Raw genomic sequence first — 72,089 nt, 5'->3', positions numbered from 1 at the left:
TGGTCAATCCTCAAGAGGCGGGTGGACAAACAAAACCCCACAAATTCTGAAAAACTCCAAGCATTGCTTATGCAAGAATGGGCTGCCATTTAGTCCGGATGTGGGAAAGAAGTTAATTGACAGCATGCCAGTGCGGATTGCAGAGGTCTTGAAAAGGAAGGGTCAACACTGCAAATATTGACTCTTAGCATCAACTTCATGTAATTGTCAATAAAAGCCTTTGACACTTATGAAATGCTTGTAATTATACTTCAGTATTCCATAGTAACATCTGACAAAAATATCTAAAGACACTGAGGCAGCAGACTTTGAAAATTAATATTTGTATCATTCTCAAAACTTTTGGCCACGACTGTAGTCCATGAGGAGGAGATGCACTGCAGTACTTAATGCAGCTGGGGGCCACACCAGATACTGACTGTTACCATTTCTGTTAGTCACATGTCTGTGGAACTTGTTCAGTTTATGTCTCAGTTGTTGAATCTTATGTTCATACAAATATTTACACATGTTAAGTTTGCCGAAAATAAACACAGTTGACAGTGAGAGGACATTTATTTTTTGATGAGTTCATAATTATTAACAAATCACACTCCAACAAGAAACCGATGACCATTTGCAACTTTAGCTCTTTTTGCTCTATATTCATTGCCACAGTCTTCCACTTACTCTCGCAGAGCTTGCTCAGAATCAACCAGCACTTCTGCTTCCACGATGATTCCGTCCAGCTGTTGCTTTTCTCCATCGCCGCATCCTCACTACTCACCACTATTCCGCTCTACCGACCTCGCAGTGACTCATTCCTCTGGGGTATCACTCACAAGTTATGTAGCAAGCTAAAGTGACAATAATGCCTACCATGGATGTTTCCCAGTTGCTTTGAATGTTCAAAATCATAGTGTAAGAACAGTTTTAAAGCCTCAAAGGATAAAAGGATCCAACTTTCAAAACAAGTCCTTTTTTTGCTAGCCACAGCAACGAACTAGCTAGGTAGCTGTTTGGTAACTGGAGTTGGGAAACTGCTCAAATGCACTGGCAACCTTGTGAAGTGTGTCTGTCAATCTGTCAGTGCCAGCATCTCTCCCTGGGTTAGGCCACTACAGGGCTGCTTCCTGTCAGAAGAGATCGAGGTTCCCCGTCACCATGAATGTTACATACAGATATGATGGGGCAGTCTGGAACTGGATGTTATCTTATTAACATTCATTGCACAGGAGGCTGCTGAGGGCAGAAGCAATAATGACCGTTTCGACGCAAATGGAATGGCATCAAACACTTGGAAACCATGTTTTTGATACCATTCCACTCATTCTGCTCCAGCCAGTACCTCAATCCCTTCTCCCCAATTTAAGGTGCCACGAACCTCCTGTGATTCCCTGTTCTCTTTTTTTCATGAGGTGGGTTGTGTGTGTCTGTCTACCACAGTCATTCATCCATCTTTTGAAAGCCGCTGGTAAAACATGTGGCAAGACAGCATTTGCCCTCACAGAACTTTTTAGTGGTTAGAGCGTTGGGCCAGTAACCAAAAGGTAAAAATCTGTCGTTCTACCCCTGAGCAATGCAGTTAACCCACTGTTCCCCGGGCGGGCTCTGAAGACGTGGATGTCGATTAAGGCAGCCCCCCGCAACTCTTGGCTTGAGGGGTTGGGTTAAATGCGGAAGACACATTTCAGTTGAAGGCATTCAGTTGTACAACTGACTAGGTAACCCCCTTTCCTTTCCCCTTTTCGATCTTGTGTGCGGCCGCCACACCACTTTCAAAGCAGTAGCACCGAATGTGATTAACAGACATATTCATTAGTTCACGTCATAGAAGATAAAGCAGGCACTTGTTATTGGACAAAATGATATAGTAACTCCCCCAATTTCAGCGCACTTGCCTCTATTTTGTCTAGTGAATACCACACTGTCACTGAGCTTTCACACGGTCCCCACAGTCAAAGTGGTCGAAAACCAGTCATTTGCTGTGGCAACTGTGGCATTGTGTTCTGTGACAAAACTGCACATTTAGAGTGGCCTTTTATTGTCCCCAGTACAAGGTGCACCTGTGTAATGATCATGCTGTTTAACCTGTCCAGGACTGGGGTTCCGCTAGCGGAACGATAACATTTTAACAATAAAATTCTCGTTAATCCAATCAGTGTCCGATTTCAAAAAAGCTTTTCTGCGAAAGCAGAACATAACATTATGTTAGGTCAGCAACTAGTCACAGAAAGCATACAGCGATTTTCCAACCAAAGAGAGGAATCACAAAAAGCTGAAATATTGATAAAATTAATCACCAACCTTTGATATTGGTGACATTCCTGGGACAACATGTTACACAATACATGTATGTTTTGTTCGATCAAGTTCATATTTATATCCAAAAACCTCAGTTTACATTTGGCTTTGCCTCCAAAACATCCTTTGAATTTGCACAGAGCCACATCAAATCACAGAAATACTCATAATAAACATTGATAAAAGATACAAGTGTTATTCACAGATTTAAAGATATGCTTTTCCTTAACCCTTTCACACGTACCATCACACGGGTGTGATCGTTCTACAGTGGTCCCTGAAGCGTACGATCACACCCGTGTGATTAGAACACTCATTTAGAACGCTCGTTTAGAACGGCCAGTTTCGAATGACGCAACAATCAGCGTTTGAGCTGGCCACACTTTTTTCAGAAACTATTTACACAAACACAGTCCTTACAAAGTTATGTCCAGAATGTGAGCAGTTTATTTTTGGATTCAATGTTCAGATATTCACAGAATAATATATAGCATAACACAATCATCCTAACCGGAAAAATGTAGGCTACATTTGTCCTAGCGCTGAGGAAAGATTGACCCAACACAAGCAGTCATATTTTCTAACTCTCGGCTGACATAAACTACAATATGAATTAGCTAATAGCAATTACTATGTATAATTAATCACATCACGGGTGAGCACACCATTGATCGAAATAATTAGGTAAAGCACTTTTTAGAAATCGAAAGTAATCCGACGATTAGTTTCAGCGAGCAGCCATGCATTTTTTTTCCTCACAGAAACCGAAGATAATAAGAGAAGACGAGATGAGTTTGGTCTGTTTATAGTATGCATGTTGAAGGGGTGTGTCGTCTACCGTCGTTCACATCCCACCATTCATTTCCGGAAGTCCTCAAAAAACGAGTGAACTCTTACTCACCTCATTTTGTTATAACATCTTTGGTCAAAGAGACGATTACGTGAACCCAGAATGCATTGAACGTCAACAAACATGACTACACAGCTGGAATTAGCTTAGCTCATCATAATCAGTACAACCTTCAAAAAAGTATTTTACACACATAATATGTGCCCATTACAATCTGTGCAAGAATCGGAATGCATGATTTGTCACCTAGATTTGAAAACATGTGAATAAAACCGTAAATACACAAATAATTGCCACACAAAACATTTTCTGATAATGATTTATTGATACAAGTGGCGCGTGCCGGCAGTCAACCACGTACCCTCTCACTCTAAACCATTCAGTGTTGTTGTTTATGTATGTAGCTAGTGAGATGAGCTGAAGCATTAGCAATGACTTTCAAAAGGAGACAACAAACAAATGTGGAAATTCTGGAGATTTTTTAAAATTCTGACAATGAGTCTGAAAGTCAGGAATCAGATTCTGACAGTGACAGTGAGGAGCTGCCCCCCAACCTTGTAGCCATTGAGAACCCTGAATCTGAATTTCCCTTGTCCACTGACAAAGTCCCAGTTCCCTTTTGAAGATGCTGGTGGTGATGGAGGCATACCAACAGTGGATGAAGTACAGGAGTTCTGTGGTAGCTGGAAGGCCACCAGTCATTTCACCCCTCCTGGCCTGCTGTTTCACCCCTCCTGGCCCTGGTGTTTGCTTTGATGAGTCCCAGTCTGGAGTGCAACGCCCCTTGCCATTTCAACTGAGGCAGAGTGCTTCAAGTTGTTTCTGACAGAGGAGCTGGTGGGAGACATAGTAGAGACCAATCGCTATGCCTTGGAGCTACAGGATAAGAGAGAGCCAGGAGTGGGGGACAACCACAATTAGTGAAATGTATACATTCCTGGTGACAGTAAAGACTGCTTTCTAGTTCTGCTGCTATGACTGCATTTCATCAACGCTACTACCATCCTAAATGACCCGTTATACAAAATAAGAAATGTTAACAGCTGGCAGTAAAGTGGCATGACAAACGAGACGTCCATGTCCTCTCCACTGTCCATACAGCAACCATGTCGGCCACAGGGAAGGTGGACACCTGACGGGAGAGAGAAACAAACCAGACAGAGAAACATGAAACCAGACTGCGTGCTTGACTATTACTTCAAAATTGGGCAGTGGATGATAAACAGCTTTGTGGAATGCACTCAGAAAACGACCAAGTGGTATAAGATATTTTCAATTTTTCCAGGGTAGCGTCAAAATACAACATGCAATACTTCTGACGCATTTAGCATTGTTTTACAGAACTAATAGAATAATGTAACTAGCTACATAAGCACGATTGAATATAACACCATAAAAGGTGAGTAACGTTACCTCGCGTGCCGCGGTTATAAGGAATATATACAAATATATTATGCTCCATTCACACAGTGAGCTATAGTAGAAACGGTATAACACGACACATAACGTAATTAGGCACTTACTTTGATAGAAACGCAGTCTTGATTTGAAGATGGGTTCTGGAGTGACGCCTCTAGCACTGAGACGCTGTGCCACTTGGGAGTCATAAGGCCAGGGTAGCTTCAAAATACAACACATGCTAATACTTCCCTGACGCAATTAGCATTGTTTTCCAGAGCTAATAGGAGAATGTAGCTAGCTACCTAAGCATTGAGTATAACACCATAAATGTTATGAAATGAGTAACGTTACATCGCGTGTCCGCGGTTATAAGGAATATACACAAAAACATGATGCTACAGTAGAAACGACATAACACGACATGCAGAAACTATATTATAACGTAATAAGGCACTTTGATAGAAACGCACACATTTCCAAAGGTATTATTGGTAACGAAAACAACTTTGATTTCGATGCAGGCGACAGGTGGAATAATATGAACACGTGTATGCAGGACGGCAGATGAGTAAATGTCCTGCACAAACAATTGAGAAGTGTTTGGGGAATTTTGGCCGGGCAGAAATGTCAAAAAAATTAATTGGTCCGCAAAAGTAAAAATGACTACTTTTATGTGAATGAATGAGGCGGAACACACCTCATTTCAAACTGTTATTAGAAAATAAAAAACTTGTTAGAAATAATTTAAAATTGACAAATAAAAACAGGCTGCGTGCTTTTGTTTGAGGGCAGCGCGGATGAAATGTACTGTTACATAACAAACACATTCTGGAATGGAGAGAACGTTCTAATATCACGTGCATAAAAAAACTCACGCTGGGGCGACCGTTAGAGATATTTGGAACTCACGCATGAAAGGGTTAATGCAACCGCTGTGTCAGATTTTTTTAAAAACTTTACGGAAAAAGCTAACCATGCAATAATCTGAGTACGGCGCTCAGAGACCAACACAACCCAAGAAGATATCCGCCATGTTGTGGAGTCAACATAAGTCAGAAATAGCATTATAAATATTCACTTACCTTTGATGATCTTTGTCAGAATGCACTCCCAGGAATCCCAGTTCGACAATAAATGTTTGATTTGTCCCATAAAGTTCATCATTTATGTCCAAATATTTCCTTTTTGTTAGCGCATTTGGTAAACAAATCCAAACTCACGACCCGCGTGCAAGTCCAGCGGAAAGTAAGGACGAAAAGTCCAAAAAGTTATATTACAGGTCGTAGAAACATGTCAAACTAAGTATAGAATCAATATTGTAGGATGTTTTTAACATAAATCTTCAATAATGTTCCAACCGGAGAATTCCTTTATCTTCAGAAAAGCAAATGGAACGGGAGCTACCTCTCATGTGAATGCGCATGACCAGCTAGTGGCTGCTGGCAGACCTCTGACTCATTCCCCTCTCATTCGGCCCCACTTCACAGTAGAAGCATCAGATAAGGTTCTAAAGACTGTTGACATCTAGTGGAAGCCTTAGGAAGTGCAACATGACCCATATCCAACTGTATATTCAATAGGGGCTGAGTTGAAAAACGACCAACCTCTGATTTCCCACTTCCTGGTTGGATTGTTTCTCAGGTTGTTGCCTGCCAAATGAGTTCTGTTATACTCAGACATCATTCAAACAGTTTTAGAAACTTCAGAGTGTTTTATATCCAAATCTACTAATAATATGCATATATTAGCAACTGGGACTGAGTAGCAGGCCGTTTACTCTGGGTACGCTTTTCATCCAAACGTGAAAATGCTGCCCCCTATCCATAAGAAGTTTTAATCATCTTCTTGATATCTTTTGCAAATGAGAAATGCTCACTAACAGGGATGTACACTAATTTGTGTACAGAATTTTTGAGAAATAAGCTTTTTGTGCACATGAAACATTTCTCTGATCTTTTATTTCAGCTCATGCAACATGGAACCAACACTTTGCATGTTGCGTTTATATTTTTGTTCCGTATATGTTTGGTTGTACCAGCACCTCGTTGTTTCTTTCTTCATGTTCCTCTATGGTCTGTAGAATCTGACTTTGCGGTTGTGTTATCTAGTGGAACTGCCTGGTTGCCTGCATCATGGGAGAGCAAACACAAATGTTCATTGAAAACAAGCTATGTGTTATTAAAATCGGTTAATAAAATCATTTCGAAAGCTAGTTAGAATGATCCAATATAAACAAAACTACTAACGTTAGCTTTAGAATAGCTAGGATAGTTATAGACAGCTAGGCTAGTTATCATTAGCTATCTAAGTTGATGCAATCATGCAGCCACCAGCTAACCTTAATAATTTACTCACTGAAGGAAAGTTTGTTTCATCTTCTTTATCCTGTGCCAATCTGCTGCTGCTACCCAAGGCCAAGGGACACTGAAGTTCCTGAATAAGTTAGTCAGCCAGTTTGTTATTCCAGTAATGTTCATTGGCATATTATTTTATTTTGACTGCTGGTGATTATTCACAAATGTTTGTGGTGCAAATCTCTGTCTTAAAAGTAAAAAACCTACAAGTTCCACCACAGGCTAGAATTTTTAGCACCACCATAACTTTCAAAAATACAGAGATTAGCTAGTGACACCTACTGATATGAACTGGTAATGCAGGTTTGGTTAGAATAGAGTGCAATAGAGTGCATGACATTCAATCAAATCTACTTTCATGAAAAGGGGGATATTATTTCCAATGAAAATGTTGAAAGTAGTTGATTGAATGATTGAATATATGGATTTTGCAGGAAATCAGTTCCTACAGTGAGCGCCAGCAAACCAACCTCTGGTGGGCAAGATGGAGACCCGGACAACAACACAATGTTAGTGGTTTAAAAAAAAAAAAAACGTTGATGCATAGTGTTAAATGTAACCCTGCCTTGTTACAAAGTCTACTGTGTACTGTATAGTGTTAAATGTAACCCTGCCTTACATAAAGCTTACAGAATGAACAATTGCAGAAGAGCACTAATCAGATTAACAGATAATGAGTTTTATGACATAACATTTAAATACTTTTCAACATTGAAACCTGTCTGCCTTTTTTATTTTTCAAGGTCCACTGCATAACATTGTGCGTGTGGGGAGTGAATTCAATATTTAAAGACATTGTAACAATCCTTTGCATAACGCTCAGCCCTGCTATAGTAGTTCACTAAACTATATAGTATGTTGTCCATTGAAGTTGTTGTCTCTGGCAGTTTTCATATCAGATTCAGAAAGAATAATAACAAGGTTTGTGTTAGTATGAAAGGGTTTGGTCCACCTTTAGGCCAGGAGTGTTTCCAATTTACATTACCCAACAATAAAAACCCCAACGCTATAGTGATAGCACAGATTAAGCTACCTATAATAGAGTTTTCCCGGTTTCCCAAAAGCATCTTAAGGCTAAATTCATTGTTAAAACCACTGAGCTCACGATGAACTTAGCCTTAACATGCTTTAGGGAAACCGAGCCCAGGTCACAAGATCAGGAAAAACTCTTGGCCCCAGAAAACTCTACTTTTGAACCTGTGGTGCCAACTCTGCTTCTTTTGTTAAACTTATCTCTCCTTCCCTCATTAAGCACACAGACCTCCACCCCTCACTATACTCATTCCTTCATCCCTTACTGAAAAAACAGGATTCTTGCAAACAGTTGTAGCAAACTCTTGGCCAATTTGCCACAAATTTGCGGCAAGCTCATATTTTCACATGCAAATTAGTTTTGTGACAAACTGTTGCGGTAAGTTTGTTACAACTTTTGAACTTCTGGCAAACAATTCTGGGAAACTTGTGGCCAACATTCTGTTTGCCGCAAACTCAGTATGAATATGCAAATTAGATCAGGTTTTTGGTCACTGTGTGTTAAACAACATTGCAATGTACATATTTTTTTCCCAGAAATAAATTGTTTATGTAATATTTCTTATGTAGATACAACATTTACATGAGAGAAATGTGAACACAGTGGGGATGTTTAAAGGGACAATTACATAATTATTTACATGAGCCAAGTGATAACTGAGCAATAGATTAATCAGTTTAAAAGATAATTAACACAATTGTAATAATTAAAACGAAATCAAACCCAGTTCAAAATTATTGCCTTTTTGAGTGACCTTTGGAGAAGTCCTTCGTCCAAAGCTTGTTGAATGCATGCACTGAAACGATCAGAAAATAAAACAAAATTAGGATGCTGAAAGCAATTACTGAAAACAATTTATAGTTTGGCTTCTTAAAAAGGTAGAAATTGAGTTATGCCTAATATGGCAATTGATATTGTTACTCCAAAAAATAACCAAATTTGGGTAATTTCGACAATCTAGCGCTGGGTTAATATTGGCCAAACATAGCATTGGGTTAATTCAACCCAGCGGGTTTGGGTTTTGCTTCTAACCCAGCGCCTTGTGTTGAGCGCTTGACCCAACTGCTGGGTAAATTAGACTATATTTCTGGGTTAAAATAACCCAGTGTGTTGGGTTGTGACATAAACACAGCCCATTGGGTTGGGCGATTGACCCTTGGGTTATTTTCAGTGTTATCCCTAATTTAAATTTTGCTTGCATATTTTTGCCTTCTCTACCACCCCAACCCCTCCCTTTACTACACACACACACAATCAAGATACAATGTTGAATTTCAAATTATTTTTATTTCCTGTATTTCAGAATGTACAAGAAAATATATACATTTTTTAAATAGCACATTTCAAGAAAGCCCTATTGTCTAAATATGCATTATTTCACAAGATAAGATTTCATAAAATAGGATTGATTATTAGAATTTATTTATATTATTTCATGAACCAAACAGTCCAAACATCAGATTTAAGCCTCAGTTGAACGTGATGTGCACACTCAGTGATGTGCACACTTCACTACATTTGTAAAGAAAATAATGTACTTTTTACTCAATACATTTTCCTTGACACCCAAAAGTATTTGTTACATTTTGACAGGAAAATTGTCCAATTCACACACTTATCAAGAGAACATCCCAGGTCAGCCCTACTGCCTCTGATCTGGCCGACTCACTGAACACAAATGCTTAGTTTGTAAATTATGTCTGATGTTGGAGTGTGCCTCTGGCTATCGTCAATTTAAAAAAAAAATGATGTGCCGTCTGGTTTAATATAAGGAATTTGAAATGATATAAACTTTTACTCTTTAGTACTTTTTCCAACCACTGGATGGGGCTGGGGTTTATAGCATTTATTTCACATGGCCCATCACTTTAAACAAGTGTGTCTGGGTGTATTTAATATTTATACAAAATTTTACCTGGACACTATGTTTACCTGCAATTGTTCCTTATTGTAGGCTACTACCACTTTTAGTCTTAATCTTTACTACACTACTCACTGTTTAGCACATGACCTCATATGTGAATCTTTAAAGAGATGGGTGGGGCTGTCTTAAGAGTGTGTGAACACTGCTGAATGGGTGTAGACAAAGGAGAGCACTCCAGTAGGTACCAAAACTTTCAAAGGCCCTTTTCTCAAAAGTGAGTTTACAAGTTGATCATATTTCAAAGCAGAATTACTTTCCCATTGTTCCTCAATTCCAGTGTATGGTATACCATTTTGTAGCTCTGAGTCTCTACTTTTATCCAATAAAAAAAAACTCAAATGTTGCTACATAAGACCGATTTGAGCTGGTCAGTCACAAATGGTTTAAAACATTGTTACACAGAATAAGTGTTAAATATTATATTTGAAGGTCACTACTAAGAACATGGACTAATGAGTTATTACTTAAAGTGCTTTTCCCAATAACCAAAATGTAACATTTGTATTTAACCTTTTCATGTGTGAGTTCCAAATATCTCTAATGATTACCCCAGTGTGAGTTTTTTTTTATCTGCGTGATGTCAGAATGCACTCACTCTTCCAAAATCTGATTGTTACACAACAGGAGAGTTAACCCATACTCCCCTCAAATCAAGGCAACAAGGGCAAGCCATCTAAGGATGACCAAGCTGTCAAATGCTACAGATGTGGTCAGGAGGAACATACTGGATGGGCATGTTCCATCACATGAAGTAAACAATGCAACAAATGTGGCAAAGATGGACATTTCTCAAAAATGTGTAGGACAAAGACAAAACTGAATGTAAATTAACACAAACACACCTGCTATACAAAATGATTAAACTGACAATGATGAACATGTTCACACTTATCAGCAGTACTGATGATGCTGAAATACAGTTATTAGTCAATGGCCAGCCAGTTAACATGTTCATTGCCTCTGGGGGCTAGCTGTAATATTGTGGGCACAGCAACATTCAGTCATTGCAGACCAAATGCAATGTGCAATTAAAACCAACATCCAAGAGACTTCACACAACCATTAGCAGTTGAGGGCCTGTTCACTGCCAACATTACAGCAGTTGTTGTGTCTGAGTCAGTCACTGCAGACATTTTAGTCTGAAAGATGCACAGACATCTGTACCGGGAAATAAATCAGCAGTTGCTCTTGGCATTTAACACACAGGGCCAAAGGCACACAAACTCAGTCCAAGATGATGACACAAAGACATTCCAAACTGAAAGACTTCCAGTTACGAATTCATGTAGATGAGACTGTCACACCTGCTGTACAGCCAGTACGCAAAATACCATTCAGTGTCAGGAAGCTAGTTGAAGAGAAGACAAAGAAAAAAAGTGTAATGGACCTACACCATGGGTCTCACAATTAGTTGTAGTACACAAGAAAAGCGGTGACATCAGAGTCACATCGGTTTGAGCGTATGCTGCAGGGACCAATGTAGAATGATCACACCCTTGTGTTCATACATGTCAAAGGGGTTAAAATAAATTGTTAAAATAAAGCGTACCAGAATGCGCTTCAGTAGTTGAATTAAAGGCAAACATGCCAAATACCGTACTGTAGGCTAAAAGCAGGCACAAATGCATTAAAAAACGAACTAAAAGTAAATTTAACAGAGCTATAAATAGTGCCGTAAGAGCATATTAGCATTTGAATGAGACACTCATTGCTCATCCATCCATTGATCTATTAATTCACAGGAACACATCAGCTGGAGGGCTGTGCTTCCCCCTCTCACTTCTCACACTACATACAAGAGCAGATACTTATCCACTATTGTTCAGTGGAAAAAAGACATTCTCCCTACAGTCTTACTGCAGGGGATTCTGTTCCTGGCAGCTGATACACCGTGGTCTGTAGGAATTCCTATGATGGGGCACAGTGGGAAAGTTGATCTCAAACACATAATAGGATGAAGCACACATCCAGTGCCCGAAGCAGTGTAAATTTCTTGTTAACAAATTATAGTTTTGCCAAGTCGGTTAGGACGACTACTTTGTGTATGACACAAGTCATTTTTCCAACAATTGTTTACAGACAGATTATTTCACTTATAATTCACTGTATCACAATTCCAGTGGGTCAGAAGTTTACATACATTAAGTTGACTGTGCCTTTTAAAAAACTTGGAAAATTCCAGAAAATGATGCTTCTGATAGGCTAATTGACATCATTTGAGTCAGGTGTACCTGTGGATGTATTTCAAGGCCTACCTTCAAACTCAGTGCCTCTTTGCTTGACATCATGGGACAATGAAAAGAAATCAGCCAAGACCTCAGAAAAAAACTGGAGACCTCCACAAGTCTGGTTCATCCTTGGGAGCAATTTCCAAACGCCTGAAGGTACCATATTCATCTGTACAAACAATAGTGCGCAAGTATAAACACCTTGGGACCACACAGTCGTCATACCGTTCAGGAAGGAGACGCGTTCTGTCTCCTAGACATGAACATACTTTGGTGGGAAAAGTGCAAATCAATCCCAGAACAACAGCAAAGGACCTTGTGAAGATGCTGGAGGAAACAGGTACAAAATGATCTCTATCCACAGTAAAACTAGTCATATATCGACATAACCTGAAAGGACGCTCAGCAAGGAAGAAGCCACTGCTCCAAAACCGCCATAAAAAAAGCCAGACTACGGTTTGCAACTGCACATGGGGACAAAGACTGTAGATTTTGGAGAAATGTCCTCTGGTCTGATGAAACAAAAATAGAACTGTTTCACATAATGACCATCGTTATGTTTGGAGGAAAAAGGGGGAGGCTTGCAAGCCGAAGAACACCATCCCAACCGTGAAGCACGGGGGTGGCAGCATCATGTTGTGGGGGTGCTTTGCTGCAGGAGTCTCATCTCTTCAGTAGGTCCTATGATTGAGTGTAGCCTGGCCCAGAGGTGCGAAGATGAATGGCAAGGCACTGGAGCGACGAACTGCCCTTGCTGTCTCTGCCTGGCCAGCTACCCTTTCTCCACTGTGATTTTCTGCCTCTGACCCTATTATGGGGGCTGAGTCACTGGCTTACTAGTGCTCTTCCATGCCGTCCCTAGGAGGGGTGCGTCACTTGCGTGGGTTGAGTCACAGACGTGATCTTCCTGTCTGGCTTGTACATTGGGGGAGATCTTCGTGGGCTATACTCAGCCTTGTCTCAGGATAGTAAGTTGGTGGTCTGTTGATATCCCTCTGATGGTGTGGAGGATGTGCTTTGGCAAAGTGGGTGGGGTTATATCCTCAAAGTTTACTTCGATATGATGGTTATTATATCAATATTTGCACATAAAGGAGATTCCACCGCCATTTCTCACATAATTAATGTTAATGACACAAAAGATCCCACCATGTAGAATGAACAAATTGTATGTTGGCATTTATAAAATTGTACCAGCATTTCATGATTCCATCAGCCCGCTCATGACTTTTTTCAGGCGTCAGGTAATTCACCTGCATGAAATGTGCTTAGTGTTGTGTAAATGAACCTATGAGCCCCAGCAATCAATCAATCATCAGCAGATGATATGTTGTGTGGTCCTCCCACTATATCTCGGAAGCATGCATTTTATTAGTCTACAGATTAAATAAATTATGAACTTCACAGGATGCTGAATGTGCAAGGTGATGAGCTTGGTGCTCCTTTCCAATAGGGTCTTATACTGGTGACATGATGACCGATGATTGGCTGCCATTTGACAAATACAAATAATATTGCTCTTATCCATAACAATCTCATAATGTAGATAGCCTACCCTCACTGTATGTGCGAGCTGTTGGCTAGAGCGCATGTGCCAAGACCAGAGGGGGAGAGTTTGTGACAAAACAACCAGTAGAGTTGAAAATGCAAATGTTTTTTTGGGGACTTGAGAATTTAACAGCAAAATACATTTTTATGTACACTACATCATTACGCAGTCTTTAATCCACAAAAAAAGTATGTTTGCTGGAAACATCTCTGGTGGGAAAATACGCATATTGTAGTATGCAGTTTTTAGAATATTCGCATGAATATCTGTCACAAATTTGATGGAAACCTACCTACAGTAATATCTTGGAGTGTGCAGTTATGCGTAAAAGATTTTGGAATGCTGTCCCTTTCATTCAAGGTTTACAAAATTACATCTAATTTCCCCATCAATCTCCCTATAAGCTATTTAAACTTACAGGCTGCAAGACAATTAAGGACTTTCTGGTCTCTTTGAAGCTGGGTCAGAATGTCTTCCTGCCTATCTTGTAGACTGGCGTTGAGAGGGTCACTGGCGGAAGTATTAAAGCGATGTCAACTTGTGTATTTGGAGAGAAGGATGTTTAGTGAATAACTTGATTGTTTCTGGCTGAAAATAGATGAGCAACTGAGGCACCACCAGCACGGTCATTTCAAACTATACCTGCACTTCAAAAAGAAGATCTGGGTCTGCTTCTTGTCACTGGGCTGGCCAGGTTCCATTTTTTCAGTGTATCTTTAGAAAGCTGTCCATTCATTGGCCTTGACCTCTGGATTTTAGTACAGAAGTAAATAAATGTGAGAAACCATAGCTAGCTAGCTACTTGACAATATCAAATGTAAGGTAAACTATAACATTAGCTAGCTAACAGAATTTGCATCCATCCTCCTCAACTTCACAAGTCTGACTAAAGCTGTCACTGTCAGAAATCATTGAAAACCATTAGAGCAATGTTAGCTAACTTAATCAATCACGGTGCAAATCATTACTTAGCTAGCTACCTGTCACATAAATTGTGAAAAAAATATGATAGCTAATGTAGCTAGCTAAGTGGCGCTGACAGAATGAAACTGGTATCAACAACATGTGTTTCACTCTATCGCATAAAACATGACATTGCTAACTAGGCATCATTTAGCTAATAAAATGTTAATTTTGGGGGGGAAGTTTAATTCATAAGTTAGACACTCACCGGACAACTTTAGTAGGTACTTGCAAGATGGCGTCGACAGAGATGGTCGCCTCGCTTCAGGTTCTTAGAAAACTATGCAGCTATTTGTTTTTTTTAGATATTATTTCTTGTTACTTTTCTTCTTATTTCTTAAAATTAATTTTATTGTTAGCCCAGAAAATCTCAAGTGTTATTAAATACAGCCGGGAAGAACTATTGTATATACAAGCGATGTCAACTTACCATCATTACGACCAGGAATACGTCTTTCCCGAAGCGGATCCTTTGTCGGACCTCCACCCTGGACATGCGATCTTATCCCAGAGGCCGACTCAAAACAACGCAGTCGCCGCAGACGGAGCGGCCTACTGGTCAGACTCAGAAGGTGAGCACACCATCCACCACTTCCGAGCATATTACTCACCAATGTCCAATCTCTAGATAACAAGGTGGATGAAATTAAGGCACGAATTGCCTTTCAGAGATTGTAACATTCACGGAAACATGACTCACTCGGGATATGTTGTCAAAGTCTGTACAGCCACCCGGTTTCTTCACGCATTGCGCCAACAGAAACAAACATCTCTCTGGTAAGAAGAAGTGCGGGGGTGTATGCCTTATGATAAACAACTCATGGTGTAATCACAACAACATACAGGAACTCAAGTCCTTTTGTTCACCTGACCTAGAATTCCTTACAATTATAATGCTACTCGAACTTCCGCGACGCATACAAAGCCCTCCCCCGCCCTGCCTTCAGCAAATCTGACCATGACTCCATTTTATTGTTCCCAGCCTATAGACAGAAACTAAAACAGGAAACGCCTGTTGATACAATGCTGGTCTGACCAATCGGATTTTCACGCTTCAAGATAGCTTCGATCATGTGGACTGGGATATGTTTCGGATAGCCTCGGACAATAGCATTGATGTATACGCTGACTCGGTGAGCGAGTTTATTAGCAAGTGCATCGGAGATGTCGTACCCTCTGTGACCATTAAAACATTCCCTATCCAGAAACCGTGGATTGATGGCAGCATTCGCGCAAAACTGAAAGGCGACCGGAAACACGACCAAATACAAACAGTGTAGCTATTCACTCCGCAAGGCAATCAAACAAACAAAGTGTCAGTATAGAGATGAAGTAGAGTCACAATTCAATGGCTCAATCACTAGATGTATGTGGCAGGGTCTACAGTCAATCACCGATTACAAAAAGAAAACCAGCCCGTCGCTCCCAGACAAATTAAAAAACTTCTTTGCTCGCTTTGAGGACAATACAGTGCCACGGACAACCCGCTCCTTCTCCGTGGCCAATGTGAGTAAAACTTTTAAACGTGTTAACCCTCGCAAGGCTGCCAGGCCAGACGGCATCCCTAGCCGTGTTTACGGACATATTCAACCACTCCCTATCCCAGTCTGTTGTCCCCACATGCTTCAAGATGCCCACCATTGTTCCTCTTCCCAAGAAAGCTAAGGTAACTGAACAAAATGACTATCACCCCATTGCACTCACTTCTGTTATCATGAAGTGCTTTGAGAGACTAGTCAAGGACCATATCACATCCACCCTACCTGATACCCTAGACCCACTCCAATTTGATTACCGCCCCAATAAGTTTACTGACGATGCAATCGCCATCACACTGTACACTGCCCTATCCCATCTGGACAAGAGGAATACCAATGTAAGAATGTTGTTCATTGACTACAGCTCAGCATTTAACACCACAGTACCCTCCAAACTCATTAAGCTCGAGACCCTGGGTCTCGACCCCGCCCTATGCAACTGGGTCCTCAACTTTCTGACAGGCCACCCCCAGGTGGTGAAGGTAGGAAACAATATCTCCACCCCGCTGATCCTCAACACTGGGGCCCCACAAGGGTGCGTTCTCAGCTCTCTCCTGTACTCCCTGTTCACCCATGACTGCGTGGCCATGCACGCTTCCAACTCAGCCATCAAGTTTGCAGACGACACTACAGTTGTAGGCCTGGTTACCAACAATGACGAGACAGCCTACAGGGAGGAGGTGAGGGCCCTCGGAGTGTGGTGTCAGGAAAAAAGCCTCTCACTCAACGTCAACAATGCAAAGGAGATGATCGTGGACTTCAGGAAACAGCAGAGGGAGCKCCCCCCCCCCCCCCCCKCCATCTACATCGACGGGACAGTAGTGGAGAAGGTGGAACGTTTTAAATTCCTTGGCATACACATCACGGACAAACTGAAATGGTCCACCCACAGACAGCGTGGTGAAGAAGGCGCAACAGCGCATCTTCAACCTCCGGAGGCTGAAGAAATTTGGCTTGTCATCTAAAACACTCACAAACTTTTTCAGATGCACAATCGAGAGCATCCTGTCGGGCTGAATCACCACCTGGTACGGCAATTGCACCACCCTCAACCGCAAGTCTCTCCAGAGGGTCGTGCGGTTTGCACAGAGGGTAGTGCGGTTTGCAAACTACGTGCCCTCCAAGACACCTACACCACCCGATGTCACAGGAAGGCCAACAAGATCATCAAGGACAACAAACAGCCGAGCCACTGCCTGTTCACCCTGTTATCATCCAGAAGGCGAGGTCAGTACAGGTGCATCAAAGCTGGGGCCAAGAGGCTGAAAAACAGCTTCTATCTCAAGGCCATCAGACTGTTAAACAGCCATCACTAACATAGAGAGGCTGCTGCCAACATACATACTCAAATCTCTGGTCACTTAAATAAATTGACTTAATAAAGGTATCACTAGTCACTTTAAATAATGCCACTTTATTCATGTTTACATATCCTACATTACTCATCTCATGTACAGTGGTGAGAACAAGTATTTGACCCACTGCCGATTTTGCAGGTTTTCCTACTTACAAAGCATGTAGAGGTCTGTAATTTTTATCATAGGTACACTTCAACTGTGAGAGACGGAATCTAAAACAAAAAATCACAAAATCACATCCCCACTGTATATACTGTATTCTACACCATCTACTGCATCTTGCCTATGCCGCACCTCATCCATGTATTTATATATACATATTCTTATTCATCCCTTTACATTTGTGTGTATTTGTGTGTATAAGGTAGTTGTTGTGAATTTGTTAGATTACTTGTTAAGTTTTAACTGTATAGTCGGAACTAGAAGCACAAGCATTTCGCTACACTCACATTAATATCTGCTAACCATGTATATGTGACCAATAAAATGTTATTTGATTTGAGGTACTGTTGCTAGCTAGATAGCTTTGTTTCCAATTTCCAAAAGATGTTTCTAATCTACTTGATTGATTGGTCATAAGCGGTTACTGGTCTTGGAATGTATGTGTTCATCAGAAACGGCCACTAGTGGCAATAGATATTTTTAAACTTCTGGCAACATTTTGTGGCACACTATTTAGTTTGCAGCAAATTTGCCACAAACTTGCGGGAAGTTTGCATCAACAAATCTGTTTTTGTTAAGGATGCCTCTATTCTTCAATAAACACATCCCTCCTTTCATTCATCCTTCTATCCATATTTTATACTCCCTGAAAGACTAATGGACACAGGTCGTTTTAGTGTCTAAACAGATGGCAGATGGACAAAGTAGGGCCTAAGGAAGTAGAGAGTCTGTCTACTACCCAACCGCCCCTGGTTTCATCCACTGTCCTCGTCATAGACCTCTGGTGGGGGCTGTTGTTGATGTGATGTCCTCAGATGACACTTTTAAGAGGGGGCAGGTTTTTAAGTGTCACAGCCATCCTTTCCCTCTCTCCCTCCTGCCTCCTCCTCCGCAGTCTTTGTGGGATACGCTGTATGCTAATTAACCCAAACTAAAATCCAATGGAGTAAATCATGCAGCTGTTTTTATCTCCCTGTCATTACATTGTGGCAGATGTACAATGATCCATTATAATGATAAGTCTGCAACAATATCTCAGAGCCATAACGGGGGGCATTATCTGCGTGAAGGCACCATACCGCGTTGCTCGAGACGCTTGTTAGAAACAACAATGACACAGGAAGGATTCAGAACAGCAATGATAAAGAAAGTGAGAGAGAGAGAGACAGAAAGAGAGAGAGACATAGAGAGATAAAGAGCATCAGCTGTACACAATGTACAACACTACTTCAGGTTGTAATGGGTTTGTTTTTCTCTAGCCATTCACTGTTGTCATTGTCTCATGACATCAATGACTACACAATGTGACCCTCTGAATTCCTGGCCTTATGCAAGGCTTGAGATGCTGTGTTGACAACCTTGCAGAGTTATGATCCAAAGCACTCCAAGTCTTACTAAATAACCAGAAATAGCTGTGACTACACCATGCAGCTGGCAGCACTATGTGAAATGATAAAAGAGGAAATTGATTATTTCATGCAGCCCCATACATACAGTTGAAGTCGGAAGTTTACATACACCTCAGCCAAATTCATTTAAACTCAGTTTTTCACAATTCCTGACATTTAATCCTAATAAACATTCCCTGTCTTAGGTTAGTTAGGATCACCACTTTATTTTAAGAATGTGAAATGTCAGAATAATAGGAGAGAATTATTTATTGAGCTTTTATTTATTTTATCACATTCCCAGTGGGTCAGATGTTTACATACACTCAATTAGTATTTGGTAGCATTGCCTTTAAATTGTTTAACTTGGGTCAAACGTTTCGGGTAGCCTTCCACAAGCTTCCCACAATAAGTTGGGTGAATTTTGGCCCATTCCTCCTGACAGAGCTGGTGTAACTGAGTCAGATTTGTAGGCCTCCTTGCTCGCACACACTTTTTCAGTTCTGCCCACACATTTTCTATGGGATTGAGGTCAGGGCTTTGTGATGGCCACTCCAATATCTTTGTTGTCCTTAAGCCATTTTGCCACAACTTTGTAAGTATGCTTGGCGTCATTGTCCATTTGAAAGACCCATTTGCGACCAGTTTTAACTTCCTGACTGATGTCTTGAGACATTGCTTCAATATACCCACCTAATTTTCCTTCCTCATGATGCCATCTATTTTGTGAAGTGCACCAGTCCCTCCTGCAGCAAAGCACCCCACAACATGATGCTTCCACCCCCGTGCTTGGGATGGTGTTCTTCGGCTTGCAAGCCTCCCCATTTTTCCTCCAAACATAACGATGGTCATTATGGCCAAACAGTTCTATTTTTGTTTCATCAGACCAGAGGACATTTTTCCAAAAAATACGATCTTTGTCCCCATGTGCAGTTGCAAACCGTTGTCTGGCTTTTTTTATGGAAGTCTTGGAGCAGTGGCTTCTTTCTTGCTGAGCGGCCTTTCAGGTTATGTCGATATAGGACTCATTTTACTGTGGATATAGATACTTTTGTACTTGTTTCCTCCAGCATTTTCATCTTCACAAGGTCCGTTGCTGTTGTTCTGGGATTGATTTGCACTTTTCGCACCAAAGTACGTTCATATCTAGGAGACAGAACCCGTCTCCTTCCTGAACGGTATGACGGCTGCGTGGTCCCATGGTGTTTATACTTGCGCACTATTGTTTGTACAGATGAACATGGTACCTTCAGGCATTTGGAAATTTCTCCCAAGGATGAACCAGACTTGTGGAGGTCTACACATTTTTTTCTGAGGTCTTGGCTGATTTCTTTTGCTTTTCCCATGATGTCAAGCAAAGAGGCACTGAGTTTGAAGGTAGGCCTTGAAATACATCCCCAGGTACACCTCCAATTGACTCAAATAATGTCAATTAGCCTATCAGAAGCTTCTAAAGCCATGACATAATTTTCTGGATTTACAGTCAGCTTAGTGTATGTAAACTTCTGACCCACTGGAATTGTGATACAGATAATTATAAGTGAAATAATCTGTCTGTAAACAATTGTTGGAAAAATGACTTGTGTCATGCACAAAGTAGATGTCCTAACCAACTTGCCAAAACTATAGTTTGTTAACAAGAAATTTGTGGAGTGGCTGAAAAACTAGTTTTAATGACTCCAACCTAAGTTTATGTAAACTTCCGACTTCAACTGTATGCATATAATGGTCCTATGTTGTCTAGATCAGAATGATAGGCTGTTTATATTACTTACTCCAGCACTGAAAGAAAGTGTTTTATTTAGATGTGTTTCACTGATCAATGTGTGCTTCTGATATGATAATGGTTTCTGATTCGCATGTAAATATATCAGCTCAATGGTACCCTGTTCAGGTTGTCAAAAGAATCGCCTTATCCTCCCAAGCCAACCCAAACATGCATAATCCATAAAATGTTCCAAAAGCAAATTAAGGACATTAATGAGGACGAGAAGAGGACGAAGTGACAGACTAGGAGGCAGCACTTTAGGGGTTGTTGCAGTGAGGCCAAACCCAGTCAACAAAACGGTTCTTATTTTACGGTACTGTTACTACTAAGAAGTGACAGGTGGGATGTTCATGATGAGTGTTTGTATGTCTCCTGCATCCTTAATTGTTCACCTCTCGACCAAGCAAGTTTTTATTTTAAAGGGCGATTCCACACGAGCGTGAGCGCAAAATATTTTTGGTATCTCAGATTGTTTTGGCAAGTCTCACATAGAAACTTAATTGGGAGGAAGGATGTTTGACATGGTTTTTAAATTTGTATCACAAACCAGTTTTGAGGAAATCATGACGAAAGTGGCCAATTTAGGCCCTTTTTAAACCTATACATACCTGCTCGACGACCCTATGATCTGTGAACCGTACATGATACAGACAACATATTGGTGTCATTCTACTCCAAATACTGTTCTCTCAAATGGAGTATGTCTAGATTCTGAAATGCAATTTTTCACATTCATATATTCAACATTTAAAATCTGAATGTCTCAAAACTACCCTTTTCGATTTTGCTTATTTTAAGAATTGTTTTTGGGAACAATATACTCTTCAAACACGTTACATTTCCAGAGCTGGCTCCTTGCTACTTTTAATTATATGACCCAATTTATAAATAGAAATTAACATTATAGGTCATCAACCAATCACAGCAATCCTTTTGGATTAGACATTCAGCAAATCACCAGCAGAGGGAGTTCCCTTTGAATCCATTTACCATTCACTGTTTTGGTGATGCTCATAAAATGTATCATAACTTCAGAGCCCACTCTGAAATTGTGATGTACTTGTAGAGTATATTGTTCCAAACAATATGTCTTCAAATGAACATAATGTAAAAGGATAGTTTTGTGATATTCATATTCATATTGTTTATGTTGAATAAATGAATGTGAAAATGTGTATTTCAGAATCTAGGCATACTCCATATGTTAATGTATACTAAAATGACTATAATGACAGCAACATGTCTGTATCATGTATGGTTCACGGATCATAAGGTCCCACAGGAGGCATGTATGGGTCTGAAAAGGGCTTAAGATGGCAGATTTCCTCATGATTTTCTCAAAAATGGTTTGTGATACCAATGTAAAAAGCATGTTAAACATCTTATGTGAAAATTGCCTGTACAATCCGCTTCCACTAGAGTGGAATCACCCGAAAATCTAATTTGTCTGCAATTATTTACCGGTTCAAATGAACAAACCATACTTGAACTTGGTGATGCCACTCATATATAATCTAGCTCATTCCATTTCTATTAATCTATGTTTTTGGGAGAAGAGCCTCTTGTTGTTCAGAGTGTCTTGATTAAATCTGAGTGCTGTTGCTCTGGCTCATTTTAAAAGGTTCACCTCCATCAATTTATGAGACATTCATCAAATTACTTTATTTTTTTTTATTTATTTAAGAAGTGCTGCCTGGTATATGACATCCATTATCAAAGCTAATCCAATCCTGTTATTAATGCCGGAAACATCTAAAATCGTAACAGCTAACCTGCAGATTTTTTTTCTTCACATCAACAGCTAGGATATTGGGGCCAAGCTTCCTGACATTCAGGACCTATATACTAGGCGGTGTCAGAGGAAGGCCCAAAAAATTGTCAGACATGACATGCAGACTGTGTGTATGTGATTCAGTCTGGTACATACATTCTGAATGACATGATCTCAGTATCTCAGCTATGAACACAATGGATGTGCAGTAGATGTAGTAGAATATTCAAGGGCATCTGTTTGTCATTACGACAACATACAATACAAAGCACAGCAGCTAATGGCTTATCACGAGAGTGTATACTAATTTAAACATAACTGCATCAATAAATGTTGCATAGCATTAACCTGCCAGTGCATCATAAATACTCCACAACACACAAACGCACACATGTACACGCACAGGCACACACACACTATTTGATAATACACATTAAGAAAAGAGGATTCCTCAAGGGTTCTTAGGTAAGGGTGATGGTTCTATGTGGAACCATAATAACTGAAATAACCGTTTGAGCCCTTCAATAGTTTGCATTTCAGAAAAGGGTAATTTTTTCCCCGTTAGAACATTTTGGGGCGTGGTTTGCCCAGCGCTTTCTGTGCAACCGTGAGTGAGTGTCATTACATTTGATCTAATCTGTTGTGTGTTATGCTATTACATGTCATGTACTGTGAGGGGGAAAAGTATTTGATTCCCTGCTGATTTTGTACGTTTGCCCACTGACAAAGAAATGATCAGTCTATAATTTTAATGGTAGTTTTATTTGAACAGTGAGAGACAGAATAACAACAAAAAAATCCAGAAAAACGCATGTCAAAAATGTTATAAATTGATTCGCATTTTAATGAGGGAAATAAGTATTTGACCCCTCTGCAAAACATGACTTAGTACTTGGTGGCAAAACCCTTGTTGGCAATCACAGAGGTCAGATGTTTCTTGTAGTTGGCCACCAGGTTTGCACACATCTCAGGAGGGATTTTGCCCCACTCCTCTTTGCAGATCTTCTCCAAGTCATTAAGGGTTCGAGGCTGACGTTTGGCAACTTGAACCTCCAGCTCCCTCCACAGATTTTCTATGGGATTAAGGTCTGGAGACTGGCTAGGCCACTCCAGGACCTTAATGTGCTTCTTCTTGAGCCCCTCCTTTGTTGCCTTGGCCGTGTGTTTTGGGTCATTGACATGCTGGAATACCCATCCACAACCCATTTTCAATGCCCTGGCTGAGGGAAGGAGGTTCTCACCCAAGATTTGACGGTATATGGCCCCGTCCATGGTCTCTTTGATGCGGTGAAGTTGTCCTGTCCCCTTAGCAGAAAAACACCCCAAAGCATAATGTTTCCACCTCCATGTTTGACGGTGGGGATGMTGTTCTTGGGGTCATAGGCAGCATTCCTCCTCCTCCAAACACGGCGAGTTGAGTTGATGCCAAAGAGCTCCATTTTGGTCTCATCTGACCACAACACTTTCACCCASTTGTCCTCTGAATCATTCAGATGTTCATTGGCAAACTTCAGARGGGCATGTATATGTGCTTTCTTGAGCAGGGGGACCTTGCGGGCGCTGCAGGATTTCAGTCCTTCACGGCGTAGTGTGTTACCAATTGTTTTCTTGGTGACTATGGTCCCAGCTGCCTTGAGATCATTGACAAGATCCTCCCGTGTAGTTCTGGGCTGATTCCTCACCGTTCTCATGATCATTGCAACTCCACGAGGTGAGATCTTGCATGGAGCCCCATGCAGAGAGAGATTGACAGTTATTTTGTGTTTCTTCCATTTGCGAATAATCGCACCAACTGTTGTCACCTTCTCACCAAGCTGCTTGGCGATGGTCTTGTAGCCCATTCCAGCCTTGTGTAGGTCTACAATCTTGTCCCTGACATCCTTGGAGCGCTCTTTGGTCTTGGCCATGGTGGAGAGTTTGGAATCTGATTGATTGATTGCTTCTGTGGACAGGTGTCTCTTATACAGGTAACAAACTGAGATTAGGAGCACTCCAATTAAGAGTGTGCTCCTAATCTCAGCTCGTTACCTGTATGAAAGACACCTGGGAGCCAGAAATCTTTCTGATTTGAGATGGGGTCAAATACTTATTTCCCTCATTAAAATGCAAATCAATTTATAAAATGTTTGACATGCGTTTTTCTGGATTTTTTTGTTATTATTCTGTCTCTCACTGTTCAAATAAACCGACCATTAAAATTATAGACTGATCATTTCTTTGTCAGTGGGCAAACGTACAACATCAGCAGGGGGTCAAATACTTTTTTCCTTCACTGTATTAGGCTACTGACCAATCCTCAAAAAAGGCTTTAGTTCTTGAAATACCCCTACCTGACTTATAACAAAGCACAACCATGTTTTTCCATACGGTATCTCTAAGGTATCTCTGGTTGTATAAAACTATTTTACTGCAAAAAGTGGTCACATTGACAGATAGTGACTAATCCCCTTAACTCAAACAGTTCAGAATAATGCATGGCATTAGGGGGGAGGGGGGGCTGGGCCATAAGTTAATGTAACCAAATATTGCAATCTCTGCTATTGCTACAATTTAGAATACAAGTAGTCAATTGTCTGCCCTACATATACTAACAAACAGCATTAGGATTTCTCAAAGCATTTTGTAAATATAGACCTGTAAACACACAGATAAAATAGGCGTAAATATCAACTATGAATTTTTATGATGAATATATACTTCACTTATTGGTAGCTGTTCAATAGACAACTTTCCACATAAAATTTGCAAGCTCTTTGCACACTACACTCTTACAGCAGATGGGTGCTCGCGTCAGCCAATTTCAAGAACCAGCAATTACCAACGCATTTGCATTCATATTCCGTACACCTCTCCATTCCCCTCTGTCCTTCCCCTCCTCTCAAACCATCTCCCTTACTGGGTGTTTTACATTTATCCCACTGCGGTTCTGACTTTGCAGGTGGTCAAGTGCTTATTGAGGATGTCGAGTGGACTCCAGAGTGAAAAATAAAACTCTCCTTCCAAAGGTTAAATGTCAAATGGAAATCCCCCAAATAGTTGTAATGCACTTCAGACAGGAACCTGGAATGACACCATTTACATTATTAAAAAGTGATGTTATTAGAGCTCTGCTCTGAATATGAGACAAGGGGTTTAATTCAAACAATCTGGTCTGCAGGATTCTCACAGTAGTTGTATAATGAGGAAGCACAAGTTTTAATGGCACTGTAAAAACAGACAACGTGAGACTTACAGTTTTCAGTGTGTGGATGCTAGGCAGGCACTCCAAGAAAAGCTTAATTGAATCCGTCTCAAAATGTTGGTGTTGCTACCATTGATGTCACCATGACATCACTCCAGTTCCAATTTCTTCTCCCCCCAGATCTTTATTTTACATTTATTTAACCTTTATTTAACTAGACAAGTCAGTTAAGAACAAATTCTTATTTACAATGACAGCCTACACCAGCCAAACCCAGACGACGCTGGGCCAATTGTGCGCCGCCCTATGGGACTCCCAATCACAGCCGGTTGTGATACAGCCTGGATTCAAACCAGCGTGTCTGTAGTGATGCTTCAAGCACTGGGATGCAGTGCCTTAGACCGCTGCGCCACTCGGGGGCACTAAGTGACACCACTACGTAAACCCATCTTTCAAACGCCAGAAAGCAATCACAGTAGCATGTAACCCAAACCCCTGCGGTTTGTTGGTGCTTGGGAAAAGTATGAGAGGCTGGCCAAAGTAAAAAAAAGGATGGAATAATCATCCATTGCCTTGGGAGACTCCTTCATTGTCTTGAATTCTGCTGTTCATTGTTTAGTACATATACCTACTTTTTTGAAAGTATACATTATAAGCTTCCATTCATCATTCTAACTGTTTAGGTCATTTACTGCTGTCGTTTATTGGGCAGTCCTGAGACCTTTTAACTACTCCACCATGATGGATCCATGTTCAGATCACAATGGAGAGGGTCACCTCAAATGTAAGCTAACCTTGATATAGCTACATGTAAAACATTTAAGTAAGTTTATTTCAAAATAACAACCTTGATGTACTATAATATCCAATTCCTTGTCACATTCCAAATGATGGAGTTGCCTGTAGACCACTACAGAAAATATTTATCCTAATGACAAAAATATATTGTTTTGTTAGAATTCTCATTTAACATTGAATTATTCATCCAGGTTAGGCTTGCTGAGAGAAAAACATGTTTTAAAAGAGAGACCAATTTTTTTTCACTGTCCATATACATTAAGTTGTCATTGGAGCCACATCAAGGAAAATATAAAGAAAGGAACTGCCTTTCCTGGTGACAACAACTCAGCTTTATTGAAGCAAATGGTGGTCACACCAGACTGGTTTTCTGATCCACGCCTACTTTCTTTAAGGTATCTGTGACCAGCAGATGCATATCTGTATTCCCAGTCGTGAAATCAATAGATTAGGGCCTAATTAATTTCATTAAATTGACTGATTTCCTTATATGAACTGTAACTCAGTAAAATCTTTGAAATTGTTGCATGTTGCATTTATATTTGTGTATCACCCTTGCTTGTATGAAAGGATTTCAACTCCCTGGCCTCAACATTATGTCCATTCAATACTCTCTCCTTCAAATGACAAAAGTATTTTATGAAATAGCACCCAGATGGTATTGATCTCTAGATATTTACCATGTCGTTTTGCACCTGTGGCCAATACTCTCCGCTCCACGCCTGATCCATGTATTGTGCTGTCACAGACTTCACTGACTCCTACCTGTAAAGGAAAAGCAATTACCTATTTTGACCACGCTTTCCTTTCTCATTCCCGGGTAATATTTTCTCACGCATTTTCAAAGGAATCCCACACAACCATGATTTTTTTCTCTCCCTGTGTTGACTCTGTGGTTGCATCTTAATAGTGAACAGTGGCTTCCACGCTTCATCTCTTTTCCATAATTTACACTGCTGACAAAGAACAAGAATTCTGAAACTATTAGGCATCGACCATTCATGCATTCACCTGTTGTATGTTTTCAGGTCAGTACAGATGAAAAGGAGTAGGTGAGCCAGTATTGAGATGCACCCCATGGATACCCCCGTGTAGAGCAAAGCAGCAAAGGCACCTGGGTGATTGGCATGGTTTCCATGGTTTCCAGGGGCTGGCTTTGATTAAGTACGCGGTGTGGCGTGCCTGCCAGCCGTGCTGCCCGACTGTGGCCTCGCTAAAATAAGCAATCAACAGCAATTGCTGTGGCTCCCCCAGAGCTTTCACTGTGTGTGTGTGTGTGTGTGTGTGTGTGTGTGTGTGTGTGTGTGTGTGTGTGTGTGTGTGTGTGTGTTGGGGGGGATTGATTTGGTGGTTGGCCTTATAATAAGGAACTAGTTGCATCTGACGCGTCCTTGCTCTTAACCTTTTTGCAGAATAGATTATCTGCTGAAGTAAAGTAGAGGGCGCTGGACACACACTGAAACACACACACACACACAGACCTGAGTGGTGTCGAACGCTGGAGGGGCTGAGTCCCGCTCGGACAGCAGGTACAGCAGGTGCTCACTGTAGCCTTCCTGACCGGAACCCCCTCTTTCACACACACACAGTCATCCTGACACCCCATGAACCAAAAGAGACTTTCACAAATGGCAAGATAATGTTTGGGACTCATCAACTGGTAGTCATTAGTCAGGCATACTGTCCAATAAGGGTACAGTGCCCCCTATTGGTAATGCCCTGTAATAAAGCAGGGGAGGTACAGGCCAAATTATATCCATCTCTGTTCTGTTTCTGTTACTGTTAGGCTACGGACACACTCAGAAGACGCATGAACACGGAGGTAATTGAGTTTCATTCCAAAATGCTTTATATCTGCCTCACTCTCAGAGAAATAAGTAGTACTGCTAGATTTCACACAGTCATGTAAAAAATTATAAAATGTTTAATGATACATGTGACATCAATATATATATATATTTTAAATAACACTGACCCCACACACACTCACTAGACTATATATACACACTCACTCACATACACACTACATTGACACTCCCACATAAAACCCACATTCACACACACTACATTTGCATACACACATACACACATACCGACACAACACAAACACACATATATACACATCAGTGGAGGCTGGTGAGATGAGGACGACTCATAATAATGTCAGGAACGGAATAAATGGAATGGGATCAAACACATGGAAACGATATGGCCACCTATTGAGTTGGATCATGAGTTCTGAGCATTACAATGGACCAGACAATACTTAATTGAAAATATACAATTTTATAACTATATCGTTTCTCTTTAAGTTACAAAATTAAAACCACTGGCACTTTCTGTTTGTTAGCTTCGTACCATCAGTAATCAATCAATAATTATTACCCAAATAGTAGTCTCTCTAGACCCCTCAAACTCAACTCTGGACCCCGAAGCCAGTGCCACTGCTTTTGTTCATTGTTCCCCTCTAATCAAGGACTGATTTAGACCTGGGACACCAGGTGGGTGCAATTAATTATCAAGTAGAACAGAAAACCAGCGGGCTCCGGACATTCCACCTGGAAGACAAAGACAGGCCGGGGTGAAGCTCTTGATTCACCTGGCTAGACCAAAAGGTTATGCGGTGGGATCCAGCTGGGGCCACTATGAAGGAGATGTGAGACCACATGGCACCTAGGGTGGAGGCAGGGAGAGATGAATGGAAGGGAAAGAGAGAGTGGGGTATCTGTGTGTAGAGTGCTGTCAATATAAGGACAATTCAACTGTGAGTGTGTGTGTGTGTCTCTGCCCTGCCTGACAGCCTGTCAGTCAGTTGCTACTCAAAGCATAGTCTACCTCAGTCAGTAGAGCATTCCATGGGGATGAACTTGGCTACTAAGTTGGCTGGCAGACTTCTTCCTGGCCTCAGTGATGGTCAGCAGACTGCACCAAGGGGTGACAGCAGGGGATGTGATAGGTGCTCGCCTCACCTGCAATAGAAGTGTTGAATGTATCTCTCATGGTAATTGGATGTCAAATAAATCATTGCCAATAGTTGAGAAGAGCTTCTGTTCCTAGGATAGTCCCAGATCAGTATGTCCACTCACCCACATCTACTAATCATGGACCAGAAGTAGGGCTGCGGCAGTCATTACATTTTGTCAGCCGGTCATTGTCATAAAAAAGACTGCTGGTCCCACGGTAATTGACCGTTAGTTGACATAAACACGTTTAGCATCTCCAGGACTCGATGCATACAAGCCGCTGATACGCACCTTTGGAAGATCTACATAAAAATGGTATTTATTTATTTAACCTCTTTAACTAGGCAAGTCAGTTAAGAACAAATTCTTATTTACAATGACAGCCTACCCCCGCCGAACCCTAACCCGTACGACGCCAATTGTGCTCCGCCCTATGCGACTCCCAATCACGGCTGGTTGTGATACAGCCTGGAATCAAACCAGGGTCTGTAGTGACGCCTCTAGCACTGAGATGCAGTGCCTTAGACCGTTGCACCACTCGGGAGCAGAGTTCTGTGATCAGAATGAAGGAACATAATTAGAGCCCTGGATGATGCAGCACAGTCAACGACACAGACCTGCACACACACGCACATGAACGCAGGCATGCAACGCACGCACACACATGCTCAGACATGCACACACACAAATGCATACATCCACGATGCCTCTCGGTCCCCTTTAGAAACAGTGAAGTGAAGCTGGATTTCATCTCTTAAACCTCTATCTGTATCCCCTCTATCCATTGCAAATCGTACTCTGTGCCACAATCCCAGTCAACCTTACAGGCAAACTCTTAGAGGCAGCAACAATGTCCGAGACAGAGACACATGAACAGCTCAGGTAGAGAGAGGGGGAGAGAGATAAGGGAAGAAAAAGAGAATAAAGGAGAAGGGCAGTGAGAGACCGGTGCTCCAGAGAACTGAGCTTGTGAAACGTTTTACAACGGTGGAGATGTTAAGAAGTTAAATCATAGCTAGTGTTGCTGAGGGCCAGAATAATCATAAAACACATAAAACCGAGCCACCCTGGCCACAGCAGATTAGGTGGACGTTAATAAACGTAAAAAATCCTCTTACACTTACAGGGTTTATAATGCTACTTTCTGACCCAGAGCCAACCCATTCCTTTGATTAGAACTAAGAGTACTAATGATTTCAGAAACACCTGAGTTGACGTCAAAGCCTTATGTTGAGTTGTAATTAGTTTTAATCCAATTTAACACTGAGTTAATTTACAGTTATGGTGCCACAGTTGTTGGGGATAGTTCAGTGGCTGAGGGAACATAAACTGTGCTGGATTTAAAACTCAATACACAAGATTAAAGGCATAGGGCAAGCGGGTGAAATGGGTTCAGCACTGAGCTATATACTGTAACATAATTCAGAGAGTACAAGGCATTACTCATATAGAACTTTTTATTCCAAAATGAAATATGAAAATTGCATACAGTGCCTTCAGAGAGTAGTCATACCCCTTTACTTATTCCACAATTGTTGTGTTACAGCCTGAATTCAAAATGGATTACATTTATGTTTTTTCTCACCCATCTACACACAATAACCCAAAATGACAAAGTGAAAACCTGTTTTCAAACATTTTTGCATATGTATTGAAAAGGAAATGCATAAATATCTCATTTACATAAGTTTTCACATCACTGAGTCAATACATGTTAGAATCACCTTTGGCAGTGATTACAGCTGTGTCTTTCTGGGTCTCTAAGACCTTTGCACACCTGGATTGTACAATATTTGCACATTTATTCTTAAAAAATTCTTCAAGCTCTGTCAAGTTGGTTTTTGATCATTGCTAGATAGTCATTTTCAAGTCTTGCCATATGTTTTCAAGTTGATTTAAGTCAAAATTGTAACTAGGCCACTCAGGAACATTCAATGTTGTCTTGGTTAGCAACTCCAGTGTATATTTGGCTTTGTGTTTTAGGTTATTGTCCTGCTGAAAGGTGAATTTGTCTCCCAGTGTCTGTTGGAAAGCAGACTGAACCAGGTTTTCCTCTAGGCTTCTTTTTATCTTTAAAAACTCCATAGTCCTTGCCGATGACAAGCGGACCCATAATTTGATGCAGCCACCACCATGCTTGAAACTATGAAGAGTGGTACTCAGTCAGATGTTCTCTTGGATTTGCCCCAAACATAACGCTTCGTATTCAGTTAATTTCTTTGCCACATTTGTTTTAGTTTTACTTTAGTGCTTTATTGCAAACAGGATGCATGTTTTGGAATATTTTTATTCTGTAGTGACACAAAATGTGAATTTACTCAATTTCTAATTCAGGCTTTAACTCAACAAAATGTGGAAAAAGTGAAGGGGTGTGAATATTTTCTGAAGGCATTGTATTTCGTGTGTGAAAGTGTGTGTTTGTGTATGGTGTTGTGTGATAAGCCGTAATTTTAACATGAGCAAGCTGAGACGGATGTAGCCTATTCGTTCATCACTTTTGAAATGGATAGCGATAGAATTCAGAACATGGGCCGTTCTTCTCCCTGTACACCAAGTCAGAACCGTAGGATAAATAATGGCGGCACGTAAGCAGACAATGAAAGCGCTTACAATATTCAATGATGACATTTCTCTAAAACAGGCTATAGGCTACATGTGCACGACCAAGTCAACACAGTAGACTAAATTCTGAGGGGGAGAGGGGCCAAATTCTTAGGGTGAGACACATGGGCTATTAACAGCTTACCTACTACACAACATACACTTAGTGTTACTTTCTTAGCTACAGTATACATAATGTATCTCCCTGGCACATTACATCACTTATGCAGCAGCATACAAGACATTTTGGATTAATTGTTGTGCTCACTTGAACAGGAAGGTGGCGCTGCGGTGCTTCATGTGGGAAAACTTCCCAATGACTGTCATCAAAGTCTGGCATTCAATGGATGAACTTGACGTCATGCTGGATTGACAGCATGGCCAATGCATTCAACCTTTTCTGACCATGGTGTTCCATGGGAAGGTTTTTATCTTTTTAAGGGTGTTTGTTTTGGATTGTGCTTGATGTAGGTTACCCTTAAAAAGGGGTTGGTTGTCATAATGCCTTAACCTGTAATCTCCTTCACGCATGGTCTCAAAAATACACCTGAACATTCCTGGGCAGGAGTCGGCTGACTCGTCATGGCCCCACAGTTCTGTCTCAAAATAGCCACACAATTTAATGCATACTAAAATTCTGGCAAGCACGTGCCTACTCTCCTCCGTTTGTTGGTTGTGAAGGTCGATGGCTCGTTTACATGCGGTGTCTAGCTGAGCCACAACGTTGGATTTCCCCAGTAATCTGAGTTTAACAGCGTTATCTATATGTGATGCACAATTTTCATGTTTTGAGACCATTTCAGACAGATGTTACAAGGTAGATATGGTTACAAGGAAATGATAGGGGATGTGCCCTAGTGCGCTAAACCGGTATCACGGCTTGGTAGACAAAGGGACTGAGAAGGGCGTGAAAGATAAAAGACACTACAAAGTTGATAAGTATAACCATTGAAATGCTAATCCTTTGCACATGAACGCTCACTCATTTGGGAATAATTGCAATCAATATATATATTTACGCTCAGTGTGTCGTCGTGATCTCTGTTGGAAGTTCATCCGCCCCTCTCTCTGCGCCCCTCTCTCTGAGTCTTTGGTTAGAATGGCTACTTCAGAGTAACATTCAGAAATGTTGTTATAGAATAGATGTTTCGGCGGTTGTCGGCCTTTGCATTCAATGGTATAGAATTCCTAGCTGCAGACTAGTAATTAGTATCAAAGATTTGCTCTTATCCTGTCGGATCAATAGTCTCAGAGTTTAACCACGTGGTATGGTTAAAAGATTCAGCAATCTCCTCAAACCATAGCTCCCTCTGTGATGAGGTACTGGTCTGGTCTCAAACCTTAGCCCTCTCGTGGTAATCGAGGTAAGCTGGTCTGAAGGGAATTCCTCCAGGGGGGGGGGGTTATATTCGTAACAGTAGAAAGGGGCTGTCCCATGACGCCAGATCAATGTCTGTGCTCATGGGGCGAGCCAATGATTTAGTTTAAACTTTAAAGGGAATTGGATTCTCTTTCATTAAAGAGTTTAACCTCACTAGGGTAGGGGGCACTATTTTCACCTCCGGAAGAAAAGCGTGCCCAAAGTAAACTGCCTGCTACTCAGGCACAGAAGCTAGGATATGCATATAATTAGTAGACTTGGATAGAAAACACTCCAAAGTTTCTAAAACTGTTAAAATAATGTCTGTGAGTATAACAGACCTGAAATGGCTGGCGAAAACCTGAGGAAAATCCATCCAGGAAGTGCCATTATTTTGAAATGGCTGTTTTTCCAATTTTTCCTATCCACCATTTAAAGGGATAAGACCCAGATTCCGTTCCCTATGGCTTCCACTAGTTGTGAACAGTCTTTAGACATTGTTTCAGGCTTTTATTCCAAAAAATTAGGGAGAATGACAACTTTGAGTGAGTGGATAGTGGGATGCCCCAAAAGCTGTTTGCTGCGAATGACCGACAGCGCGTCTTTCTTGTTTTTATCTTATATTGACGACGCTATTGTCCGGTTGAAATATTATCGATTATTTAGGCTAAAAACAACCTGAGGATTGATTATAAACATCGTTTGACATGTTTCTACGAACTTTATCGGTACTATTTGGAATTTCTGCCTGTTGGGGCCGCATTTGAGCCATTGGATTATTGAACAAAACGCGCCAACAAAATTGAGGTTTTTGGATATAAAGAGGGAATTTATCGAACAAAACAAACATTTATTGTGTAACTGGGAGTCTTGTGAGTGATTAATTGAAGATCATCAAAAGTAAGTGATTAATTGTATTGCTATTTCTGACTTTCGTGACTAATCTACTTGGCTGTTAACTGTATGTAATGTTTTGTGTGCTGAGTGCTGTCCTCAAATAATCTCATGGTTTGCTTTCGCCGTAAAGCCTTTTTGAAATCTGACACGGCGGCTGTATTAACAAGTTAAGTTTTATTTTGATGTATTACACTTGTGATTCCATGAAAGTTAAATATTTATAGTAATTTAATTTGAATTTGGCGCTCTGCAATTTCACCGGATGTTGGCCAGGTGGGACGGTAGCGTCTCACATCCCCTAGAGAGGCTAAAATCACATTACATAATTTCACAAATAGTTTCATCTTTACTCATTCATTTTATACAACAATTAGATGCAAGCCTCACAACTGAGACTCTTGTATAAACAGAGTTATGGTAATGTGGCTGTATTGTCTCTCATGAGTTTCACAAACATTAACCTCTCTTGGGTAGGGGGTAGTATTTTCACGCCCGGATGAAAAGCATGCCCAAAGTAAACTGCCTGTTACTCAGGTGCAGAAGCTAGGATATGCATATAATTGGTAGATTTGGATAGAAAACACTAATTGTCACGATCGTTATAAGGAGAGGACCAAAATGCAGCGTGGTATTTCCTTCCTTTTTATTAGGAAGAGAAAACTCAAATAACAAAAACAATAAAGCGAACAAACGAAATGTGAAACTCAGAGTAGTGCTCACAGGCAACTATACCTCGACAAGATCCCACAAAGCACAAAGGGGAAATGGCTGCCTAAATATGATCCCCAATCAGAGACAACGATAAACAGCTGCCTCTGATTGGGAATCATACCAGGCCAACATAGATATATAATTAACTAGATGACCCACCCTAGTCACACCCCGACCTAACCAACATAGAGAATAACAGGCTCTCTATGGTCACGGTGTGACAGTACCCCCCCAAAGGTGCGGACTCCGACTGCAAAACCTGACTCAATAGGTGAGGGTCCGGGTGGGCATCTACCATCGGGGGCGGCTCCGGTGCGGGGAGCGTCGCCGGATGCTCCGGACCGTGGATCGTTGCTGGAGGATCCAGACCATAGATCGTCGCCGGAGGCTTCGGGAGAAACACCGCTGGAGGCTCTGGCCTGAGAATCACCGCTGGAGGTTCCGTACCGCAGACCGTCGCTGGAGGCTCCGGACCGTGGACCGTCGCTGGAGGTTCCGGACCACGGACCGTCTCAGGAGGTTCCGGACTGTGGACCGTCATTGGAAGCTCTGGACTGGGAACTGTCGCCAGAAACTCTGTATGTGGGGCCGGCACTGGTGGTACCGGGCCAATGACACGCACCTCAGGGCGAGTGCGGGGAGGAGGCACAGGACGTACTGGACTGTGGAGGCGCACTGGAGGCCTGATGCGTGGGACCGGTACAGGTGGCACCGGGCTGATGACACGCACCTCAGGGCGAGTGCGGAGGAGGAGGCACAGGACGTACCTGACTGGGGACACGCACTTCAGGGCCAGTGCGAGGAGCAGGCACAGGATGTACCTGACTGGGAAGGCGCGCTTGAGGGAGAGTGCGAGGAGCAGGCACAGGACGTACTGGGCTGGGGAGGCGCACTGGAGACCTGGTGCGTAGAGCTGGCCCACATGGGACCGGACAAATGACACGCTCCTCAGGATGAGTATAGGAAGCTGGCATAGGTGGCATCGGACGGCTAACACGCTCCTCGGGACGAATGCCATGCATACTACGCCAAACCAATAGCTCTCTCGTTTCACTCTCCTCCAATTTGTCCAACAACTCCTCGAAGGTCTCTAACTCTCCACTCCGTTCACTCTCCTCCAATTAGTCCAATAATTCCTCGGTCTCTGACTCTCACCTCAACTTCGCCGACCATTCCGTGTGCCCCCCACAAAAACATTTTGAGGCTGCTTCTTTGGCTTGCGTCGTGCCGCGAACCCCGGCGTTGTCGCTGTCCTTCCTTCACTGCTTGCGTCTGCTTCCATGGAAGGCTTTCGTCTCCTGCCATTATCTCCTCCCAAGTCCAGGATGTCTTTACCTCCTGGATATCCTCCCAGGCCCAGGATACCCTCTGCTCCTGTGCACGCTGCTTGATCCGTGAGTGGTGGGATCTTCTGTCACGATCGTTATAAGAAGTGGACCAAAATGCAGCGTGGTATGTTTCCATCCTTTTTATTAGGAAGAGAAAACTCAAATAACAAAAACAATAAAGCGAACAAACGAAACGTGAAGCTCAGAGTAGTGCTCACCGGCAAATCGGCAAATTTACCTAGACAAGATCCCACAAAGCACAAAGGGGAAATGGCTGCCTAAATATGATCCCTAATCAGAGACAACGATAAACAGCTGCCTCTTATTGGGAATCATACCAGGCCAACATAGATATATAATTAACTAGATGACCCACCCTAGTCACACCCCGACCTAACCAACATAGAGAATAACAGGCTCTCTATGGTCAGGGCGTGACACTAAAGTTTCTAAAACTGTTAAAATTATGTGAGTATAACAGAACTGATATGGCAGGCGAAACCCCGAGGACAAACCATAAAAATAAAAAAAAATCAGCATTCCACTGTTTCCAATGGCTTTCATGTTTATTATGAGGCGAAGTCTTCCCAGATTGCAGTTCCTAGGGCTTCCACTAGATATCAACAGTTTTTAGAAAGAGTTTCAGGCTGGTTTTTGGAAAAATGAGCTAGAAGTTTTTCTAAGTGGCTCCCGTTTTGGCTGTAGTGTCTCCATGCGCGTGGGTGAAAGCACGTTCTTTGTTATTTATCTCCGGTAATGAACATACTATTCTCCGTCTTAAATGTTATTGTTTATTTACGTATTAGGGTACCTGAGGTTTGATTATAAACGTTGTTTGACTTGTTTGGATAAGTTTATTGGTAATGTTTGGGATTCATTTTGTATGCATTTTGAAGGAGGGAAACCGGTGGATTATTGAATGAAGCGCGCCAGCTAAACTGAACTCCTCTAGGAATTTATGACCTGCCTAAAAGAGCCTGGGTGTAGGGGGAAGAGAGAGAGGTGTTGAGACAGAGGGGGATGGTGCAGAGAGAGGGGGATGGTGCTCGCTGTACCCAAAGAGGGCCATGTCATGACACCGCTCGTTGTTGAATTTTGCGATTTCCGACTTGTTGTGTAATGTTTATGTCCAATGGCCGATGTGCCCCGAGACGTTTTATCTCTACCAGTTGCAACTCCGCACCCTCAACACGGACAACTTTTTCCTCAGCAACCGGTGCTTGTAACTTTATTTGTCATATGCACCGGATACAACAAGTGTAGACTTTACCGTGAAATGCATACTTATAAGCCCTTAACCAACAGTGCAGTTCAAGAAGAGTTAAGAAAAAAATTACCAGCCTCCCGGGTGGCGCAGTGGTCTAGGGCACTGCATCGTGCGCTAGCTGTGCCACCAGAGACTCTGGGTTCGCGTCCAGGCTCTGTCGCAGCCGGCCGCGACCGGGGGGTCCGTGGGGCGACGCACAATTGGCCTAGCGTCGTCCGAGTTAGGGAGTGTTTGGCCGGTAGGGATATCCTTGTCTCATCGCGCACCAGCGACTCCTGTGGCGGGCCGGGCGCACTGCACGCTAACCAAGGTCGCGTGCTGTGTTTCCTCCGCCAAGGGCGCGTGCTGTGTTTCCTCTGACACATTGGTGCGGCTGGCTTCCGGGTTGGATGCGCGCTGTGTTAAGAAGCAGTGCGGCTGGTTGGGTTGTGTTTCGGAGGACGCATGGCTTTCGACCTTCATCTCTCCCGAGCCCGTACGGGAGTTGTAGCGATGAGACAAGATAGTAACTACTAACAATTGGATACCACAAAATTGGGGAGAAAAAGGGGGTACAATTTTTTTTTTTAAAGAAGAAGAAAAAAAATATATATATATTTACCAAGTAATAAAATGTAACACAATAAGAATAACAAGGCTATATACAGGGGGCACCGGTACCGAATCAGTGTGCAGGGGTACGGGTTTTTTGAGGTAATTTGTACATCTAGGTGGGGGTGAAGTGACTATGCATAGATAATAAACAGCGAGTAGCAGCAGTGTACAAAAGGGAGGGGGGGTAAATTGTCAGATGGCGATTTTATTAATTATTCAGCAGTCTTATGGCTTGGGGGTAGAAGCTGTTACGGAGCCTTTTGGTCCTAGACTTGGTGCTCCGGTACCGCTTGCCGTGCGGTAGCAGAGAAAACAGTCCATAACTTGGGTGACTGGAGTCTCTGACATTTTTATGGTCTTTCCTCTGACACCGCCTATTGTATATGTCCTGGATGGTAGGAAGCTTGGCCCCAGTGATGTACTGGGCTGTTCGCACTACCCTCTGTAGCGCCTTACGGTCAAATGCCGAGCAGTTGCCATACCAGGCAGTGATGCAACCGGTCAGGATGCTCTTGTTTGGTGCAGCTGTAGAACCTTTTGAGGATCTGGGGACCCTGAGGGGTCTCCTGAGGGGGAAAAGGTTTTGTCGTGCCCTCTTCATGACTGTCTTGGTATGTTTGGACCATGATAGTTCGTTGGTGATGTGCACACCATGGAACTTGAATCTCTCGACCCGCTCCACTACAGCCCCACTACAAACCCCTGTGTTAAGGATCAGTGTGGCAAACGTGTTGTTGCCTACTCTTACCACCTGGGGGCGGCCCGTCAGGAAGTCCAGGATCCAGTTGCAGAGGGAGGTGTTTAGTCCCAGAGTGCTTAGCTTAGTGATGAGCTTCGTGGGCACAATGGTGTTGAATGATCTGTAGTCAATGAACAGAATTATAACGTAGGTGTTCCTTTTGTCCAGGTGGTAAAGGGCAGTGTGGAGTGCGATTGAGATTGCGTCATCTGTGGATCTGTCGAGGCTGTATGCGAATTGGAGTTGGTCTAGGGTGTCCGGGAGGATGCTGTTGTGAGCCATGACCAGCCTTTCAAAGCACTTCATGGCTACCGACGTGAGTGCCACAGGGCGGTAATCATTGAGGCAGGTTACCTTCACAATCTTGGGCACAGGGACTATGGTGGTCTGCTTGAAACATGTAGGTATTTCCGACTCGGTCAGGGAGAGGTTGAAAATGTCAGTGAAGACACTTGACAGTTGGTCCGCGCATGCTTTGAGTACACGTCGCAATTTCGACAAGAAAAACAATATACTTAATATACTCAATTTCGACAAGAAAAACAAAATTCTACCACAACAAATAAATAAAATAAATAATCACCTTAATCATGCATAGAAAAAGGAAAACCACCAAGAAAAGTAAAACAAGAAGGAAAAAACAGGCGATCTAACTCCAGACAATTCCCAGCATGACCAAAGAAACACTCCCAGCATGCAGAGGCAGAGAGGTACAGCTTATGCATTTATTGATTCATAATTACAATGATACCAGATGGGACACAGTGCAAATCAAAGAATGACATATTTGCAGTCTTTTCATCAAAATGTCAATAAAAGTATCCCTCTTGTCTGTCCGTTGAGTAACATTGCCATCTTTTAATTATCTGTAACATCCACACATCTGAACTACTATGTATACTGAACAGAAATATAAGAGCAACATGTAAAGTCTTGGTCTCATGTTTCATGAGCTGAAATAACATTTTCCATCCGCACAAAAAGCTTATTTCTCTCAAATTGTGTGCACAAATGTCTTTACATCCCTGTTAGTGAGCATTTCTCCTTTGCCAAGATAATCCATCAACCTGACAGGTGAAGCATATCAAGAAGCTGATTAAAGAGTATGATCATTACACAGGTGCACCTTGTACTGGGGACAATAAAAAGCCACTCTAAAATGCCACAGATGTCGCAAGTTTTGAGCGACCATGCAATTGGCATGCTGACTGCAAGCATGTCCACTAAAGCTGTTGTCAGAGAATTGAACATTATTTTCTCTACCGTAAGCCACCTCCAAAGTTGTTTAGAGAATTTGGCAGTACGTCCAACCAGCCTCACAACCGCAGACCATGTGTAACCACGCCATCCCAGGACCTCCACATCTGACTTCTTCACCTGCGGGATCGTCTGGGACCAGCCACCCAGACGGCTGATAAAACTGAGGAGTATTTCTGTCTGTAATAAAGCCCCTTTGTGCGGAAACACTCATTATGATTGGCTGGGCCTGGCTCCCCAGTGGGTGGGCCTATGCCCTACCAGGCCCATCCATAGCTGCGCCCCTGCCCAGACATGTGAAATCCATAGATTAGGGCTAATTCATTTATTTAAATTGACTGATTTCCTTATATGAACTGTAAAATTGTTGAAATTGTTGCATGTTGCATTTATATTTTTGTTCAGGATACATAATTTGTGAATTGCAGCACTTACATTACTTTTTCAGTGATTGTATTTCGTTGATGCCACACGGTTCACTGATCAGACAATCAAACTCCTACTATTCTGTAAACCGCCAAATGTTCTGCATCCGTTTTTAATGTAGGAGTTGACTTTAGAAATAATCCATCCAGAGAAGGCAGATACAGCCATATGCAAAGGTATCTGTTTCCCCCTCCAGCCCAGACTGATAAAGACCCACAGAGGGCTGTATTATCTGCTGCCTGTTATATTCACAGTGGATGACAAGGCAAGCACCTCCGGTCCTGCTGCAGATAGTGTCCTATTTCCAGTACCATCTCCCCTTGGTCGCACTGTGGCAGACAGACCAGAACCTGCATTAAAAAAATAACCAGAATAGAATATCAATGGAGGTGAAACATGTCAGCAGGTGGATGCAGCCAGGGAAATATTGCATAATTTCATTAAGTGTGGAAGGGAATGGGAGCCTGTTTTATACACAGGCCAAATCTCCAATGACTCTGTATTCCCCATGTACTGTAGTTCAATACTGAACTTTTGGCCAGAGTCGTATACAAAAAAATAGGGCTCTGCCAACAGTAGTATAGGGAATATAAAGTCCTTGGAGACACAACCAGAAAGATAACGTCAAAAGCCAAGACCAGCTTTGGGAGAATGGTACATTGTGTGTGGGCGTCGGTGAATGTGTGTGTGTGAGTGCATGTGTGTCACCAGGCTCTTGTATGTACAGACCCCCAGGGTTCTCTGCTCTTCTGCTAAAGAGATGCTCGACTAACGAACTGGAGTTTAACATAAGAGCAACGACATGTGAGGTTACACCTTGTTGCAAATATGAGCATGTGACAAGGGACCCACATGCTTGAAAACGTACAATACCGCATGCATCAAACATATGCTCCTGGCCTGGTCTCATTGGAGCCCACACAGGGTTGTTAAATGTGGGGCTATCATTAAAGTGATAGTAAGTCAGCAGCTAAAAGTAGTGTTGCCTGGCTGGGTCAGCCATTAGGCTGTGTTCATATTAAACACAGTGCATTAAATGATCAACATCAGTGGAGGAGTAGATCATGTGGTGTAGAGAATATTTGGTGCTTAGCAGCGATCAAAGAAGTGGACGCCAGCCAGGCAACTAATGCAGAACTGGATCCAGATACGCTTTTTATCCTGTTGAAGTGGACAGATTTATAATTGCAGAGTGTAATGGATTTATTCTACTCAATAAAGTCCGGAGAGCGTCCACTGCAGTGTGTAGTGTATGAAAGCAGAGCTACCCCCCCTTCTCTCCACCTTGGCCCCTCTGATCAGATCCAATAGAGGTTTGCTAGGACTAGAGAGAAGCTCATTTAAGCTCCGTTTTCTTCTATATTTTCTTTATAAATGTTTACCTCTATGATAACCCTGCTCTTATCTCTGCTCCTCTCATTATGCTATTTTGAATAATTTTCCCTCAGCCTTGAGAGAGGGGTTGTCCAGGTCAGTATACCTCTACGACCGTTTCATACCCACCTTCCATTACCAGTTATGGTGCCGGCGCTATAAACATGCAGTGATATTCATCATTGTTATGATTGTGTGACAGGGTCGGCTCTCTCTGCCTGGGATGCAGGCTTGTAAAGAGCAGTCAGAGTGAACCGGACGTCTTTTATGAGGTAGTAATTGGCTAATTGGCAGGGGTGAGAAAGCAGTGCTGTCTCATGAATGGATGGCCAATAAGGTGTGTGTGTGTAGGGAGTGAGTATGTGTGTGTGTTCCCCAGGGTAAGCTCGAACCTATTAAGGGCTGTTTTCTGCTCCACTCTCATTGTTACAGTTCCAGGTCCTGTGTGATTCATTCACCCTGTTTGTCTCCGTCCTCACAGCCCAGTAAACTATCAACCCAAATTGCTGACCGTTTTCCAAACTATAATTTGCCTGGGCATTGCTCGATGTTCACCTACCCTTTTTCTGTATGCTTCTCTTGCCAGGGGCCCCTGTGTCTCCTTTGCGGCTTTCACAAGCGCAATAATAATAGCTCAAAGACCATTAGACCTATACATAATTCTTCCACTGTCAATCAGCTCTTTTATATATTGCATTAGCTTTTCCCAGTAGGGCTATGTGGAATGTAGATGGTAGAGGGCAAGCAGAGCTGTAAACAGCATGTCTTCCTGTCTAGATTATCTATGCTCCTTTTAGGCAGCGCTCAAGGCTTGTTTTGTTTAATAGAAGGCAGATTAATGAATGAAGGAGAGAGATCCACTAATGGAGCATCGATCAGGAGATTGATATCAGAAAGGTCCCCGTCCTGCTGTCTTCCCTCCATTCTGATGAATTTACCTGTTTTTCTTCCTTGCTTTCTTTTTTGTTGTTGTCTGTCAGTCCGGCAACAAGTAAACAAGAACATCACTCCACGACATGAAGCATCTCTAAAGAACACAATGATCCTGTAGGTTTACTGTCTCGAGATCTTTTTATCAGACAATGGATGACAGAACGATAGAGTTCTGCTGCTTAGACAGGTACATTACTGTATATCCACCTCGTTTTTGAACGTTGCTATGGGCACAGCCAAACAAGTGATGGATTCGACTTCTGCTTTACCTCCCTACAGCAGCGCTCCGGTGGCAAACTTGCCAGAGTAAATTATTTGAAGGAGTCAATTTATAGAGTTTAAAAGTCAAGAAAACAAGTGCATGCGTGTAATTTTATATTAACTTAAGTTCGCTAAAGTTAGCTAGACCTAGTTATTATGTTGTGATAATAACGTTAGTTGTGTTGTGTCAGAGTTAAGCGCCATCAACCAAGTTAATAACTATAACGATAACTATAATGATGAAATATAGGCTACTTAACTATAAAATGTTGGTGAGAATCCGCACTAAAGGAACGTTTATGGTTCTACAGTACTACACCTGTCAATCAACTGATCAACACATCCTACTGCATGCTGCCTATTAATAAGGTGGTAACACAAGACCATTCATAGCTTTGGGACACAACATCGGGAGTCTGTGTATTGGTGTCCCAAAGCTAGACAGTTCAGTACTTTCAGAGTTCATTGTCATCGTGACAAGTGCAAATAACACTTCAATGTACATGTAGGCCTAATAAAAATGATTTAGTAACTCGTATTTAAATGTAGTAATTTAACAACAAACATTGTTTAGCATATTTTACAGCATGTCATTGCCTCCTTGCTCAAGTGGTTTGCAAGTGAGTTCCATTTTTCTAATTCTTTTTTTTTCACTGTGCTCATCTCTCTGTATGTCCTGTGCTGATCATAAGTGATCATACATATGCACTTTCTCTACTCAACTTTCCCCAACATGCATTTTCAATGCTGTAGCCTAGGCCTGTTTTACATTCAGCAATTAGCAAGAGGAAGCCTGCTTCTTTCCCCGAATAGTCTATTAGGCCTAGTATTTAAAAATAACCTGGGATTTCACGAAAAGAGGCTTGCATAGCCTATAGACTATTTTGCACGGGAACAGCTGGAAGAGAGAGTCTAGTAATGTGTAGCTGAAATAAGAAGTTAAATATTAGCTAGATATTACGCCATTCATGAGCTAAATATTGGGGCTATAGGCTAAATATTTATCTGTCAAAGTCCAAGAAAAATGAGTTTACAGATTATAAAATGACAGATCTGTAGTGCATTCCTTCCTCTGTGGTCCCCGGGCATGCAACGCTCCGATTAGGCCAACATAGACAATAAAAATACTATAACAGGGCTACAACAACAAAGTGCAATGAGGATTTTATTATTGTTATCAAGTCAGTACACAATTAGGTTATTTTCCATAGGCTGTAAACTGCAGTGATGTAGGCTAATTTGAATAACCTCTCAAACGTCCTGTAATGGCTCAAACATCTTGTTAGGCATACAGCCTAGGCCTGATTATGCAACCATTTGGATCAGTTTTGGTCTATTCTTGACAGTCCAGAACGGTACATCAGCAGGCCACTCATATAATGTATTTTGTCAGGATGTAGCCTATCAGTGTAAAGATAGTCATACTGTCGGAAAATATGGGCTTCTCCTTTCCAACTCCCCATTCTTAATGGTGTAGCCTATTTTATATTCAGCAAGGAAGAGCAAGCGTGCCTTTCTCCTTCAATAGGCTTTTAGTAGGATAAAGAAAATAAGTTGAAATAAATGTCCAACAAGCTTTTGTAGTCTGGCTTTTCCTAGGACTCCACAAGATTTAATAGAAGTAGCCATGGCAGCGCAGAGGCCAGATGCATAATTGCGCAACATAACAATGAAGACAGACAGGCTCGAGATATAACCTAAGTTATATATGGGACGGCAGGTAGCCTAGTTGTTATAGTGTTGGACTAGTAACCGAAAGGCTGCAAGATCGAATCCCAGAGCTGACAAGGTAAAAAAAAGATGTAATTCTGCCCCTGAACAAGGCAGTTAACCCAATGTTCCTAGGCCGTCATTGAAAATACACATTTGTTCTTAACTGACTTGCCTAGTAAAATAAAAGTCAGAAGCGCATGCATATTAGTCCATAATTCATAAGCTCAATGTTAGGCTAATACTGCAGTGAATATATTCAGTTGATTTAAAGAGCAAAATAAAAAAAAGTTATCAGATAATGAAATCATATGTAGCTTACACTATATGACCTTCCTCCAAGTCTTCGGGTAGGCCTACACAGCTCGAAAGCTACACTATTGTTTCAGTTTTTAGGGACAAGAAATATATCCTACCTACAACAACGCAATGTAATGAACAATGTTATTGTTGCTTTCAAGTGAATACAAAACTCTAGTCTATGTTGTAAACTGCAGTGAACAGCCTATGTCATTTAAATAAAGTCTCAAAAGCCTGCATTTTGAAAGCATATTCATTTAAAAATAACTGCATCTCGACTGCCTGACTGGGCAACCATTTTGATCAGTTATGGAGTAGAGCCTAGAAGGTCCCGGCACATCAAGGTCGATGTCCGCACCCCCGAGGAAATCGAATTAGCATAATAAAAAAATACCTATAAAAAATCTGTCAGTTTAAGCTACAAATTCACTATATATGCAAAAGTATGTGGACACCCCTTCAAATTAGTTGCTTCGGCTATTTCAGCCACACCCGTAGCTGACAGGTGTATACAATTGAGCACACCGCCATGCAATCTCCATAGAAAAATATTGGCAGTGGAATGGCCTTACTGAAGAGCTCTCAACATAACACTGACTTTCAACATGACACTGTCATAGGATGCCACCTTTCCAACAAGTCAGTTCGACAAATTTCTGCCCTGTTAGAGCTGCCCGGTCAACTGTAAGTGCTGTTATTGTGAAGTGGAAATGTCTAGGAGCAACAATGGCTCAGCCATGAAGTGGTATGCTACACAAATCAAATCAAATAAATAGCCCTTCTTACATCAGCTGATATCTCAAAGTGCTGTACAGAAACCCAGCCTAAAACCCCAAACTGCAAGCAATGCAGGTGTAGAAGCACAAGCTCATAGAACGGGACCGCCGAGTGCTGAAGCGCGTAAAAATTGTCTGTCCTCGGTTGTAACACTCACTCCCGAGTTCCAAACTGCCTCTGGAAGCAACATCAGCACAATAACTTTTCATCGGAGGCTTCATGAAATGGGTTTCCATGGCTGAGCAGCCACACACAAGCCTAAGAACACCATGCGCAAAGCCAAGTGTCGGCTGTTGTGGTGTAAAGCTCGCCGCTATTGGACTCTGGAGCAGTGGAAATCCGTTATCTGGAGTGATGAATCACACTTCACCATCTGGCAGTCCGTCTGTGTTTGGCAGATGCCAGATGAACGCTACCTGCCATAATGCCTACTGCCAACTGTAAAGTTTGCTGGAGGAGGAGTAATGGTCTGGGGTTGTTTTTCATGGTTCAGGTAAGGACCCTTAGTTCCAGTGAAGGGAAAACTTAATGCTACAGCATGACATTCTAGACAATTCTGTACTTTGGGGAAGGCCTTTTCCTGTTTCAGCATGACAATGCCCCGGTGCGCAAAGCGAGATCCATACAGAAATGGTTTATCGAGATTGGTGTGGAAGAACTTGACTGGCCTGCACAGAACCCTGACCACAACGCCATCGAACACCTTTGGGATGAATTGGAACGCAAACTGCGAGCCAGGCCTAATCACCCAACATCAATGCCTGACCTCACTAATGTTTTTGTGGCTGAATGGAAGCAAGTCTCCGCATCAATGTCCCAACATCTAGTGGAAAGCCTTCCCAGAAGAGTGGAGGCTGTTATAGCAGCAAAGAGGGGACCAAATCCATATTAATGCGCATGATTTTGGAATGAGAAGTTCGATGAGCAGGTGTTCACATACTTTTGGTAATGTAGTGTATAATTTTTTTTGCATTGGATACGTCTCAATCCACCGCATCCTCCTATGTCGCACTTCCACTTCTGTGGTGAAAGGTGACAGAGCTAGCATGATGTTTGTCAGACCATGAAACCTCCAGAAAATCTATCTTCTCACAAAATCGCCTGTAGCATCCGAATGGTTTAGCCTAATAACTATAATGACCCTATATTAAAAGATGAGACTCTCACGAACACATACATGTTGGTTGTCTTGCAGTAGGATACCCACAGGCCTCATAAGAATGAATGGAAATATATATAGGGACTGTTTAGTGCCGAAACTAAGGAGTTAAATACATCTTCTGGATATGTCAAGATGTATCAGTTAGGCCTCACGAGTGGCACAGTGGTCTAAGGCGCTAGCTGTGCCAGTAGAGATCCTGGTTCGAGTCCAGGCTCTGTCGCAGCTGGCCGCGACCGGGAGACCCATGGAGAAGCGCACAATTGGCCCAGCATTTGGCCGGCAGGGATGTCCTTGTCCCATCTTGCTCTAGCGACTCCTGTGGCAGGCAGGGCACATGCACGCTAACACGGTTGCCAGGTGTACGGTGTTTCCTCAGACACATTGGTGTGGCTGGCTTCCGGGTTAAGCGGGCATTGTGTCAAGAAGCAGTGCAGCTTGGTTGGGTTGTGTTTCAGAGGATGCACGGCTCTCAACCTTCGCCTCTTCCGAGTCCGTGCGGGAGTTGCGGTGATTAGTCAAGACTGTAACTACCAATTGGATACAACAAAATTGGGGAGAAAAAGGGTTAAAAGTTACAAATAAAAATAAAAACAGAGCAGTATCGGTTAACAGAAACATGCAAATGCATGGATTTGTAGTGGCGCTCATATGAAATATGATCATGCACGAAGCGGAGGAAGTTAGATCCATAGTTTCCGCGTTTGGCTTCTGTGTTTTTAAGGCATTTGAAAATGAGGCGGATAAATGCGGTATGGTTCAAGACAAATGAAGAAAACACCAGTGTGTGCCAGTATTTGTCAGATTAAGGGTTCAAGAACACTTAACCAGACAGAGGTGATCTTCCAACCTTTCACACATAATGACCACCTATAGCCTTTAATTAGAGATCAATGAGGGTTTAACCCAGGACCCAGCATCTCTGGTTCGCATGGTTTTGCTCTTCATATCCCCCTGTGGGATGTGATGGGAGGTGGGTGAGGTGTTGTGACTGCAGGTGAGAAGAGTGGAGAGGCCAGGCTGAGACCTATAGGCTGTGTTAGAGAGAGGAGAGGAGGGAGCATGTTGAGACGGCCCTGAACACAGAGAGCTTGGCATGAATTAGCCAGCCTTATTAAAATAGAGTGGGAGCACAGTGTGTGTGGTACACAAAGCAGACCAGACCAGTGTTTTTTCATGTGCCATGGAAACAGGTTCCCTTTACTACTCAGCGAGAAATCAATTATTAATTGCTTTGTGTTAATGCATATTATCTGGGGTTGCATCACCCCGCTCTCTGCTTTACATAGGGAATGTTAGAAGTGTACAGTAATTGCATAAACATAATTTTTTGGGGTTGCCATGGACATCCATTAGGGAATTCCAATGCAAACCAGGGGGTCTGTCTCACTTTATAATGCAGTCAGAATGTATGCACATTAGCAAAAATCATAGTAAAATGCGAGCTGCACAATTGGTATAATGAATTCAGTGTGTGCTGTGTGTGTGTGTATGTGTGAAGGTACAAACAGTGAAATCAATGCCAGTGTTGATCGAAACAGCATTGTGCAGGGCTAGAGGGGGCTACTGGGGTTTGTAATGTATCCCCTCACACTCCGGCCTAACAACTAAATCCATTAGTGAAACGGGTTAAACAGGGAAAAAGTAATTGTCCGATTCCTCAGAGAACTCTTAAGCATCTGTAGGATCACACCTCTACAAACACAATCAGTATCATTACACTCAGTGCACACGGCCACGGTAGTTCTTAATCACTTGAGGAATGATTAGGAATTTACAAAAGTCAGTCAGAGACTCTCAGGTGTGTCTTTAAGGCAGGCTTCTGGGCTGGTAGGGGCAGTTAAACTCATTTGAAAGCAGTTTATCAACTTGTCAATTACAGGCCCACTGTAAAAAGGACTTGTCCGTTAGACGGCAACGTCACTGAATGTTTCTGATGGGACTCTGTCATTGTTAGGATAGACCGAGTTCTTGGCTCATTCGACTCTGTTTTCCCATGGAATGTTTGTTGCGATATGAGAATGTGTTATATTTATTCAACATACACGGTAATTCGTAAATACTAAATACTGTTATTAAAGAAACTGATGCATTGAATGCATTGAAAGTGGGGGTACACAGCTTGTTAGAGGCACGTCACACCCTGATCTGTTTCACCTGTCCTTGTGCTTGTCTCCGCCCCCCTCCAGGTGTCGCCCATCTTCCCCATTATCCCCTGGGTACTTACACCTGTGTTCTCTGTTTGTCTGTTGCCATATCGTCTTGTTTGTCAAGTCAACCAGCGTTTTGTCTCTACTCCTGCTTTTCCTCATTCTCTCTGGATTACCGACCTCTACCTGACCTGACCCTGAGCCTGCCTGCCGTCCTGTGCCTTTGCCACTACTCTGGATTATCAACCCCTGCCTGCCTTGACCTGTTGTTTGTCTGCCCCTGTTGCTGTAATAAACATTGTTACTTCAACACAGTCTGCATTTGGGTCTTAGATGAAACGTGATAGGCACACATAAGGCATCAAAATAAGAGGGAAGATCAGATTCTCCTCTGACATTTACTCTGACAGTCAACAGCACGTGCATGATTTGCAGTACTCTATCGGTTATGACCCTTTAGGTATATACAATGCCTTCATAAAGTATTCACACCCCTTGACTTTTTCCACATGTTGTTGTGCTGCGCCTGAATTTAAAATTAATTAAATAGAGATTGTGTTTTGTCACTGACCCACAACACCCTGTTATGTCAAAGTGGAATTATGTTTTTAGAAATTTTTACAAATTAATAAAGTAGTTAATCAACCCCTTTGTTATGGCAAGTCTAAATACGTTCAGGAATAAAAATGTTCTTAACAAGTCACAGAATAAGTTGCATGGACTCACTTTGTGTGCAATGACAGTGTTTAACATTATTTTTTTAATGACCTCATCTCTGTACCCCACACATACAATCATATGAAAGGTCCCTGAGTCGAGCAGTGAATTTCAAAAACAGATTCAACCACAAAGACCAGGGAGGTTTTCTAATGCCTCGTAAAGAAGGGCACATATTGGTAGATTTGTAAAAATACAAAAAAGCAGACATTGAATATCCCTTTGAGCATGGTGAAGTTATTAATTAGACTTTGGATAGAGTAAAAATACCCAGTCACTACAAAGATACAGGCATCCTTCCTAACTCAGCTGCCGGAGAGGAAACCGCTCAGGGATTTCACTATGAGGCTAATGTTGACTTTAAAACAGTTACAGAGTTTAATGGCTGTGATAGTAGAACACTGAGGATGGATCAACAACATTGTAGTTACTCCACAACACTAGCCTAATTGACAGAGTGAAAAGAAGAAAGCCTGTACATAATACAAATATTCCAAAACATACATCCTGTTTGCAACAAGGCGCTAAAGTAATACTGCAAAATGTGGCAAAGCAATTCACTTTTTGTCCTGAGTAGAAACTGTTATGTTAGGGACAAATCTAATACAACACAGTACTGAGTACCATTCTCCATATTTTCAAGCACAGTGGTGGCTGCATCGTCTTATGGGTATGCTTGTAATTGTTAAAGGACTGGGGAGATTTTCAGGATACAAATAAATGGAATGGCACAGGCACCAGTCACTGAGAAATTAATTAACCTTTCAGAAGGATAATAACCTAAAACACAAGGCCAAATCTACACTGGAGTTGCTTACCAAGAACACAGTGAATGTACCTGAGTGGCCGAGTTACAGTGTTGACTTAAATCTACTTGAAAATCTATGGCAAGACTTGAAAATGGTTGTCTAGTAATGAATGATCAACAAACAATTTGACAGAGCTTGAAGATTAAACCATTTTTTTATTGGCAAATGTCACACAATCCAGGTGTGGAAAGCTCTTAAAGACTTACCCAGAAAGACTCACAGCTGTAATCGCTGCCAAAGGTGCTTCTACAAAGTATTGACACAGGGGTGTGAATACTACTGTAAATTAATTATGCATTTCATTTAAATAAATTAGCAAAAATTTTAAAAATATATATTTTCACTTCATGATTATGGGGTATTGTGTGTAGATGGGTGAGCAAACAAATGAATTGAATCACTTTTGAATTCAGGCTCTAACACAACAACATCTGGAATAAGTCAAGGGGTATGACTAATTTCTGAAGACACTGTAGGTGGAGAGCCTATTGGCAGGGGCAGACTGGTACAAATATTTTTCCTTGGCATTTTAACCACAGCACAACATTTAAAAATACCACTGGAGATACATCTCACCACTGTAACTGTGCTTCTGTTGCCTCCTTGTTGTGCTGTCTTCCTCTGCCAGAGGTGGGTAGTAACGTTACATTTATTGAAGTACATTTTTGTAGGAACTACTTTTTCTACAGTACTTACTCTGTTGGCTGTACTTGTACCTTTACTCAAGTAATTTCAGAAGGAAGTAACTTACTTTTTACTCTGTTTCATTTTACCAAATTACTTCAGTTACGTAGATTTATATTTTTATATCATTGCTGTCAGATGTAACCCTCATAACTCCAAATGTGGTGTTTTTTTTATTATATATGAATCAATACTATTGGTTCCGCTTTACATCTGTATGAAGGTTTCACGACCATTGGCCAATGAAATGTATTCAAAATAGCTGGTAATCAAAACTCTTAAGTTTGTGGGTTTTTATGCCTTATTCACATGCAAGTCGGAATCGGAATCGCTGAACGCAGCACGTGAATAACTACAATCACTTAGAAAGTCTAACATTTTAGAGTTTCCTAGTTCAAACTTACACTAGAACAACTAAAGCCGGCATTTTGACTGCTCATGATTCTTTTCTTACTTTGCCATTTTTAAGTCATGCTCTTTTCTGTCCTTGATTTTTTCTAAATACATTTATATAACACACTGTCGGTGTTAGAATTTTAATATCACAAACAGAACTGGCTAGGGATGTCGTCTGGGCCTGCAGCCTTGCGAGGGTTAACACGTTAAAATGTTTTACTCACGTTGGCCGCGGTGAAGGAGAGCCCACAGGTTTTGGTAGCGGGCCGTGTCAGTGTATTGTTCTCAAAGCGAGCAAAGAAGTTGTTTAATTTGTCTGGGAGCAAGACGTTGGTGTCCGTGATGGGGCTGATTTTCTTTTTGTAATCCGTGATTGACTGTAGACCCTGCCACATACGTCTCGTGACTGAGCCGTTGAATTGTGACTCTATTTTGTCTCTATACTGACGCTTAGCTTGTTTGATTGCCTTGCGGAGGGAATAGCTACACTGTTTGTATTTGGTCATGTTTCCATGATTTGCCATGATTAAAAGCGGTGGTTCGCACTTTCAGTTTTGCGTGAATGCTTCCATCCTTCCAGGGTTCCTGGTTGGGGAAGGTTTTAATAGTCATTGTGGGTACAACATCACCGATGCACTTGATAAAAAACTCGCTCACCGAGTCAGCGTATACATCAATGTTGTTGTCTGAGGCTATCCAGAACATATCCCAGTCCACGTGATAGAAGAAATCTTGAGGCGTGGAATCCGATTGGTCGGACCAGCATGGAGCACGGGCGTTTCCTGTTTTAGTTTCTGTCTATAAGCTGGGAGCAACAAAATGGAGTCGTGGTAAGATTTGCCGAAAGGAGGGCCGGGGAGGGATTTGTATCCATTGCGGAGGTTAGAGTAGCAATGATCCAGAAAGCTGCCAGCCTGAGTCGCGCATTCGATATGCTGATAAAATTTAGGGAGCTTTGTTTTCAGATTAGCTTTGTTAAATTCCCCAGCTACAATAAATGCAGCCTCAGGAGATATGGTTTCCAGTTTACATAGAGTCCAGTGAAGTTCTTTCAGTGCTGTTGAGGTGTCTGCTTGGGGGTGGGGGGGTATACACGGCTGTTCTCTTGCTCGGACACGCTTTTTCAGTTCTGCCCACAAATTTTCGATGGGATTGAGGTCAGGGCTTTGGAAGTATGTTTGGGGTCATAGTCCATTTGGAAGACCCATTTGAGACCAAGCTTTAACTCCCTGACTAATGTCTTGAGATGTTACTTCAATATATCCACATAATTTTCCACCCTCATGATGCCATCTATTTTGTGATGTGCATCAGTCCCTCCTACAGCAAAACACCCCCACAACATGATGCTGCCACCCCCGTGATTCACGGTTGGGATGGTGTTCTTCGGCTTGCAAGCCTCACCCTTTTTCCTCCAAGCATAACGATGGCCATTATGGCCAAACAGTTCTATTTTTGTTTCATCAGACCAGAGGACATTTCTCCAAAAAGTACAATCTTTGTCCCCGTGTGCAGTTACAAACCATAGTCTAGCTTTTTTATGGCGGTTTTGGAGCAGTGGCTTCTTCCTTGCAAAGCGGCCTTTCAGGTTGTGTCGATATAGGACTTGTTTTACTGTGAATATAGATACTTTGTACCTGTTTCCTCCAGCATCTTCACAAGGTCCTTTGCTGTTGTTCTGGGATTGATTTGCACTTTTCGCACCAAAGTACGCTCATCTCTAGGAGACAGAACGCGTCTCCTTCCTGAGTGTTATGACGACTGCATGGTCCCATGGTGTTTATACTTGCATACTATTGTTTGTACAGGTGAACGTGGTACCTTCAGGCGCTTGGAAATTGCTCCCAAGGATGAACCAGACTTGTGGAGGTCTACAATTTATTTTCTGAGGTCTTGGCTGATTTCTTTTGATTTTCCCATGATGTCAAGCAAAGAGGCACTGCGTTTGAAGGTAGGCCTTGAAATACATCCACATGCACACCTCCAATTGACTCAAATGATCAGAAGCTTCTAAAGCCATGACATCATTTTCTGGAATTTTCCAAGCTGTTTAAAGGCACAGTCAACATAGTGTATGTAAACTTCTAACCCACTGGAATTGTGATACAGTGAATTATAAGTGAAATAATCTGTTTGTAAACAATTGTTGGAAAAATTACTTGTGTCATGCACAAAGTAGATGTCCTAACCGACTTGCCGAAACTATAGTTTGTTAATATGGCTTGGGGGTGCTATTTTCACGTCCGGATGAAAAGTGTGCCCAAAGTAAACTGCCTGCTACTCAGGCCCAGAAGCTTGGATATGCATATAATTGGTAGATCTGGATAGAAAACACTGTAAAGTTTCTAAAACTGTTTGAATAAAGTCTGTGAGTATAACAGAACTGATTTGGCAGGCGAAACCCCGAGCACAATCCATCCAGGGAAATTGTTTTTTGAGGTCAATCTGTTTTCCATTGGGTTTCTATGGCAAGGCCGTTTTAATAGAAATATTCTTGCAGTTCCTATAGCTTCCACTAGATTAGAAATTGATTGATGTTTTTCTTTAGAGAAATGAAGAAATAGCCCTGTTATTTTCCTGTGTCACTCCAGGTGCACTCTAATGATTTTGTGCTTGCGACCTAGAACATGCTTTCTTTGTTTGCGTCCGGTATTGAACGCTGTTTATCCCATCTTAAATTGTATCAATTATTTACGTTTAAAAATACCTAAAGTTGTATTACGAAAGTTGTTTGAAATGTTTGGACAAAGATTACAGGTAATTTATGAGAGATTTTGTAGTCATGTAGCGCGAGTTGGAACAGGTGTTTTTCTGGATCAAACGCGCCAAATAAATGGACATTTTGGATATATAACGACGGAATTAATCAAACAAAAGGACCATTTGTGATGTTTATGGGACATATTGGAGTGCCAACAGAAGAAGCTCGTCAAAGGTAAAGCATGAATTTGATATTTATTTCTGAGTTTTGTGTCGCGGCTGGCGGGTTGAATTATGATTGTCTGTCTGTTTGATGGGGTGCTGTCCTCAGATAATAGCACGGGTTGCTTTCGCCGTAAAACATTTTTGAAATCTCACCCTGCGGCTGGATTAACAACAAGTGTAGCTTTAATTTGGTGTATTGCATGTGTGATTTCATGAAAGTTTAATATTTATAGTAATTTAATTTGAATTTGGCGCTCTGCCATTTCACCAGATGTTGTCAAATTGATCCCGCTAAAGGGATTTGATCCATAAGAAGTTTTAACAAGAATTTTGTGGAGTGGTTGAAAAATGAGTTTTAATGACTCCAACCAATCATACCCTGTTCAAAGGCACAGAAATATTTTGTCTTGCCCATTCACCCTCTAAATAGCATACATACACAATCTAGAGCAGATTGTGGATAAATACTATTTTCATCTTCCTGTAAAATACAAAATATATTTTGCCACATTTTTCGAAAGAAAATGTTACCTAGAAAAACCTATTGACAACATATCAACAATTCAAGTCTGGAGAATATATCTAAGGATAACCACACAAAGAATGGTGAATGCAGATGCTTCTGAAGCTGAGAAAATTAGTTGGCGTGTGTCTGACTTTTGGGAAATGGCAGTTAAAGACGAGTACACAGAATTTAGACTACCAAACAACAAACACCTATTTAGACTCAATCACCATCTCTTCAAAGTAATTTACTAAATATAGTCCAGTTTGTAATTTAATGTAGTGAGCTTTGAAATTATTGATGCATGTCCATTTTAAAGTGGTTAAAATGCATTAAAATGCTGATGACAGTAGTATAAACTAAAGAAAATGTAGAATTTCATAAAGTTTTTCAAATGGTTGTGTTTACTTTATGGAAATACTAATATTAATGGACCAAAATTCCAACAAATCTCAATATATAGGTAGATTCAAAAATGTAATATCCAGCTGTGGTACCTGGCCTGTGGACCGTGGTGCCTGGCCAGTAGCCCATGGGCCTGTTAAGATGTTTTTGATGATTTTTGCGCAATATCTCTGTTGTCATAATAACAACAACAATAATTCATAATAATAATATAATGAGCATTTGGCTATTCAGTGGGCAATGCCAGGGCTCCCATACCAAGATTAGCCGGCCCGATTTTCTGTTTGGCTGAGCTGAGGTCACACAAATTCCCAAAAACAACAGAGGCGGCTAATGGTAGAGAAATGAACACTACATTCTCTGGCAACAGCTCTGGTGGACATTTATGCTGTCCGCATGCCAATTGCACTCCCCCTCTAAACTTGAGTCATCTTTGGCATTGTGTTGTGTGACAAAACTGCACATCTTAGAGGCCCCTTTTTTTGACCCCAGCACTAGGTGCAACTGTATAATGATCATGCTGTCTAATCAGCTTCTTGATATGCCACACCTGTCAGGTGGATGGATAATTTTGACAAAGGAGAATTGCTCACTAACAGGGATGTAAACACATTTGTTCACCAAATTTGATAGAAATAAGCTTTTGTGAGTTTGGAAAATTTCAGGGATCTTTTATTTCAGCTCATGAAACATGGGACCTACACTTTACATGTTGCGTTTATATTTTTGTTTAATATAGAAAGAGTGAAAGTTAGTTATTAACTGGCGAGCTGAAGGGATGGCAGAGATGGAGTTTGGCACCTCGGTGGTACAGGCTGCCAACTGGGAGGAATCAGAGACTCTCAGGGCACAGCATGGAGCCATTAAAGCCTGGGATATAATCAGTCCACCCATAACACAAGTCCATAACATATTTGTAGGCGTCTCTCTTTTTTAACACCTGAACGCTAATACTTCTATAGGGTGCTACTCTACTGGGTGAATATTTTTCTTCACCAAGTAGTTCCACCCCTGCGTCAACAAATCCATTCGGGCTAAAATTATGTTTTCCAAGTGGGTAATGAAGCATCTCTGAGCTGTTGAGAGCGCCAACAGTTTGTTCTTCACATTGTCCATTATGCAGTGACGGTGGGGCAGGGAAGCAAACCAGAGTCGATGGTGTGAATGGCAAACACCCTACGCAGCACACCAATAGGGTTAACCCACTTGGTTGGAATTGTAACGTGGCTCACATAGCAAGGATCGCTACATTGCCCCCTCCAAAAGGGAAGACACGTTCCTGTGCTTCGACTACTCAGCCACCTCACATGTCCGGGCTGTGCTTTCCGATGTCCTCACGAACGCCATCCCACTTCTGACACTAATGTAGTGAATTGCTCGGCAGGAAAGCAAACCCGGTTCAGCAAACCCGGTAGGGTTAATCCACTTGGTGGGAATTGTAACGTGGCTCATATAGCGAGGATTGCTACAATACCCTCACAGTCATATTCAAGCCAAACAACCAATTACTTCAATTGGAAAGCATTCAGTTTCTTGTGGCGATTGTGTGAAATACAGTGAATGCCACTTAATTCTATGACGCACACTCACTGTAATAATACTATATTACCATCACACATTACCTTTTTTGCTAGCAACATTTTCAGTCCCACAATAAAGTCAGTAAATATTACAGGTACAAGTCAAATTCAAAATGGCACGCAGTAACTTTGAATGGCAGTATTGCAGTGTTAGCCTGTTGCATCCTCAGTTCACGCTCATCACTTGAAACCACTTGCTGTCAGAGTAGGGTTAGGTTGAGAGTGTACATGTGTGGCTGTGTATGCGTGTGAGTGAACACTAAGGTTCACTGACAAGACTTAAGAATGACTGCTTTAACCAGCACCGACACAGGACAGAGCAAACTTATTCCCTGTATGCCCACCAACAACCCCCACATGACTACAACGCTTCCCTCCAAAGGGATGCCAAACATCTCAAATGCATTATATATGCTCTCTTAGACTTAATTGAAACTGAAAATGTTATGTTCCACACCGGTGCACTCATAATAGGCCTGTGCTCAGTGACCAGCCTGGTAAAGCAATTACAAGGCAATTACAACATGAGTGTGTTTTGAGTTTACCACAGTTAGAAATGAGACCAGGACGTTGATATCTGTTTAAGTAAGGCTTAAAACAAACTATGACATACTGTCAAACCAACCTGATTAGATATTTGCCTCTTTTATAATCAGAGTATTAATATTTATTGTATGTCAATCTGTTGCAGTGCTGGGAAATATTGGGTATTTTAAAACATTTAGCGGACCTCTGGAAGTGACTAAGGTCCCATAACAGATGACTAAGGTCCCATAACAGATGACTAAGGTCCCATAACAGATGACTAAGGTCCCATAACAGATGACTAAGGTCCCATAACAGATGACTAAGGTCCCATAACAGATGACTAAGGTCCCATAACAGATGACTAAGGTCCMATAACAGATTGCTAATACACATGCTAATGGTTAGAGGTAAAATATCATTAACAAGGCTAGCAAGGTCATCAGAAACTCGCTCCGTTCAGTCCAGTATATGATTAATTAATTACTTTTTAATTTAGGATTTATCTGCTTGTAGCTGTTTGACCTTAAGTGATTCAATGCACCTTTCGGTTGAATTAAAATAATGAATTAAAATTTAAAATAATGACTGGATCTTTTTGTTGCCTGGTAATGCAACATTGATTGTCTGTGCCGGTCTTTTATTAAATGCTTCCCAATAACATGTATTAACATAACTTAATGGGGAATTAGCTTTGCCACAACCTGCACTGAAATATGGAAAGAAAACAGCACAGGCTGATTTCAATTTAAGGCATGTTTGAAATGCTTATCAGTCCCGAAGATATTAGGACATGTTTTCTGCCCGATCGTAACCAGAAAGTCAATGGGTGATTGGCATTATGTTGAAATTGAAAGCAGGCCAGCAACACTAATGCTATGACTGGGAAGCACTGACCTTATAGTTGAGCTCAATCCAGTTAGAGAGATAAAACCCCCCAACTCAAATGAGGAGGGCAGAAATATAATTTGATTAGCTGATTGCAGAAGCTGACTGTAGGGTCTGTTTGAGTGCTGCTGAAAAGATGACTGGGAGAAAATCACAGAGAGGAAACAACCTACTCTTTCCATCCCCTAGTGGAGAGAGAGAGAGAGAGGAAATCTTACAACCACGCTCAATGCTCGCACAGGTCAAGAGCAGGATATTGAACCAGAGTAGATCAGAGCAGAGTCACTCTCCTCACACTCTCTGACACTTCTCCTCTCTGCCCCTCTATCTCTCCTCATCCCTCACTCTGAGAAGTAATCTCTTATGGGAGACGCGCTGCAGCAGGACATTAGCCAGCAGCGCACCGTGGCAACCGCCCGACAACACCCATCACTCCAAAGAGCCATTCAGCTATGACGTCATCACAGCACACCAATGACCTTCATTGATTGGAGCAAACGTTCCATGCCATCTGATTGAAGCAGAGGCGTTCCATGCCACCCTAACAAGCTCAAATGAGTTTTAATGCATGACTTCTGATAGATCTAATAGATATATCCTAAAGGACATGAGCAAATCCATTTCATGATTCATTTAGCTATTAATAAGAACCTAATACCAAGGGATAGGGCACAATGCTGACAACTGTCCAGTCTGCTGTGTGTGCCACATTAGCATACTGTAGCTGCCTCAGGCTAGCATTATGTTGAGGGTCTAATCTTAGTGCATTGTTGTGGAACAGGGTAACTACATGATCGCGTGAAGATGTCCATGCTTGGTGACATTTGGATTTCAGTGCTACTTCTCCTTCCAGCTCTTGGTCTTTTCTGTCCTTTCTTCTAGCAGGTGATAGAAATGAAATTGCACAGGAACCAACTAAACCACTGTCATTACTGTGTCTGTCTCTCTGTGCTATCTGATGTAAGATCAATCTGTCCAACACTAGACGTTCACTGGGTTTCAGACAGTCCAGACAAGTGTTTTAACACCTTTCTGTCTGGGTGAGGAGACAGGAATGTTTCATTTGTTTTGTTGACTTCCTGCTCCAGCTGAGTGACAGGTTGAGAGCAGGAACAGATCTAAGTGATTTCCTCGGAGCAGTTAGTGTTCCATTATTCAAACACAATCCCTTCTGGCTTAACACTTATCGATCAGACGGACGCACATTTGTGTTTGCACTTATATTTGTCCTATTTCACATGTAGAAGTGTGTATTATACTCATGTGTGAAATAGAAATGCATCCCACACCCTCGGAGAGTGGGGTCACGGCCAGGGTATTATCTACTCAACCCTGGAGCAGTTCGGGTTAACTAGCAACCTTTTGGTTACTGGCCCAACGCTCTAACCGCTAGGCTACCTGCCGCTCCGTGTGTGTGTGCGCGTGCGTGCATGCGTGTGTCTATCTGTGCATGTATCCAGAACAGCCACATTCTTCCCCCACAGCCTGGTCAGTGCTGCTAAATTCCACACCTCGCCAGTCAGATAAATACCTTGAGTAAAGCAGAGCCTACATTCACTGCAAATATTAACTGACCCTGTGGTAAATCAAACAAAATGTCGAAAGAGCTTAGCTGGAAAGCCATGTGTGGTTGCTGCTTATGGTTGTTATTTGCCCATGTCACATACAGCTCTGCAGACCAGTCGATACAACCTGTCTCTTATCATCTAGAGACGTTGATTTACTTTTACTTTTTCCATCCTGATATAAAATATCACTCTGTCAATCTCCAGGTAATGAGAAATTAAATCAGCGAATTTATAGAAAAATCTAACATATGGGACAAACTCAGAAAGATAGAAATCAGAAACATATGGGCAAGAGTAAATAAAGTGTGTGCTAAAACAGTTACATCTATGAAAAGAAGTCGAATAGCAATGGTCATTTTACAATTAATTAGCCATGGCAGATGGCTTCACAGTGTGGACAGCTGGCTGTGGACTGGATGCTGCCTTACTGTCACTTTCCCATCTTCTTGTTTATCAGCTTTTACAAGCTCGGGCGGATATTGTCACAGCCATCAAAAATATGTCAAGTCCATGTCACATCATACACCGATGTAGAGCCGAAGAGATGGTTCTAAACCTTCTGATGTTCTACTATGAGCTGCCAGCGCCCCCTTGAGGATTTCTGCTCTCATGACATGAGAGAGAGAGAGTTAGTTATTAACTGGTGAGCTGAAGGGATGACAGAGATAGGGAGGCTGGCAGCTCGGTGGTACAGGCTGCCAACTGTGAGGAAGCGGAGGCTCGCAGGGCACAGCATTGGAGCCATTACAGCCTGGGATTTAATCAGTCCACCCAGAGACGGAGACAGAGACAGAGGGAGAAGTAGGTCTCTGAGATCAAGAGTTCTGTTAGGGGATCAATAAGGCTCTCGTCAATATGGATGGTTATGTTGTTTCTACACTCAAGTTTCAATCTGCCGAATACTAAGCATTTGATAGCACCTGTGTAGCTGTGTTACTGACAGCCTGGACTGATGCTTCACAACGAATAATGTTTACCTAGCCCTGGTTGATCAGCTAGTAAACAAGGTCTTTGTGATAGCTTGTTTACCATTTTAAGGTTATCATACTAGGAATACTATGTTTATCTTCTAACCACTGTTGGCCTTTATAATGATACACATAGATTTTCAGGAGTGATCCTACTGTAGCATTATTAATAAAAAAATCAAGCGTAAAAGTACAAAAAAACATGTTTTAGTTTCCAAGTCTTATCAGTGAGCGTCAGTAGTCAGAGTGCTGTTATGCAGTGCAGCCAGCCAACTACTGTTCAAACATTATTTTACACACACACACACACACACACACACACACACACACACACACACACACACACACACACACACACACACACACACACCTGTCTCTTATACACATCTAGATGTGTATAAGAGAACACACACACACACACACACACACACACACACACACACACACACACACACACACACACACACACCTATCTGGACCTCACAAACACAATTATATCACCTGCCGCTTGTTATAAAGATGCTCCGGCAGCAGGGACCTGCAAACAGAGGTGTGGAGGTATTACGTGGGGTAGGTAAGTAGGGGAGAACAGTTCTATATTCTCTCTGTCATGTCTCATATGTGGATCAGATCAGCCAGACCAGTGTTTACCTCTATCTGCCTCCTGTGGTCTGGGTACTTCCCACTGTGGGGGTGTGATTCTCACCTTCTCTTTCACAGGTTCAGCCCCAACTGTAGTCGGCTATTGTGCTCTTCTATAAAACTGGCTGTGAATTAAACAAGGACACACACACACATCGACACAGACCGACAGAAGCAAAAAGAAAAGTCATCATTCTAAGCATGACCTTTGAATAGCTTTAGTACCTTCCTTTGAACACTGTAAGAAGTACAACAGTAGCTCATCCAAGGGCGATGAGTCCAATTTGTCTTCTTGTGGTACCATAGGGCTTGAACTATATTTTACAGCTATATTTTTATATTAAATCAATTCTGAGCATTGTAACTATGAAAGAGATGGAGGGTGATATATTTATGACAACACCCATACCTGGGGTTCACCCCTGTATTTTTCATCTTAATATTCCCTGTCTGTCTGGCTAGCTCTCCCTCTCCAAATCTCAGGGGGAGCAATTACAATGGGAGCACCTTGGGCTTATCTCCACCTCCATATCACTGCAGATTTAACAGGCTGAATCAGACTGAGCTCAGTCCAGTCGTGGTGAGAGAAGACGGAGAGAAAATGGGATTGGCCCAACGAGTGTGGGCTTCACAGCGGAGGTTGGGTGGGCCCCACGGTGCTGCTCTGTCTATGGCTTCAGCTCAATAATGAGGCCCTCTGAGCCTATCCTCACAGGCTACCTCAACGGGCCATACAAGAACCTTACCACCCAACAGGTAAAGCACGTTCATTGTTTATTAATTTAACCTTGATTTAGCCAGGTAAGTCATATCATAAATTCTCTTTTATGATATCAGATGCTTTTAGGAGATAAATGCTTTTATGTAAATGTATTGTTGTATGATATATTCTGCCATTTTCCTGATCTTTCCACAGGTTACAAGGCAAGTGTTCCCAATATGAGTGTACTCCATCCTCTTCCTACTTATCCCAGTCTACCTGGTAACAGACATCCTGAAGTACAAGCCTGTCATCAACCTCCTGGCACTCAACAACATCCTGGCATTTATCCTGTTCATCTTCAGCTCTGGTGTGGTGTTGACTCAGTGCACTCTCTTCATTTACAGTATGGGCACTGTGGCAGACGTGGCATACCATTCTTATATCTACAGTGTGGTTCTCTGCCAGTATTACCAGATGTTGACTAGCTATGCCAGAGGGGCTGTGCTACTGGGAAATGCAGTGGGAGCCATGTTGGGCCAACTCCTGGTGTCCCTGGGAAGGGGTTTCCCTCTACTGGCTCAATGTCATTACCCTGGGCTCCCTCTGTGAGGCGCTGTTGGACCCACTCCTCCTGCCCATGCCCCAGAGAATCCTATTCTTGGGGGGGACTCGGTCTGACGACCCATTCAAGGAGGTGGTGTCCAGTTAATGTGCATCCTGGGTTGTGTGGTCCTTGAGAAGGTGGAAGAGGGTCAGGAGGGAGATAATGAGAGCTCTGGGGAGGTTGGCGGTGGATTGTCAGGAGTGTTACTCCTCTGTCTCTGTGCTGTTCTTCTGTGTGTCGTCAGCTATGGGCAAGTTTGGCTACTACCAGATCAGAGTATATGTGCAGCTCATCTGGGCATCCAAAAAGCCCCAGTACAAAACAGAATACAATGGAAGGGTGGAGGTTGTCGCCACACTCAGGTAAGAATATAACTACTCTCTAAAAAAACTCTCCACATGCCTCTTGGTAAAGCTCTGGAGTTAAACCCCATATTTTCTCTACTTTCACGGTACTAACAAATGTTGTTTTGACATTGAACTACAAGTCTACTGCATATTGGGAGTATGGCTAGATGGTACACACTGTCCTTCTCTCAGCACATATCAAAGCTGCAGGCTAAGGTTAAATCTAGACTTGGTTTCCTCTATCGTAATTGCTCCTCTTTCACCACAGCTGCCAAACTAACCCTGATTCAGATGACTATCCTACCCATGCTAGACTATGGAGATGTAATTTATAGATTATTAGGTAAGGGTGCTCTCGAGCGGCGAGATGTTCTTTACCATTCAGCCATCAGATTTACCACCAATGCTCCTTAAAGGACACATCGTCGCAAGACCCACTGGCTGGTCTTGGCTCATGGCTCACATCAACAGCATCCTCCCGGATACCCTAGACCCACTCCAATTCGCATACCGCCTGAACAGATCCACAGATGACGCAATCAATTGCACTCCACACTGCCCTTTCCCACCTGGACAAAAGGAAAACCTATGTGAGAATGCTGTTCATTGACTACAGCTCAGCGTTCAACACCATAGTGCCCACAAAGCTCATCCCTAAGCTAAGGACCCTGCAACTGGATCCTGGACTTCCTGACGGGCTACCCCCAGGTGGTAAGGGTAGGCAACAACACATCTGCCATGCTGATCTTCAACACTGGGGCCCCTCAAGGGTGTGTACTTAGTCACCTCCTGTACTCCCTGTTACCCCACAACTGCGTGGACAAACACGACTCCAACACCAACATTAAGTTCGCTGACGACACGACAGTAGTAGGCCTGATCACCGACAACGATGAGACAGCCTATAGGGAGAAGGTCAGAGAACTGTCAGTGTGGTGCCAGGACAACAACCTCTCTCTCAATGTGAGCAAGACAAAGGAGCTGATCATGGAATACAGGAAAAGGCAGGCCGAACAGGCCCCCATTAACATTGACGGGGCTGTAAAGGAGCGGGTCGAGAGTTTCAAGTTCCTTGGTGTCCACATCACCAACGAACTATCATGATCCAAACACATCAAGACAGTCGTGAAGAGAGCACGACAAAACCTTTTCCCCCTCAAGAGACTGAAAAGATTTGGCATGGGTCCCCAGATTCTCAAAAAGTTCTACAGCTGCACCATCGAAAGCATCCTGACCGGTTGCATCACTGCCTGGTATGGCAACAGCTCGGCATCTGACCGTAAGGCGCTACAGAGGGTAAATCAAATCAAAATAAATTTTATTGGTCACATACACATGGTTAGCAGATGTTAATGCGAGTGTAGCGAAATGCTTGTTATGCATACGGCCCAGTACATCACTGGGGCCAAGCTTCCTGCCATTAAGGACCTATATAATAGGTCAGACTCCAGTCACCCAAGTCACTGTTTTCTCTGCTTCCGCACAGCAAGCGGTAGCGGAGCGCCAAGCCTAGGACCAAAAGGCTCCTTAACAGCTTCTACCCTCAAGCCAAAAGACTGCTGGACAATTAATCAAATGGCCACTGGACTATTTACATTGACACCCCCCCTCCATTTGTTTTGTACACTGCTGCTACTCTCTGTTTATTATCCATGTATAGTAACTTCACCCCTACCTACATGTACAAATTACCTCAACTAACCTGTACACTGACTCGGTACCGGTACCCCCTGTATATAGCCTCGTTATTGTTATTTTATTGTGTTACTTTTTTCTTTTTTTTTTACTTTRGTTTATTTGGTAAATATTTTCTTAACACTTATTGAACTGCACTGTTGGTTAAGGGCTTGTAAGTAAGCATTTCACAGTAAGGTCTACACTTGTTGTATTCGGCACATAGGACAAATAAAGTTTAATTTGATTTTTTATTTATAAAACCCTCTTAGACCTCACTCCCCCTATCTGAGATACCTACTGCAGTCCTCATCCTCCACATACAACACACGTTCTGCCAGTCACATTCTGTTAAAGGTCCCCAAAGCAACTCTGGGTCACTCCTCTTTTCTGTTCGCTGCAGTTTGAACGAGCTGCAAAAAACACTCAAACTGGACATTTTTATCTCCATCTTTTCATTCAAAGACTCAAATCATGGACACTCTTACTGACAGTTGTGGCTGCTTCATGTGATGTATTGTGGTCTCTACCTTCTTGCCCTTTGTGCTGTTGTCTTTGCCTTATAATGTTTGTAACATGTTTTGTGCTGCTACCATGTTGTGCTGCTGCCATGTTGTGTTGCTACCATGTTGTTGTCATGTTGTGTTGCTACCATGCTGTGTTGTCATGTGTTGCTGCCATGCTATGTTGTTGTTCTTAACTGACTTGCCTAGTTAAATAGAGGTTCAATAAAAATTATAATAAAAACATACATATCATCAGCTATTACACATTATACTCCTTTTAGGGAGATCAAATACTACACGTATATGCCATGACTTTTGAATTTACTATTCTTATTTGTGTTTAAAACCCTAAAAGCAATAAATACATAGCAGTAAAGACGGTCACTGGCAATACACATTCATTTACCACTATTTCCCAACACCCAATAGACAGCAGCCAATAAGGAAAGCATTAATTACACTGGCTAATTGCCTGTGATGTCTATCGTCTCCAGATGGATCAGACCAGATGGAACTAGTCACAGAAAGGCTTTCCTTTGGCTTTGCATTGATTGTAGATCTGAAACATTCCACTATCTCCCTGGAAACCACAGGTGATTACTGTATTTAAATTACATCCTGCTTCAAGAGTCCACAGTGTACATTCTTCTGGCTGACATGCAATTGCAGTTACTATGTCTTTGACTAAGTCAATTCAGAATTTCATATTTCCCTTAAGATCCAGGTTATTGTATAGCATTGCCGATATTTGATAACAGGGTTTGGATAACTAATGCATGTCTCATTCCATGTCTTCAAACATCAAGTGTAATAAAGTTTTAAACTTATGCGCTATATGACAATGAACTTGGCAATATGAATGTTATGGGAAACAAATCCAAGATTGGCAAAAAGCATGAACCAAAATTGTTTTGCATGAACATCTACTATATTCCTGCAATGAAATTGCTGATAATAGTCAGCAGGGACTAGGGTTGCAAAGCTACCGGTAATTTACCAAAGTTACTGGAATCTTCTGTAACTTTTGTAATTAACAGGTAATCTATGGCAATCTATGGTATTTTATACTTCAGTAACAAAATATGTATTAATGCTGTATAAACAGTAGCAGTCAAAAGTTTGGACACATCTACACATTCAAGGGTTTTTCTTTATTTTTTACTATTTTCTACATTGTAGAATAATTGTGGAAGACATCTTCCTTTCCTATGGCGATCTTCATGAGGGACAGTTTCATCATAGCGCATGATGGTTTTTGCGACTGCACTTGACATTCTTGATATTTTCCGTATTGAGTGACCTTCATGTCTTAATAATGAAATGATGGACTGTTGTTTCTCTTTGCTTATTTGAGCTGTTCTTGCCATAATATGGACTTGGTGTCACATCTGCTCCCGCTCCCCCTCTCTGGTGCTCGAGGCCGCCAGGCTGCTCATCATTACGCACACCTGTCACCATCGTTACGCGCACCAGCGCTTCATCGGACTCACCTGGACTCTATCACGTCATTGATTGCCTCCCCTATATATGTCACTTCCTAAGTTTCACTCCCGTGTCTGCATTTATGTTGTTTTGTTTCTCTTGTCCAGACGTTGTTCTTGTTTAGTTTCATGTCTATTTATTATTAAATCCTCACCCTGCACTTGCTTCCCGTCTCCCAGCGTCTATAGTTACGGAACCGTTACACTTGGTCTTTTACTATACCACCCCTACCTTGTCGCAACACAACTGATTGGCTCAAATGCATTAAGACGGAAAGAAATTCCATAAATTAGTTTTTAACAAGGCACACCTGTTAATTGAAACTGCCTCATGAAGCTGGTTGAGAGAATGCCAAGAGTGTGCAAAGCTGTCATCAAGGCAAAGGTTGACTACTTTGACGAATCTCAAATGTAAAATATATTTTGATTTGTTGAAAAAAAGTTGAGTTACTACATGGTTCCATATGTGTTATTTCATAGTTCTGAAGTCTTCACTATTATTCTACAAATGTAGAAAAGAGTACAAATAAAGAAAAACTATTGAATGAGTAGGTTTGTCCAAACTTTTGACTGGTACTGTATATATTTTACAATACCTTGAAAGTATTCACACCCCTTGACTTTTTCCACATTTCGTTGTGTTACAAAGTGGGATTAAAATGGATTTAATAGTAATTTATTTGGTCAACAATCTACACAAAATACTCTAATGTCAAAGTGAGAAAAACATCTCAAAAAATAAATAATAAACACTAATATATCTTAATTAGATAAGTATTCAACCCCCTGAGTCAATACATGTTACAATCACCTTTGGCAGGGATTACAGCTGTGAGTCTTTATGGATAAGTCTCTAAGAGCGTTCAAGCTCTGTCAAATTGGTTGTTGATCATTGCTAGATGCCTTGCATTTCAGGTCCTGCTGAAAGGTGAATTGATCTCCCAATGTCTGGTGGAAAGCAGACTGGACCAGCTTGTCCTCTAGGATTTTGCCCTTTGATTAGCTCCATTAGGTTACTTTTTTATCCCCAAAAAAACTCCCCATTCCACCACTTTGCTTGTAATGGAGGGTGGTACTCAGTAATATGTTGTATTGAATTTTCCCGAAACATAACACCTTGTATTCAGGATAAAAAGTTAATTGCTTTGCCACATATTTTGCAGTATTACTTTACAGACTATCTTCTTTTCACTCTGTTAATTAGGTTAGTATTTTGGAGTAACTACAATGTTGTTGATCCATCCTCTATCACAGCCATTAAACTCTATAACTGTTTTAATGTCACCATTGGCCTCGTGGTGAAATTCTTGAGCAGTTTCCTCCCTCTCCGGCAACTGAGTTAGGAAGGAAGCCTGTATCTTTGTAGTGACTGGGTGTATTTATACACCATCTAACTTGTAATTAATGATACCACGCTCAAAGGGATATTCAATGTCTGCTTTTTTTAAATTGTTTTTTACCCATTTACCAATAGGTGCCCTTCTTTGCGAGGCATTGGAAAACTTCCCTGATCTTTGTGGTTGAATCTTTGTTTGAAATTCACTTCTCGACTGAGGGAACTTACAGATAATTGTATGTGTAGTGTACAGAGATGAGGTAGTCATTCAAAAACCCAGTCCATGCAATTTATTATGTGACTTGAAAGTTACAAAAATGATTGTAATTTCCTTTAACTTAAACGTTTCAAGTAATATATCCTCCCTTTTTAACGTTAGCAAGTACCCTTGTCCTATTCACATGATTTTTATACACTTTGGAGTAGAGGTCGACCGATTAATCATAATAGCTGATTAATTAGGGCCGATTTCAAATTTTCATAACAATCGGTAATCTGTATTTTTTTACACCTTTATTTAACTAGTCAAGTCAGTTAAGAACACATTCTTATTTTCAATGACGGCCTAGGAACGGTGGGTTAACTGCCTTGTTCAGTCAGGGGCAGAACGACCAATTTTTACCTTGTCAGCTCGGGGATTAGTTTTTGCAACCTTCCGGTTACTAGTCCAACGCTCTAACCACCTGCCTTACATTGCACTCCACGAGGAGCCTGCGTGGCAGGCTAACTACCTGTTACGCGAGGGCAGCAAGAAGCCAAGGTAAGTTGCTAGCTAGCATTAAACTTATCTTATAAAAAACAATCAACCTTAACATAATCACTAGTTAACTACATGGTTGATGATATTACTAGTTTATCTAGCGTGTCCTGCGTTGCATATAATCGATGCGGTGCCTGTTAATTTCTCATTAAATCACAGCCTACTTCGACAAACGGGTGATGATTTAACAAGCGCATTTGCGAAAAAAGCACTGTCGTTGCACCAATGTACCTAACCATAAACATCAATGCCTTTCTTTAAAATCAATACACAAGTATATATTTTTAAACCTACATATTTTGTTAATATTGCCTGCTAACATGAATTTCTTATAACTAGGGAAATTGTGTCATTTCTCTTGCGTTCCGTGCAAGCAGTCAGGGTATATGCAGCAGTTTGGGCCGCCTGGCTCATTGCAAACTGTGTGAAGTCCATTTATTCCTAACAAAGGCCGATAATTAATTTGCCAGGATTGTACATAATTATGACATAACATTGAAAGTTGTACAATGTAACATCAATATTTAGACTTAGGGATGCCATACGTTAGATGAAATACGGAACGGTTCCGTATTTCACTGAAAAAATAAACGTTTTGTTTTCGAAATGATAGTTTCTGGATTCGACCATAATGACCAACGGCTCGTATTTCTGTGTGTTATTATGTTATAATTAAGTCTATGATTTGATAGAGCAGTCTGACTGAGCGATGGTAGGCACCAGCAGGCTCGTAAGCATTCATTCAAACAGCACTTTCGTGCGTTTTGCCAGCAGCTCTTCGCAATGCTTCAAGCATTGAGCTGTTTATGACTTCAAGCCTATCAACTCTCGAGATTAGGCTTGTGTAACCGATGTGAAATGGCTAACTAGTTAGCGGGGAGCGCGCTAATAGCGTTTCAAACGTCACTCGCTCTGAGACTTGGAGTAGTTGTTCCCCTTGCTCTGCATGGGTAACGCTGCTTCGAGGGTGGCTGTTGTCGATGTGTTCCTGGTTCGAGCCCAGGTAGGGGCGAGGAGAGGGATGGAAGCTATACTGTTACACTGGCAATACTAAAGTGCCTCTAAGAACATCAATAGTCAAAGGTATATGAAATACAAATCGTATAGAGAGAAATAGTCCTATAATTCCTATAATAACTACAACCTAAAACTTCTTACCTGGGAATATTGAAGACTCATGTTAAAAGGAACCACCAGCTTTCATATGTTTCTCATGTTCTGAGCAAGGAACTTAAACGTTAGCTTTCTTACATGGCACATATTGCACTTTTACTTTCTTCTCCAACACTTTGTTTTTGCATTATTTAAACCAAATTGAACATGTTTATTTATTTGAGGCTAAATTGATTTTATTGATGAATTATATTAAGTTAAAATAAGTGTTCATTCAGTATTGTTGTAATTGTCATCATTACAAATACATTATAAAAAACGGCCGATTAATCGGTATTGGCTTTTTTTGGTCCTCCAATAATCGGTATCGGCGTTGAAAAATCATAATTGGTCGACCTCTACTTTGGAGTTTTTACTACCAGCCTCATCAGTATAAATGAATCCACTCCCAGCAGCACAGTTCATAGTATGGTCAGGTGGTTCTGTCGTCTCCATCTATCTCCTCTCTAAAACATCCAGAATCAAAGGCATGCCCGGTAATACTAATTAAAAGGAATGTGTCCCTGCTTATGTCATTTAAATTTATGTCATTATCTGACCTTCATAGAGGGATTACTGCCAATGCTAAGCTATTAGCAGGTCTGTATCATAACCCTTTCCTCTCCTCCTTGTCCTTTTTGTCCTCCTCTCCTTGTCTTCGCTTCCTCTCCTCCTCCTCCCCTCCTTCAGAATGAGATTAATTCCATTAACTGTACTCTCCTCAGGCCCAGAGGAATTGATGAAATACATATTTAATACAGAGAGCGGCGGTCAGCTGACTTTAGGAACTGGGCAGTCAAACCAATCAATAAATCAATAATTGAGTTGACTAATGATTCCCTTTGTGTGTCTCTCTCAGGTTCCAAATAGCCTGAGGCTTCAGCAGGGAGCGCTATGTCCTGGTGTTTGGTGTCAACAGCTTTGTGGGCATGGCCCTGCAGTCTCCCCACTGCCATCATCGTCAACACCAAGAGTCTGCAATTCACAGGTACTGCAGAGAGACATGCACGTACAACCACACACACATACAACCACCTCAAACACATACACTCACCTTACTGAAATAAAATAATCTCACAAGCAATTACTGACAAACATTATATAAAAAAAGTGGAAGGTATGGTGGAACTGTTAGTACTTTCTGGCTTGTTACTGTAAAACGAACAATACATTTTCATTTACACAGGTAGCTACTGTGTTATAAGACCTATGTAATGCAATGTAGCATAACAAGAGCGTTCCTCCTCCTGCAGTTCTTTGTCTATGCCAGTTACATTGCTGCCATGGCTGTGCTGTTTCTCATCAGAGAAGTGTATAATCTTATTCTTTGCAGCCGATTGGTGGAGCCCATCCCAGCTGAGTGTTTATCAAAGAGAAGAACTGACCTGCCACAAGTTTAACCTCTGGCATGACACTCAAAAAGGGAAATAATATGCAGCACTGCCACCACTTAAAGGGAGAACAAAGCAATGCAACGGATACACAACACACCTGTATTACAATTATTTGTGTCCAAGGAGTGCAATACGTGTATATAGCCATCAGAGAGCACTGTAGC

This window comes from Salvelinus sp. IW2-2015, linkage group LG13 (genome assembly GCF_002910315.2).
Source record: "Salvelinus sp. IW2-2015 linkage group LG13, ASM291031v2, whole genome shotgun sequence".
NCBI lineage: Eukaryota > Metazoa > Chordata > Actinopteri > Salmoniformes > Salmonidae > Salvelinus > Salvelinus sp. IW2-2015.
The sequence above is the reverse complement of the archived record's forward strand: the minus strand, read 5'-3'. Positions refer to the sequence as shown.